Here is a 72,089-nt window from a genome sequence, read left to right as displayed (position 1 = left end):
GGAACTTAAAGCTGTGGTGTTATAGGCAAATAAAACTAGCTTAAATTTAGATCATTAAGGAAATGTATTGTAACAATTTACATGTGTATAAAATTGAATATAGTAAATACTATTAAATCGCGTAAGGCAAATTATGTTTTAATTTACTGTATATTAATTTAGCTATTTTAATTAACAACTTTATTATCTAACTTTAGCTGACCTTGCTAATTTGGAACTGTCTGTTAGTAAAGAGAGATTTTTTGTCAATATTGTGTTACGGTTGACTGATTGACCTAATGATCCATAATGATGATACTAATCGATTTGACAGTTGTTCTCAATATCATACAGGTTGTTTCAAAAAACCTGTGCATCTCTCATGGGGAGATTTCTCACATAAAAATAAGATTTATTTTTCATAGCAACATGGACCCGATTCTGCTTTGTTTCATAGCTACAGGAGATTAAAGTATTTTTTTCGATTTATTATAATTTTATAATAAAATACAGTGCTTTTAGCGAGTCTAATGAAATTTGGAGGGTAAAAGTTACTATGACTGCTATATACACATGTTTAGGAAACTTTAATGCTAAAAAAGTGTCGACAGATTCGCCAGAGACGTGCATATGGGTTATTACTGGAATATAATAAAAATCAACATGTGCGCCACTGACTTTTTTTTCAGTTATAAGCAAAAGTGTGTAGGCCATTTAATACTAATCAAAATCATCTTGTTATTTTGTCAATTTCGATCTCCTCGATGAGATAAACGCAATTTTATTAATGGCAATTAATAAAATAGAAATAACATTAATAAATTATTTATTTAAAGTAATTTATTACTGAATTTTATTATAACATTGATATATAATAGTAGTGCTACCTACAGCAAATTCCCCAAAAAATAATGGTTTTAAGATAATTACAAAATGCCTGTATCTTCAAAACTATGCATTTTCGCACCCATGTTTATAGGAACTTTTTTTTATATTTCTTGATGTTTTCATTTTATTATATTTTTATTACATTTTATTAAATAAATAATTTATTAATTTTATTTATTAGTTTTTAGTTTAAAACCTCTCTCTCTCTCTCTGTCTTTATTCCTACAAGAGGAATGTAGTGGTCAGGTGATGTGTGAGGTTTGTCTCCAAAATTCCCTGTCTTGTGGGGCGAGCGGCCTCTTGGTTTTCTTTCCGGAACCTTGCCCTGTATAATGAGCTTTTCCATACAGTCAGTATCCCTCCTCATAACGTGACCGAAATATTTAAGTATACGTGACTGTATAGAAGTTGAGAGGCGTTCTGTGATGTTCAGTTCTTGGATTATGGATCCATTGGTTCGCCGGGCAGTCCAGGGAATTCTGAGCATTCGTCGCCAACAGTACATCCCAGTTGCGTCAATTTTTTTCATTTCTGACTGTCTCATCGTCCAGGACTCGGAGCCATACATTAATATAGGAAATATTAGGCAGTGAACAAGCCTTTTTTTTAAGTGTTTAAATATGTTTTTGTCTCGCCATATCTTTGAGAGTTTTCGCACTGCCACTCTTGTCATTTCACATCTTCTTCTTATTTCGCCTTCTAACGATCCCGTGTTGTTTATAAGTGACCCAAGATATATATATTGACTTACAACCTCAAAACGACCAATGCTCACTACATCAGGTTTGTTGTTGTTTTGCCTGTCGATAATCATAATTTTTGTTTTAGAGGGATTAATTTCAAGTCCAAGTTTCTCGCTTTCGTCTTCAACCAATTTTAGAAGCTGCAGTAACTCTTCTTCGTTTCCTGCTAGAAGGACCGTATCGTCTGCAAATCTGAGGTTGGTAATTTTGTGGCCATTAATTGTTGTCCCCCCTTGCCAATGTTTCAATGCCCGTCTCATGATATATTCAGTATATATATATACATATATATATATATATATAGATTTGCATTTTGACTTATACGCCTCCAAAATATAAACCTTGTAAACTCATAGGCCTCCAAAACCGGAGGCGAATTCGAAAAATCGGAGTCCAATACGTATCGCCATGTATAACAGTCGCAAGTTGTTTCAATGGTCCTAAGGTGTATTGTCACCAATTTTACCCTGGAGGCGTTTTGGTAGTCTACACACGCACAGTTACACAACGTAGTTCCGCATAATTCCACCACGTGGCGCTACAATCTTATACACATATACGCTAGGACAGTGTGTTGTACGGACTGGTCTCCATACAAAAATTGCAATATTATGCCTCCGGAAAAACTGGCAACATAGTTGGGAGGCAAATACGTATGTATATAATACCAATTTTAGATATACCTACTCAATTCGATATTTACCTATTTGCTTATTTGTGTAATACTGCATTTTTCTTTTCAAATTTTATATAAAGAAACTTTAGTATAATAATTTGAAAAAAAAAATAATACACTCATATGCAGAGAAGATTATACTATGTAATAATGGAACTTAAATGTTTAAAGACTTAAGGGTCTATCAACATTATTCATAATTATTATACTTAACTTGCTACTCAGAGGCGACATATTTTTGTGTCCAACAATTTACAGATGCATATTAATAGAATGTGGTAGGCAATTATTCAGTATTGAAAAACTTAAAAAACTTGTTTTTTATTTATTTTAACCTACAGTTATTAAGTATAAACTTTCTATTCTCTGACCAATTTTGAATTATATGGTAAAATAATGTACAGCGTGATTCAAAATTGGTGCCTTGATCCAATATCAGAAATATGGTAAATGAATATGCAACATTGGTTGGCCTAAATATACCTTAACCAGTTTCCTTAGGATCTCAGGGACCTATTATATTTTTATTTTTTTTCCTGATATTATTCTAAGTATAAGTTAAGTAAATCTAATTCTAGTCACTCTGTACATATTATTTAATACAAATGATACATTTATCTTTCTTTTAATTAAATTATCTCTAACTAATAATAACATAGCAGTAGTATAATTCTACTACCATTATAAATCTACTCCGGAACATTCTAAAATAGATTACATCATGATATTAAGTTTTGGTTTTTGTAAGAACCAAAGCGAGAAAAAATATATAAAACCGATAATATTATTAAAAACAATAAGCACTATATTTTCTTAAAAGTTTGTTTTTGATAGAACGTAGAGGATTTACATAAATTTTAACAGTGACGTAACTACCGGTGTTCAATGGTGAGAATTGCATACCTAAAAATTCAGATTGACCGATTTGTGTACTGTAAAATACAAACTATAACCAAAAAGTAGAGATTTGCTACAACTACATACAGTACAGATATATTTATTTTCTCGTTATTCTACTCTTCAACATTACTAATTGGATTATGACACTTTATTATTGTTCGTTTCCTTAATTCTTACCACATAAAATATTTGTGCTGCTCAGAAGCTCAATTTAGTCGCAAAGCGTCTCTGAAATCAGCAACTTTTTTGATTTTATGGAACAAATTAATGTAAATTTTGTTCAGAGTACAAGTACAAGAGGGATAATTGCAAAGAGATGTTCAAAACTTAGATCAAGAACATTATAAGGTTTAAACCCTACGCGTTCGTCATCCAGACACGTTGTTATGTTAGCTTTAAGATCTAGGTACGTCGATGTACAGAAAGCGTTGACAAATATCATATTAACATCCAATGAAAACAAAATACTGAAGTCGATGAAAATATATTTATTACAACAACGTTAAAATACGTACGAGAAGTAATCATTTTAATATTTTTTGGAAGTACTATTTTAAATCTCTCAGATGTGGTTTCAAACGTCTGAGAAACTATTTGTAACCGTCTTGAACTCCAACCCTAGAAATTCGATCAACTGAAAAAATGAAACTTATAATCTTGCAACTGGAGTGAAACAATACAGCACGATTTAGTAGTAAAAGAATAGAACGATAAGGTGCCCAGTGGCGTAGAGGTACAGGCTCGTCTAACAATCTCAAGGTGTGGGTTTGATTCCCACACACCGGCATTTCATCAGCCGACTATTTTTATTAAAATAAAAATAGTTTGGGTACCTAGGTCGACTCAGCCTTAAATGAGTACTTGGGATTCGCTACAATCCTGAGGTAATAATAGGCGGTTGAAGCGTAGTGCTAGCCACATTACCTTCCTTGTATACCGAACGGCTCTAGTATAGCAAGCTGTACATTGCTACTCCCAAGGCGTTAAACGCTATATACGGGAGCTATTATTATTAGAATAGAACGATCAAAACTATATTTTAATGAAAAAAATAATCTAAATGTCCTCGAATCAAACAAAGAGTTTTTCGAATTAATGAATTTTAAACATTTTTTGTTATAATAAGTCAAATTAACAGATTTTCCGGTTTGTAGAAAATGAAAACTTTAAAATTTTTAAAGAAATCTGTACTTTGCAACTATTGCGATGCAGCATTGTGACAGGAAGCAATAATGGTTCAGAACAAATATCTAGAAGACATAATATCAAAAATATTTCCAAAATATGTTTGTTTTTAATGTGTATGTAATTTTTTGCCTTTTGCTTTTTGCTTTTCTTTCAGAAAAATTATATATCAGGTATAATATAAAGAAGTGAAGACTTGAAGTAAGTATTGTCCTAAGTGCCAAAATAATTATTTAATTTAATTAATCTATCATAGCAATAATTGCTTTTTCTTTCAGAAAAAAATTATATACTAGGTATAATAATATAAAGTGAAGACTTGAAGAAAATAGGTTAAAAAAATTGAAGAAATTTGGTTAATTGATATAAAATATGCATCAAAAAAAAAAAAGTTTTTAAAATTATAATGCAATAGTATTGCTATAAAAAGACCAAAAAGGGCAATGAAACGTGTAAGAAAAATTGCTGCAACTTTTTATCATCCTCTTCGTTCTAACAATCTAAACTAATCATAAGCATAATAGCCACAGGTACCACCCTTCAGACATTTTATAAAGGTACTTCCTGAGGACCGATTCTTGTATACATATTTCCTGTCTAGTGACTCATCAATCGTATAGGGAAATTGGAACAACTTTCGTTGTACGTAATCAATGACACCATTCGTCGTCTTATGGAGTTGCTGGTGGTCGTATTATGATGTGCAACGAAAGTTATTTTTAATTTCCCCTATATACAAATAGCATAGGCTAGACAGAAAATTTCTTGCTACGAAGCTTACAGAATCCCACTGCTGTTTTTTTTTTATAATATCTGTGTTATAGTAAACAATCAAGAAGTAAAGTATTCAAAATATTTTTCTTCACAAATGCATTTACCGACGCATTTACAATGCTTTTTCAATACATTTTTATCAAAGCCACATAATGATTTATTGTCTTGTATTTGACTGTTGGAAGAAACATAAGTAATATAATATCCAGAATATTTGCGAAGAATTGTAATTAGTGTAAGAAAAAACGCAAACGATGCAGCGCTCCGCTTACGTCAACGCCAACGTGCATGGGACCTTGTCGTAGACCCATTAAGATATTTTGTTTATGTTAGGATTTCGGAGAGAGACTGGCTGAGGAATAGGGAGGGCAGTCTATAGACCGACATTGATTGTACCATACGAATATTTCTGTATTCTGTTACGTTCAATTATTATATTAAAATACTGTTATTTAAAAGGTATTTCAATAATAAATAACCCATAAGTCTTGCATTAGAAAAGACGTTTATTATTATTAGGATCCTTAACTAACTAATCATCTCAGTCACTTTTTATTGAATCCAGATCTGTATCCGGAAAAGAACCATGCGCGACACTACTTGTTTCACTTGTGTAGCTAGAGTCTACAAGGAAATTAAATAATTATATAACTTGATTATTTTTTATGAATCTTATGTAAAAGGAATTAATGTAAAATTTCATACCTATTCATGATCAATTTAACAAAACAAACTCTAATACAAAATATTTAATCATGTAAATAATCAGAGCCCAGAGCATCACATCAAAAATATATAAAAATGTCTTGAAAAGACGGGTGGAGTTGATTTCGAGGAATCGCCTAGTAAAGATTTAAAAATAGCTGAAGGTCGCCAAATCGGTCTTTTTGCATTGCATCTGCGAGCGTTAGAAGCGGCAACACTGTCGGAGGCAAATACGAGCGAAGCCCTTATAATCTTATACAAGTAGGTGGCTAGTTAGACACTTTATATTCGGAGACGTATTGCATTTAAAAGTTTAGCGAAAAACTGTATATATAATTTCTATAAATTTGTTACCCCTCATGGGGAATTTAGAAAGCTTATCAATTATCGTCCCTATATATACCAAATATGAATAAAAAAACGTAATGGATATGGTGGAGGCTTGGGTGCCTGTATTTCATATGGAGGCCAATAAGATACGTATGCACGTATATATATATTATATATATATATATATATATATATATATATATATATATATATATATATATATATATATATATATATATATATATATATATATATATATATACATATTAATGAATAATTGAGGAGATAGTATGCACCCCTGCCTAACACCACAAGTAGGCTGGAAGTCTTCCGAAGTAACGCCATTGATGGTAATTCTACTTTTAGTATTTAAATAGAGATTCTGGATCAATGAAATCAAATGAAGAGGCACGCCCATTTCTTTAAGAACCATCCATAGTTTTGACCATTTGACTTTGTCAAAGGCTTTTCGATAGTCTATGAAAGAAATATAGAGCGGATTGTTAAATTCTCGGGCTTTTTCGATAATCTGACGGACATTCAAAATTTGTTCACGTGTTCCTCGACCTCTTGTGAATCCTGCTTGCTCTGGAGAGATTTGTGGTTGAATATACGGTTTTAACCTTTCGTTAATGATATGAAGAAGAATCTTACTGGCATGTGAAATTAGCGCAATGGTACGAAAGTTGTCGCATTTGGCTGGAGATCCTTTTTTGTGGATGGTTATTATGGAACAATCGGTCCAATCTGATGGCCATTGGTGAGTATGCTATATCATATTACATAATTTGTGCAAGATGTCCACACCAAAATCTCCCGACGCTTGGAGCATTTCGGCCGTGATGTGATCTGGTCCCGGGGCTTTATGATGTTTTAGGTTTTTTATTGCTGCTTCAATTTCCGATTTCAGTATGTCTGGTTCTTCATTATTTATATCACTGTGGAAAGAGCAACTAGGCTGAAGATCTTTTTCTTTATACAGTGTTCCGCAGTATGTTCGCCATCGTTCCACTATTTCGTTAATTTCAGTTTTAAGTTGTCCTCGTTCGTCTTCTATTGCCCATGTTTTTGGCTTGAATTCTCTTGTGAGATACTTTATCTTTTTAAATAGGTCCCCTGGTAGATTTGTGAAAGCGTGAGATTCTATTTCCTGGCATATATATACTTATTTAACATTTTGGCAAGTTAATGACACTAAAAATTTTTAATGGATGCTATTAGAATTGGATTAAGGTAAATTAATTAAAATGCGTTTAATTCATCAAGGAGACCGAAATCGACAAAATATTAAGAGACAACTTTTAATCAGAATTTAACGGTCTACATGATTTTGCCAACAAAAGAAAAAAGTCAGTGGCGCACATATTTTTCGTAGAAAAGAATTCCATATGCACGTCCTTGGTGAATATGTCGACATTTTTTTAGCATTAAAATATGTCGCACTTATAGTAACTTTTACCCTCAAAGTTGCATTCAAATCGCTAAAGGCACTTGGAAGAAAATTATAATAAATCGAAAAAAGATGAAGACCTAAATTATTTGTATGTCTGGAAACATTCTATCCGTTTTTAATTTTTCTATAATTAGTGTTATTTTGACAAGTTATGCGTTAATTTCTAGTAAATGAGGTCTAGAGATTGACCTCGCCAAAATTATTACCGATTGTCTTTACCCAGCCGTCTTTGACGCCGATTTTTTTTTATCATACGGCGTTTCTTTTATGTAAATAAAACAACTGTAACCAAAGTTCTATCGGTATTGTATTTTTTTAACCTTTTTTATTACCCAGTACCTCTTCTTCTTACAATGCCATACTCTATATAGAGCGTCGGCTACCTCTCGTATGTACTTGTGATGTGTGTCATCAGTGTTTCACAAGTACGCGGGACCTACAGTTTATTACCGAATCCGAACGGCACTATTTGAGAGGCTGTACAAGGCAAATATACTCAAGGTGGTTTGCCATTGCCTTCCTTGAGGTGGCGGCTCGTTGGTCGCTCTATTTAGATAAATAAATATTTTTATTTAAATAAATAAAGCCACCGTACTGGCTGGGGATCGAACCCAGTACCTTCCGCTCCGCAGATCAACACACTAACGCTGGAGCTACGGCCGGCCACACACAGTAACTATTGTTATTAAATTATTATAAAATTACAAGATTTCTAAAAAACTTCAACCAGACTCAACAATAACTACTTACAATGACTACGGTTGGCAAGTAATGTTCTTTAAATTTCTAGACGTTACAACAAAGGCCTTTATTTTTATTCAGAGTGTGTAACTCAAATGAAACGGATGCACTTTTTCAATAGCCTTTCGTAGTAATATAAATCCAGAAATATAAATGTATTTATTCTCACTGAGTAATTTTACAACAATCAGGTATTTTACATAACGTTGAAAAGTGAAAGGCACTGTCTGTTGAAACTCGTGCCGTTGGACGCTTTTGTCTCATCACCTTATTATTTAACAATTATCGATTCATTGGCGTACATCACAATTGATAAAACCATAGTTACTTTATATAATTATATTAATACATAAAGTGCATAGATACATAGTCAGTTGCTTTGCGCCTTCACGCCTTAGATTGAGACGCAATTGAATTTTTAATTTTTATTTGAACATCTCTTAATTATTCCAATGTTCTAAATAAATTATCAGGCGGCTTAACCGCCCTATAAGAGCCCTCTTCCCCCCTTTTTTGTGGTTGACTGGTCAGCGATGCTTCACGATGGAGTTATCAACACGAGCCATATTTTTTATTGTAGTTTTTATGAAGGTCTTTTCTGTACCACGTTAATGTCCTGAGGAAGGAATAAATAAATTCCGAAAGCTTGACAATTAACAAAGTGTATTAATTCTTTATCAAATCCTTCCGACTGCAACCCCACTAATTCCTAGATTTTCTTAATAAATAAATGTAAATACCAAATTAAGAAGCATAAAAATGTACAGGATATACATGAATACACATTCAAAAATTCAGGAGTTTATCCGTTTATCGGATAATACAAATCGGTTGTGATTGGTCAAAAATATTTGACAGTGACAATTCACAATACAATTCGATTTGTCATTTTTTCTTTTTATTTCCATAACGGTTTCCGCGAATTTTGCTTATTGGAATTTACTACTTTAAAATGTAAAATTGCATATAAACTAGAAAAAGAATTTACCACTTCCGATTCGAGAAATGCAACAAACTTGGCAACAAATAGTAAGGTTAAATTAAAATTGTCAAAAAGTGCCAAAACACCCATTACCGTACAAAAAGTTGTTATATTTATTTATTTTTATATGGCTTATTATACAGGGTTAATTAAAGAGTTATTTTTTAGCTTAACTTTAAAACACCCTGTGTAATAATTTCGTGAGTAGCTGTTAATTTTCGATCAACACCATGTCTCCTGAGCATCTTGTTTTTTGACTCAAGTCTATACATGCCTTGATTAATTTTTAAGAGCGAAATGAACTTGCCACCAACAATTTGCAATTTTCCAACTGTCATTACTTTATGATGATGTTTTTTATTATATCACTAGGTGGCTTTGGTGACTATTGTCGTAATGTCATATCGACACTGATTAGAACTCTATATGAAAATTTAAAAAATGTTAAAAAGTTACGATACTGGCTTGGTTTTAATAAATATTAGTAACACTAATAAAACTAAGGATATTAAATAAAATAACTGTAATAATTAAGTGTACAAACAAAAAAATACTCTGATACTTTATATTACCTATCCCGGCTACTGTAAAGCCCCGGTTACACGATCCGTGGTCCGACAAACCTGTCACGACGAACCACGGACCGCAAACCGTGTAACATAGGCGGTTCGCTGTGGCTCGCGGTCCGTGATCCGGACGGTACCGTCGGTTGTCGGTAAAATTTCACGGAACAAAGGAATGGACTGTGCTGTTCCGTGTGGGTTCGTATTGGCTCGGCAAATTACGGACCATTGTCGGTGCATGCAGCTTGTATTTCGCATATATGTTGCCATCCACCATCTCTTCTTGCGTTTTTTGCATTTTTGTTGCAACAATGATCCACTATACATGACACACAAAGTAGCAGCTGCCACAGCCTGTTGCCTTGCATCCATGTCAAATCGAACTAAATTTTCAAGTTCCGGGATCAGTCTGCAGACCACGAACCACACAAACCGTTTTGACAATGTCGGTTCGTCAAATGGCGGACCAGAGCAGGCCACGGACCAGTTATGTTTTCCCATTCTTCTTCAAGAGCCCAGCGAATATTAATAATTTCGGCCATCTTAAACAAGATCAATGGCTTTTGCACAATTTTCGGCACTAAGAACCATCGTACACAACAATAATCACCAAAGCCACCTCGTCATTATGAAGAATAACATCAAAAAGTAACGATAATTGAAAAAATTACAAAATGCTTGTGGCAAGTTCGTTTTTCTCTTAAAAATTAACCAAGGTATGTGTTGACATGAGACAAAAGAAATATTCAGCAGACATGGTTCTGATGACAAATAATGTCTTAGGAAAATTTACTCTTCAAATTATTGCACAGGATGTTTTAAAAATAGGCTAAAAAACTCTTCGATTAAACCTGTATAATAAGTCAACAACCTAAACAAATTATTTTCAATTTTTTTCAATAGAACTTTGTACTCTTCATATTGTTAAATGTATATTTAAAAAAATAATAACATTATTTTATTGTATCTCTAAAGAATCTTTTTATATTTTTAAAAATATTAAAGTTTTTATGTATTTCTTTAGTCTACGCCTCTGTATATAAATGACCATTTCTCGTAAATACGACCTTTAACATTTGCAAGAAATCAAGTCTTAAGGTCACCCTGACTGTTACAAGATTAAAAGAAAATTATCATTATTTTTAATGGAAAGGTCACAACTTTCAACTTGCACTACTGTTGTTGTCTACCCAGTTTTGATAAATTTTAAATGACTTTTCCACTAACTTTCTGCTTTTCTACACTAAACCACTCGATCTTTAATGCTAATTTAATTTAAATTATAATGTGATGGTCTTCAATTTAAAAAATTTGCAACGAAACTATAAATATTTAAATAACGAAGATGGTAATGTGACATTTGGAAGATTATCCCCTGAATAATTTAAGAGTTATATAAAGAATTCAAGCTCGGTGTTGCATTCTGAAATCGTTCTAAGTGAGAGAAAGCTACATGGTTAAATGCCGCGCTAACACAAACATTTGAATTGTTAATATTAATATAAAAGCATTTAGACCTGGTCGAATATATCACCCAATCATAATTTCGATGAAAAATGAACATTGTCATATCGAATGCGTGGAAAATTGCATAAGTTTGAACTGTCGGTCGGTATGGTTCGTAAACTGGTTCTCGAAGTGTCATTTAAAGAGAAAGTGTACGTATGGACATATATATGAGTTCCATATTTATAATATTTTAATTGATACGTTGAATATGTGTAACACAACTTTTCTTATATGAAATTCTACATTCTCTAAATATTTTTCTGCGATTTGGTATATATTACTTCTAATAAATTATAAAACTAAGAATATGAATATTTTATTTGAAAATTGTAAAATTTTAAGTAACTCTATACGTAGGTTGCCTTTTAAGTATTTACAATCGCTTGTTTATTCGGTTGTAGTGCATACGTCGCAACTAGAGATGAGCAACAAATGGCAAACTGCGATTCAATCGCAGCGATTTTGAAATCGCAATCGCAACCTGCGATTGGCTCACTTTAACTTAGACAACCAATATTACTATAGTTGCGAGTTGCAATTTTGCTGCGATTGTGATTTTGTGGTCCATTGAAGCATTTTATAGTAAACTGGGATGGATTTTTTTCTTTTATTTTATTTATTTATAGAGAAGATATTATTTTGTAGGACTAAGAGCTAAGATCATAATAAACCGGGTGTTTCTCAAGAGTGGTTCGCTTCTATAACTTTTTAATTTTTTCCTGATAAAAAAACGATATTTGGTATACAAGCATATGACATAAATTAGGATTGATTGACGTATTCAATTCGTTTCGATCACTTCATGTTTCACCGGAAATGAGAACAACTTTTGATTTTTAAATGGCACCCTCGGTATTTTTTTATTTTATTCCATAGAAAATGACATTCTGAATAGAATGCCTAGTACAATAATTAAATATTAAAATTGCACTCGCGGGTTACAATCGCAGCGATTGAAAAATCGCAATCTCAATTTCAATTGCGATTGGAGAATCGCATTTTTGCTCATCTCTAGTCATCTACTCCAGTACATCACTTAACTACTCCATTAGAGGATCAAACAACTGTTAATGCCGAATGGTAAACAACAATTTGTTTGTCAACGGTCTTCGATGAAATAAGGAAAACGAACAAAAAACGTCATTCTTCATCACGACAATGCCAGCTCCTATAAAGCACGTCAAACAACTAAATATTTGAAGGATAAAAACATCTAATTAATGCGTCATTACCCGTATTCACCCGATTTATCGCCTGATGACTTTTTCTTGTTCCCCACTGTCAAACTAAAGATGCGCGAACAGCGATTTTCATCACCTTAAGAAGCTGTTGAAGACTTTTAAAACCATGTTTGTACGATATCAGCTTCAGAGTGGAAAAAATATTTTCAAAATTAGGTTTGGACGTATGCAAAAATGTATAGACCTTAAGAGCGAATGTTTCGAAAATCAATAAAAACTTGTTCGTTTCTGTTTCACTTTAAAAAAATCTTAAAAGGCAACCTACGTATAAGAAATTTAAAATATTCAAGTCTAAACGAATTTAAATATACTGGATGAGTCTTAAACATATTAAAATATTTATAGGGGTGGTAGATTTCGACACCAGAAACACGTCTATGAGATTATGAAAAATTCAAATTTTTTGAAAAAAATAATGCAATTTATTTTTCTTTAATTTATAGTTGAAAAAAACATAACATCTTAATAATATGGCCACATAAGTAGTAGATTAAATTTTCACGAAAGAAAACACAATATCCAGTGGTTCTCAATTTTTAAACAAAAAATCGTTTTTTTTTAAGTTTTCAAAATAAAATAGCTCAGCTATTTTGGATTTATTTTAAAAACGGTAAAGAAAAAATATGTTTCTTCTATCGAGATCTACAAAAATTTTTAAATTTATTTAAGGCTCACCTTGTATAAATGTAATTTACCTTCATCCAAACAAAACAATTACAAATAAAAGACAGATTGCAAATAGAAAACTGCTTTTATTTGTGCATTTTATTATATTTAATAAATCACATTTAATACACTATTTAAGAAAATGAAGGTATGTCAAAAAGTGCGAATGTTTTTCAATAAAGTCCACAGCTCCATACAAACCAAAAATCCCGAGTGTTTTTGAGGCTACATTATTAAAAATCTTTAAACTATACAGGGTGAGCCAAAAAATACTTTGAAAATTTTATGTTTCGAAAAAAATTTGATTTTTTATTAATTTTCAGTAAAAAAACATAAATTGATAATATGGCATCATAGATAATAGTTTAAATTTAGAGTAACGAAAACAAAGAAAAAAATTAGTAGTTCTCAAAAGGTAATTATTTTTATCAAAGTAGAATAAGTCCGGATCTTTTGGGCTTATTTGAAAAACGGTAAAGAGAAAATACCCCGCTGGCAAGCAAACCTTTAGGTCGGCGTTTACATGTATAGGAGTGAGTCGTTATGGCAATATAGTAAGTCGGAGTGAGCAAAAATACGAAGTATTTATTACATAACTACTTAATCTGACGTTAGATTCCATGCGCTTGGGAAAATACTCGCCTTCTGTCTTTATTCAGTATATCTTATTTTACTAAGCGTGGTTAACCGTACTCTTCGCACACATGAAAACCGGCACCCAAGACCAGAAATGCCGACCCTTAGTATATATTATATAAAGTGTCATTTTCAAATGTCAACGCCACTGCCGGTTAAACCAACAGCTTTTAAGTTTGTACGCAAATTAATTATTTCATTGGCGCAGAAGTATTGAGACACCCAATATACCCACCACATATATATATATATATATATATATATATATATATATATATATATATATATATATATATATATATATATATATATATATATATATATATATATATATATAATATATAAAATATATGGTATAACATCAAATCCAATATTTGCAAAAAGTTAACACATCTCTATCAAGTGATAACCAACCATATTTACTTAGTGACTAAAGCACCGTATTCACTATGCGCTGATGCAGTTCGTCAATGCGTTGATTTTATGCGCCTGTGCGTCGATGCGATGAGTTGTGCGGCGGTTCGGCGGAATTTCGGTTTTTGAGCGAACCATCAAAAGAAATATCATGAATGGACAAATTTCCAAACAAACTAACAAATCACGTCGACGAAGCGCAAGCGCATCGACACATCGATGAACCGCATTTTTGGTGTCTGCAGTCAAAAGTTTAATGTGGAATTTCGTGATCTACAGGTTGGTTCCGGAAACTTCGGCAGTATATTCTGAAGATAAAAATAAGTAAAAAAAGTTCGTATACATGTATGTCCTAAAATGCTTAGTTTCGGAGATACAGGATGTAGAAGTTTCATATTGATTTCGATTTTTTCCAAATAATTTCTGAAATAACGTCAATATTTGGATAAAAATTGGTGTCTGGGAGTTCTTTGAATGAGAATTTTGATTTTGATGTCAATATGACTCCTACCTGTAGGGAGCGCTACCTACATATTTTAACTGGTTTGAAGAGTAATAACTTTTCCTCCGTACCTGTATAAAACTACTGAAGAAAAATATATATTTACGACGTTTTTACGTAAAAAAGGTATTTTGGTAAAAATCGCTACGAGTAATGGTTCTCGAGATATTTGAAATCAAAATTATCAATACCTTCAACTGAAACTGTTTTATCATCATTTTTTGGAAGAAAAATTTATGATTAATTTAAAAAAATAAATAGTTTCCAAATTTATAATTTCAGTCTCATAACTATCTACTCAATATGCGTTTATTTTTTGTCAATAATGACATGTATTAATTATTTACATTCTAAATGTCCTGAGAACGGTTACTCGTAGCATTTACCAAGAGACATTTATTTTTACGTAAAAAATCACGGAAATTAATATTTTTTTTCAATCAGTTGTTTTATACAGGTACGAACAAAAAGTTGTTACTCTTCAAAGCAGTTAAAACACATGAAGGTGGCGCCCTCTACAAGTAGTAGTCATATTGACATCAAAATCAAATTTCTCTTGTCAAAAAACTCCCAGACACCAATTAATATCCAAATATTTACGTTACTTCAGAAATTATTTGGAAAAAATCGAAATAAAAATGAAATTTCTACACCCTGTATCTCCGAAACTAAACATTTATATAAATTTTTCACTTCTTTTTATCTGCAGAATGTGTTACCGAATTTTCCGGAATGCAGTTGGGACCACACTGTATAATTAAAAATTTATAAATCAATATATCGAAAATAATAATTTTTATAAACCAGTTTCAAATCAAAATGATGAGAAAAATATAAAACAATATAATCCAAATAACAGTAAATCTTGAAAGCTAAAATCAAAGGAGAGATCAACATTAAATTAGACAAGTAACTCTGTTTTACTTAGAAAAAATTATTGTAATCATTTAGTATCAAAATTTCATGATATGAATGAAGTTAGTTATAAAATCATCATAACTAATAAAATACAGTTAAAAACTTATTTATTTTTAACAATACTTCTATAAAGTAGCTTCTATAAAGTATAGATTTAGTCACATTTTTTTAATTAGAATCACCTTATAAACACTATTTAATTTCAATTAAAATATCATAGATTTCTTACATTATTTTATAAAGAATTTTCTCTATATTAGCTCATATTTAATCAACATAAAAAAGATATTCCTCAATACCTAAAGAATTTCTCGAGTTATGTAACATTTTTTCTACAAACAACTAAGTAATATTTGCATAAGAAAAATTCCCAACCCAATTTATATTAGAAACTTACTTGCTCCTGTTGCCAAAATGGCCACCGCAGCCAATACGAATAATTTCATGACGATTTCTGTGATTTGTATGTTCTGTGGTGTATTTTTTACAAACTGGCGCTACACTAGAGAGGTCTTGTCTTGATGAACGACCTCTTGAGACTGAAAGATCGTGAAGAACTTTTCTTTATTTAATGACATGGCCGTTCGGTTGATGGCCAATAGGCGTACGGCGTTCGGTAAATTATATTCCATTAATATATTATAAGTATTGTGGCTGTAAGGAATGTGTTAGATTTAAATTTAAGGTGTACATAGAATAAGTGACATCTAATGTTTCCAAATTATATTGGTGTAGCTCAGAAATATTTAGTACAGAAATACTCCACCAGTTATTATTATTTAACCTTCATCAACCGGTCAAAAAATTCCAATGAATACCAAGTGGGGTATAAATTCACTCGAACATTTCTACCGATAAACTTTTTTTTTAATACACAGGGTGTTTAAAAAACATGTGCCATCTCTCGTGGGGAGATTCCTCGCGTAAAAATAAGATTTATTTTTCATGTCAACATAGATCCGATTCTGCTTTGTTTCGTAGCTACAGGGTGTTAAAATTATAATAAATTTTCGATTTATTATAATTTTCTTCCAAGTACTTTAAGTGATTTGAATGAAATTTTGAGGGTAAAAATTACTATAAGTGCTACATATTTTAATGCTAAAAAAGTGTTGATAAATTCATCAGGGACGTGCATATGGGTTATCACTGGAATATTTTCCAAAAAAAAAATGTGCGCCACTGACTTTTTTTGAAAACCTAATTTTAAAAAGTTTTAACATCCGGTAACTCTAAAATTATCCATTTCCATACCCATGTTTATATGAACTTCTTTTCATATTTTTGGATTAGGAATCAATAAGTACTTATCTAAAACGTTTGCAAGTTAATGATATTAATTTTTTTTAAAGGTTGCTATACTCTGTTTTTTTTCTCAGGTAAGATTTCGACAGACGATGACAGAAGAAAAGCAGATGACGTCCCATACCAATCTATTTATTTTACTAAAAAAGTTTCTAATAATTTTTAAGTTATCTATGGATGGGTTTAAATATAAATCCGTCATGCGTCGTGTCTTGTTGTTTTTAACCAGTTTTATTGGTTTATTTAAAAAATGACAGATCGTATTTCAATTTTATTGGTTTGACGGAACGATGAACGACAAACGAACCAACATTTTTGACGCTTGTCAAAGTCTTGCCAAATTATAGGTTAGAATTTTGTGTCAACTTTTGTTAAATACCGTGCGTTTTGGAAGATGATGCATTTTGATTCGTATTATTACGTGTGTTTTGTGTATTTTGAAGTCAAGTGGAGGAAAAATCGAGTGAAAATTAACTGTATACCCAGAGCACAGTTTATGGTTTATACTCGCTGCCCAGGCAGAAAGTTTTATACACCAATGAAGTTGCCATCGATAAAGTTTGTATACCATTTCGTCGTAGATAAGTGCATCTCGTATATGGTAGAAGGATCAAACTAAACACATACTAAAAACTGAGTAGCTGTAAAATATCGACATCACACGATATCTTTCACGATATGTAAATAATGGATTTTAGTAATTGCAGAAAAATAATGTCAAAAGGTACTGGTTTAAAAAAATTAAGATTAAAGTTAATTAATCAACCTTTAAGGTATAAAATTTGGTAGGTGTTATTATTAATAAAATAGTTTGTTTTATTTACCTATTTATTCCTGCGGAATATTACAAATTTGTATTTGTACATAAGTTATATTGATAAATATAATCATAAATGCGGGTAGTTTCATAAAGCTTGAAAGTAATTAATAGTTCTTTTTCATATTTTTTTGGTATGTAGTGTCTTTTCTTGTTTGTTTTGTATTAACACATACCGTTTTTATTAAATAAAATAACTCGATTACATTTTTTCAGTTTTATACAGTTTCTGACAGTTTTATTCACAATATTTTGAAGTAATCACTTGTCATCTTGTCAATCAATTTTAAATATATCCTGCTATGCGTTTCAGTTGTACCAACTTATTTCTTTGTAAAATGAAATAAACTACTTTGAAATTAAAATGACAGACACATCTATCACTGTCAAGGATCTTCTCGTTGGACAGACTATATTAGACTTGGATCAGGGCAAATTAATAAAATTACGTTTATCTCATCAAGGAGGCCGAAATCGACAAAATATCAAGAGACAACTTATAATCAGAATTAAACTGCTTACACTATTTTGCTAATAAGAGAAAAAAAAAGTCAGTGGCGTACATGCATTTTTTGATAAAATATTCGTCCCTGATTAATATAGCGACACTTTTTTAGCCTTAAAATATGTTGCATTTATAGTAACTTTTACCCTCAAAATTTCATTCGAAACGCTAAAAGTACTTGGAAGAAAAGTATAATAAATCGAAAAAATATTAAGACTTCTTAACACCCTGTAGCTAGGAAACAAAGCAGAATCGGATCTATGTTGATATGAAAAATAAATCTTATTTTTACGTGAGGAATCTCCCCACGAGAGATGGCACATGTTTTTTGAAACACCCTGTATTTATATACCGGCCTATATTTATACAGGGTGTCCCAGAAATAAGTGCAAGTATTTTAACTGGTAGTATAGTTCAACCCCAGAAACACGCCTCTGAGGTTTTTTTCGCGAAAAAAAAATCTTGAAAATTCGAAATTTTTTGAAAAAATCTTTTGAATTTATTTTAGTTTTTAATTAAAAAACATAATTTCTTGATAATATGGCAACATTGGTATTAGATTAAATTTACAAGAAAGAAAATCCAGAAAAGATCCAGTGGTTCTCAAAATTTTAGCAAAAAATCATTTTTTTTGAAAATTTTCAAAGTAAAATAACTCCGTTATTTTGGACTTGTATATTAAAATTTTAGACTTATATAAAACAATAAAGAGAAAATATGTTTCTTTTGTCGAGATCTACCACTCCTCAAAAAATACTTGTACTTATTTCTGGGACACGCTGTATATAAAATATTTTTAATTTTTATACACCGGGCGTGTCTCAAAAGTGATTTTTATTTTTTTAAGTTATATTTTTTGAAGACTTAAACAATATTTGTCCGATGATTTTTTTTTCTTTCAATATACAGGGTAGTCCGAATTTAAATCGAGAAACTTCGGCAGTATGTATTGTTTATTCCGGTTAATCTAGACATTCGAAGGTACATAAATTTACAACAAGCTGAAAATGCTTGTAATTGTTTAAAACATAAATAAAAATAATATTTTAAAATTCCGAATCATGCCGGTGCCTGGAAAAAAATTTATGCGAGGTCAAAGGTCAAAAATATAGAAAAAAATTGTTTTTTCGTGATTTTCAGCAAAACGGTAAGTTTTCTCATAAAATTACTTCATGCAAAAATTATAAATCATAAAATTCTCGATAAAAAATGTATTAATACTTTTTTCCTTAGGGCCACTGTTTCTGAGATATAACGAGTCAAAGATTTGTAATCGTCATAATATGCACACGTTTCCACGCCACCTATGAAGTAGTGTAGTTAGCGCGTTTTTTAACGTGGTTTCCCCAATAGCCTTATTCCACATGTCTATTGTGATTCTGTTTAATGGGCTTTTTCACAAAAAATAAAATACCCAATTCAAGGACAAAATCTGAAATAGAAGATTATTTTCAGTTAAAAAAAAATAGAATAATAAAATTACTTTAATTTGGAATAATTTTAAAGTGCCAGTTGATAACGTATGAAAAATACGCCCAATCACAGCAGAACCATGCTCGTGCGCCTGCCAACAACTGGCAACATTGCGATTTAATTTGACGTGCATGTTGAATAATAAATTTGAGGTTAAATTTTTTGTTTAGTCCGTTTGTGAAAGCTTGTAATCAAATTTTAAGTTTTAAATTGTTATTTTTTGATAATTTGTTCCATCACGGTCGTACTAGAACCTGGATTCGAAAAGGCGTCATCTGATAACCTTTCTAAAGTTGACGCCGAAATGATTAAATTTTAAATGGGTCAGCATAGTGGCGGTGTTGCCGCTTTTCAACATACCAGGTGTGACGTATTAAAATTAAAGTGCGGATTTTTATTCTGGGCATTTTTGTTTCTATTTATTTTCTAAAGAACGACGTCAAGTTTTTCGAAAATGAGATAGCAGAAAATTCTAGAATTAATAGCTTTATTCAATTATGCGAATTCCAAAATATAGTGAAAGACCCATTGAAAACTATTTCAGAATAAAAGATATTAGTAAGGATTGGAAATTATAAAAGCGATGAAAATAAAAAAAAATAGAAATTTACTAGTCTGATTCATAACCTTCAAATACTTCTTCTTGTCGTTCTTCTTGATCTTCGTCTTGTTCGTTTTCTTCATCCTGAATGTAAATAAATTGCCCCAATAGTGATGTATCGCATGTTTCTTCGTTGGTATCAAACGAATCCTCATATTTTGGTGATTCAACATTAGAACATGACCGGACTTGAAAATTTGTACATGCCGGAGAACAAAACAGTCCAACTTTTTTACAACCATAATTAGCACTGCATCCCTTTTTACAGTTGCAAAAAATTGTATTTAGCAGTTTTTCTGGCGTAGATGGGAGTAAAGTCTGAATTGGTTGTAATATATTGTCGACCAACTTCCAACCCCAGTTTTTTAGGTCTAGCTGATAAGCAAGCCACACTTGAATTTGGTAATATACCCGAAAAAGATGCTTGAAAAAATGTATAGAGATGTGTTTTAGAAATCAAGCCAAAATTCGATATTTTGCAAAATCTGAGAAAAGAAAATTTCTCGAAAATAATAGATAATTAAATATTATCTATCGATGAGCTCTATCCATAGACAATGTTCCCATATTAGTTGTGTTTCTAAAATGTATAGTTTTGACACATTTAAGACGAAAATTTTTAATTGTAGATTTTCTTGATATACCCCTTGAAAAAATGTTTTTCTTATATTTCAATTTTTCATCTCAAATGGAATAAAAAACGATATTGTAGGAATTTTTAAAGCACTAATACTCTCCTTATATGTTATTATTTATCCCTAGAAGGATGGTTTGAAGAAAAATTATTTCGTGCATATTATTGATGTCACTAAATACACCATTGTATAAAATTTTATACCTCTAGATGTTATAGTAATGAATTTCCGGACAGAAAAATGTTGTACCCCAATTCCTAAGAGTATAAATTTCCTAAATTTGCTTTGTACAACTCCTGGTCCAATTAATTAACTCGTTAAAAGACATGAGTAAATAAAATACATAAAAATTAACACCAGTGACCTTTTTGTGTGTATGATCCAGCGTGCATGAAGTTTTATATAAATTTTTACTAACTTGATCCATTTAGTTGATGAATTTCAAAAATATCTAGTAAGTGTTTTTCACTTAAGAGTCCATTTCATCGTTCCGAAAAAGTAGCAAAATATGGCTAGGAATTTTTACACAAATGAAGAAGGAAATCTACTTATACTAATATATAAAATCCTTATACAACCCTCAGACCTACCATCTTCTGGGGAAAAGGAGTAATAAAATACACCTAGCCGGCCGAGAACGTAGCACAAGGGAACTATCGTCGCAGTCCTCACTGTGCCATAGCCATCCCGTGCTACAGTTGCAGCCAAAACTGTGCGGCAGCGTAACCGCCACAGTTAAACCTTTCACGCAGCTTACACACAGCAATGATGGAACATTCGAGTGGGACAAAATTATCGTCCGAGGGTAGTAAAATACCCCCTCAATCGGATCTCCGGGAGGGGGTGCCTACTCGAGCGTATCATCGGAGAAACAAAAAACATCAATGTTTCACGTTCGCGGCGTGGAACGTCCGCACTCTACTGGACAAGATAAATTCAAATCGACCAGAGAGAAGAACAGCACTGGTCTCACAGGAACTCCACCGATTAAATATAGATGTTGCCGCTCTAAGCGAAACACGCTTTGCAGATAAGGTAGTCTCACTGAGGAGCATTACACCTTCTTTTGGAAAGGTCACCCCGCAACACACAGGAGAATTCATGGTGTAGGCATTGCGATCAAAAACGAAATCGCCACCAAGTTAACAGAAGTACCTATTGGTGTCTCCGAACGTCTTATGACCCTAAGGTACCCCATATCAGACAAAACTTACGTCAACAACATTAGTGCCTACGCTCCCACCCTTGACGCTAAAATTGAAGATAAGGATAAATTTTACCAAGCATTACAAAATGCCTTTCAACGAATTCCAAAGCACGAACGAATCATCTTGCTAGGTGACTTTAATGCCCGTGTAGGCAAACAACAGGAAATATGGCCTGACGTATTGGGAAAACAATGGAAAACGCAAATAGCAATGGTGAACGCTTATTAACAACATGCGCAGAGTATAATCTTTGCATCACCAATACGTGGTTCATGTTGATGAACAAGTTTAAAGATACCTGGAAACATCCTAGATCAGGCCACTGGCATCAATTGGACCACATAATCGTTCGAAGGATGCATCTAAAAGATGTTAGGCTCACAAAAGCTAGAATAGATGCCGAATGCGGCACTGACCACCGACTTTTAATTTCAAAAATGAAAATCCAGTTAAAACCCAAACATCCACGCTGTAAAAAGCAAAACAACATGACCAGATTGAACGTACGGGATCTAGAGAACAAGAATACCGCCGACGCCCTCCGGGAAGCCATCAAAGAATCACTTCCACCGATAACTTCAATCTCAATATTGGAAGCTGAACAAGACTGGACACAATTAAGGGATGCGATTCATAAAACCAGCGAAGCAGTACTGGGAAAGTCGAACAAAAAGAAACAACCAGACTGGTTTGACGAAAATCAACAGCATATACAGGCTTTTTTGGAACAAAAGCATAGAGCACATCAAGCCGTCACTGCAAATCCACTTAATCCAAGACTGGTAGATAACTTTAAAGCAGCCAACAACACCCTTCGAAGAGAACTGCGCCAAGTAAAGGATAACTGGTGGTCACAAAAAGCGAATCAGATTCAAGAGTACGCCACTCATCACGATTATCGTAAATTCTTCGAGGCTGTAAAAGAAGTATACGGTCCAACTAAGAAGGTAAGCTGCCCAATCATGGCTCAAAATGGCGAACTTCTAAAAGAGGAAGAACAAATCAGAAATCACTGGAAAGAACATTACAGCCATATCCTTAACCAAGAAAACAACCCCAATATGGAAGCACTAAACACAATACCTCAGTATAACAGCCTCGATGTATTAGACATCCCAATAACAGAACAAGAAATAAAGACCTCCATAAAACAGCAACAAATCAGCTGGCTGTGACGCGATTCCGGCGGAAATCTATAAGTGTGCAAGTAAAGAAATTATGGATCATCTTAAGGCTCTCTTTGATGTCGTATGGGAAAGCGGAGAGGTACCTCACGATTTTCGCAACGCGAATATAGTGAATATATTAAGAACAAAGGAAGTGCATCAGACTGCGGAAATTACCGGGGAATTTCGCTATTGGCTATCGGCGGAAAAATTCTTGCAAAAATAATGTCAAACCGCCTGCACCCATATATAGAAAAAATCCTTCCAGAATCGCAAAGGGGTTTTCGTACCAACCGCGGCACCGTCGATTCCATATTTTCCATCCGTCAACTACAGGAAAAAGTAAAAGAGCAGGAGTCTAAACTTTATGTTGCATTCATCGATCTAACAAAAGCCTTCGACTCTGTGAACAGAGATGCGCTTTGGGCAATTATGGAAAAGTTCGGAGTACCCAACAAATTTCTTACAGTGTGTAAAAGCCTCCAAAACAACAAGTCAAGAGTGTCACATCATGGATCACTGAGAGACCCATTCCTAACAAATACAGGAGTTAGGCAGGGATGTGTCTTAGCGCCTCTCCTATTCAACATATTCATGGCAGCGCTCTCCATTATAGTGGACAGCAAACTGCAGGAGAGAGGATTGGGCATTAGATACTGATATGACGGCGGTCTGTTCAACATAAAAAGACTCAGGGCAAAAACACGTACAAAATTTATCACAGAACTTCAATACGCTGACGACTGCACTCTAGTTGCAAACACGGTACAACAATTACAAGAAATGTTGAACACATATACCTGGGCATACGAGGCTTTGAGCCTTAAGCTAAACATCGACAAAACTAAAATCATGTGCACTCACCCGGAAGATCACAACAATGCTATAAAAATCGGAGAAGAACTATTGGAATATGTGGCGGAATTCAATTACCTTGGCAGTTTGATTTCGGAAAAGGCCAATATTGACTCTGAAATTCAGCACAGGATTAGTAGCGCCTCAAGGGCATTCTGGAAATTAAAAGACAGGGTTTTCTACAATCATGACTTGAGTACAAAAACAAAACTTGCAGTATACCGAGCAATTATAATCCCCACCATGATATATGGGAGCGAAACCTGGGTGCCTTACCGCCGACACATGAACGCATTGAACAAGTTGCAACAGAGACACCTTAGACAACTCTTAAGAGTCCGGTGGTTCCATCATGTCTCAAACGTATCGGTCCTTGAAAAATCTAACTGCGAGAGTATTGAAGTCATGGTCACAAAATCCCGCTTAAGATGGGCTGGTCACGTATGCAGAATGCAAGAAAACCGCATACCAAAATCTCTGCTTTACGGTGAGCTTGTGGACGGTAAGAGGAGGCCGGGTGGACAACTGAAAAGATACAAGGACATTTTCCACGAAAATTTAAAGGGAATTAACATGCAGAATGAGTGGGAAAAAGCAGCTCACAATAGAACTCAATGGAGAAGGGTTGTAAACTCAGTTAACAGCGGCAACCAAAAAGTAGAGAGGCAACAAAGCAATGAGATTTTTGAATGTCCGGAGTGCGGTAGGCAGATAACATCACGTATCGGGCTTTTCAGTCACAGAAAAGCTCATGAAAGAAAACGCCTTGCGTGACCATTTTCTTTATGTGTGTCGAATACTCGTCAGCGAGTAATGGCTGTATGTATGTATGTATGAAGTTTTATATAAATTTTTACTAACTTGATCCATTTAGTTGATGAATTTCAAAAATATCTAGTAAGTGTTTTTCACTTAAGAGTCCATTTCATCGTTCCGAAAAAGTAGCAAAATATGGCTAGGAATTTTTACACAAATGAAGAAGGAAATCTACTTATACTAATATATAAAATCCTTAAGTGACTGACATACCGATTAATCACGATCCTGCTCAAACCACTCAACGTAAGCAGCTCAATTTTGGCATACAGGTTGATTCTAGGGTATAGAGGTTCGATAAGAAGGGATTTTTCGAAATTCTAGTTCCAAGAGGGTGAAACCACCCCTCAAATATTACAATATTTTTTATTTAAAAAACGGTCAAGTTTCCGGAAAAACGCTTAAACACGTATATTTTTATTTTGTCTTTTTACATATTTTAAGATTTTTTAAAAATGTATACACGGTGTTTCGAAAAATCTGGTCATTGATTAATCACGATCCTGCTTAAAGCGCTTGACGTAAAAAGCGGATTTTTTGCATTTGAGTAATCAAGATTCTGCTTAAACTGCTTGACGTTTAAAGCTGATTTTTGGCAAACGGATTGACTGTGGGGTGTAGAGGTTCGATAAGGAGGGGTTTCTCGAATCTCAAAATCCAAGAGGGTGAAAAAGCCCCTCAAATATTACAATATTTGTTATTTAAAAAACGGTTAGTTTTTTGATAAAACGCTTGGACAAGCATAATTTATTTGGTTTTTTTACATATTTTGAAATTTTTTAAAAAATCATACAAGGTGTTCCAAAAAGTTGGGTAATTTCTTAACCACGATTCTGCTTAAACTGCTTGACGAAAAAAGCTTATTTTTGGTAAACGGATTTTACGGCTACCCCTCAAATATTACCAAGTTATATAATAATATCGCCATATTGTTTTTTCTCATGCTGACATAAATGTGAGAAAATTTTATCCAGTTTGTGTTTTAATGGAAATTCTTGCTTTGCGTTATCATCACCATTACAAATGATTAATTCGACGCGAACGAAGTCGCTGGTACACGCTAGTTAAAGATAAAGGATTATACTATATCCGTATTTTAGCACATTTTTAGACAACTTCTTTATTTTTAAGATTTTGATGGTCAAACATCAACAACATATTCCTTATGTTTGGACCAAATTTTTTCGAAAATAAAGACATAATTTAAAATTTCGTTACTATACGGAAATAGATTGAAGTTTTGTGATTACAGTGATATATAATTTATATGGTTTTGTAACAAATTGCTTGCTATTTTATGGCAAATGCTGAAGCTCTGCAAACCTTAATCAAGCCTTAATCAAAGTTGAGTGTTTGGAATTTTGGATGTGGCTTAACACGACAGGATAGGGCTAAGCCTTAGGCAGATTTCTGAAATATATATTTCCTTCGGGCATACACCCGCTTTACCCCTGAGAGCGACCTGAACAGTACAGCGTAATAGACTCCTAAGTATCCTTTCTGCAGAATTTCATACTTCTAGACGAGTTAGTTTGGAATTTTCATACAACGAATTTGAATGAGGAAACCGACATAATTTTACTCTCTTAAGAGGATTAATTTCCTAAAATCGCTTTGTGTAGAGCTAATAAACTAATGGCATTTAAAAAAAGCTTTGTGCTAGTATCTATGTATCTAAAGCCAGCTTATGAACTGACCATTTGAAGTAACCACTAAGATAACTAAAAATTTCATATATAATCACTTCATATAATATAATAACTGACACAATGACAAATAATTTATCTCTTAAGGTATGGTGTGATAGCCAATGATTTGGTGTTTCCCAGTTATTTTTTAATATTTATTAGTTTTACATAAATAAATGGCGATTACACAAAACAAATAAATTACATTTACATTTAAAAAAAGAATCATTAAAGTTGGTGAAGCGGTAGTCGCGAGATGAAAGCATGCATTTTATGTCTTCCTCTTGCGAGTTTTTTTTCTTGATAATTAGGCTTTCTAGTCGGCAGACTATTTAGCTGCAAGTTTCTAACAAGCATATTCATATGGGGCTGCGCTCACATGCAATCAGCAACTAGTCGGCCGATCTCCGATCTCTTATCGATAGCCCCATAAGAGTATTGTGTATGATGTATTATTTTCACTTTTTCAACTAAATAGTCGGCCGACAAAAAATTGCATATCAGCGCGTAAGCTTATTGTTTTGAATATTTTGCTTTACAGTATCCGATTAGCTAGTCAACAAAGCTATTTAAAAACGTAATTCAGAGAATTCAAGGTGTTTTGTTTTTCAAATTAATATTTTTCTTTAAAAATTATGCGATAATTGTTTTGAGTAGTTTATTAATTTTTAATAAAAAACAGTTTTCGTGTAACTTGTAAACTTTATTTTATAATTTATTAAAAAAAGTATTAAAATAATTTCATGGGGGAGTTGTTACAAAATTGCCCGTTATTACTGTCATTTTATTTTTTACTAAAATACGAGCTAAAATAACAAAGGCGTGTTTGCATTTTTAATGTCTCTATTTGAACGTAATACAGGGTGAGTCTTAAATAAGTGCAAATATTTTTTATGGGTGGTATATTTCGACACCAGAAACACGTCTATAAGTTTTTTTTCGCAAAAAATAAAATTTTAAAATTTGGAATTTTTTGAAAATGTCTTTTATATTTTTTTTTTAATTTTTAGTTAAAAAATATAACATTTTAGTAGTAGATTAAATTTACAAGAAAGAAAACCCAGAAAAGTTCCAGCTGTTCTCACAACGTAAGCGATTTTTTTTTTAATTTTTAAAGTAAACTATCTTGGTTATTTTGGACCTATTTGAAAAACGGTAAAGAGAAAATATATTTCATTTATCGAGATCTACCAGCACTAAAAATATTAGCACTTATTTAAGACTCACCCTATATAAACGATGACATTACTCAATAGACACGCACATTAAAAACTGTTTAACCGGAGACAACTGTAAAGAACTCTGTTCCTACTAATTTTATTTAATGTATTTTTTTTCTTAGTTGATGACCCCAGCCCACTTTCTAACAGGAAATTTGTGACATATTTGCATCAAAAATCAAATTAAAAATGACTGTCCAGTGTCAAATGACCTTTGGTTGCAAATCGAACTGGTTCAATTAAAAATCCATAACATCCTCGAGGGTCACCTTGAAAAAAGATCGGCCAATTTCGGATCATTGAACATACAGTGGTACACTGTCTCTGGGAACATGCCCAAATTTTAATTTGAGAAATAATAATATTCGTCCAGTAGATATTATTAAAATTATACATAAATTTTTTTAAAAACATTTACATATTATATTAAATTGGACTTTTGAATAAAATTCAAGTAAAACCATTAATGTTTGGCCATTTCTAACTACTGGACTTTTTGGTAATATTCTTTCCAATTATATTAATTTATCCAACTAATTTAGAGTGCAACAATTATTTCTTTCGTTACACTTTCTTACGTTTACTTCTTTCCTACCCTTATAAAGGAGGGTAAGCAAATAGCTACTCACCATCTACTAAGCATTACAAGAAGCAATCTAGCGGTTACAACCAACCACATAGAGAAGAGCAAAAGTAATCTTCATACCCAAAATAGGCAAAACTGACTGGACAAATCCAAAGGCCTATTATTAGTCTCACATCGTTCATACTAAAAACGCTGGAGAAAGTAATTGACAACCATATTGGGGAAAATCATCTAAAGGTTAAACCACTGCACGATAGTCAGCATGCATATAGAGCGGGCAGATCCACAGAAACTGCTCTGTACCAATTAACGGATCGAGCTAATACATACAAGTGGATAGCAAAGAAACAGGAAGTTGTGCCTTCTTGGATATTGCGGGGGCGTTTGACAATATACCACATAAGGTAGTCAAGCGATCTCTAGAAACAAGGGGGGTAAACAGAACTATTATTCGCTGGTTTTGGGAAATGCTGTCAACACGAACAGCAGAGGCTCAGATGGGCACCAAAATTGTAGCTGTTAAAACAACGAAAGGAACTCCACAAGGTGGATGGAGTAACCTCCCCTTTGCTCTGGAGCTTGGTAGTGGATGAACTACTAGACGAATTAACGCTGGCGGGAATAGACTGCATTGGGTATGTAGATGACATAGTCATGATCGCTCGGAGGAAACATGAAGACGCCCTGTGTGATAATATCTAAAGAGGACTCCGTATCACTGAGAGATGGTGCGCGACTGTCGGGCTGAGTATCAACTCAGACAAAACCGCGGTAGTGCCATTCACCAGAAAGCGAAGTCTGGAAAACTTGAAAAGAATTCAACTAGATGGAAAGGAAATACTGCCATCACAGGAAGTCAAGTATCTGGGAATAAAAGCCTGGACAGTAAACTCCTGTGGAACAGGCATATTAAAAACATTACCAGCAAAGCCACAAAGGCTCTCATGATATGCAGAAGACTGGCCAGAAATAGATGGGGCTGCTCCCCTAACATTTTGCGCGGATGTATACCACGATAGTAAGACCCATGATTATTTATGTAGCAGTTGCCTGGTACGCAAAACTAGAGCAACGGATGGCAAGGCTAAACCTGAGCAAAGTCCAGAGACTGGCATGCGTTTGCATCACAGGAGCCATGGAAACCTGTCCAACAGCAGCAATGGAGGTCATTCTAGATCTAACACCACTGCACATTGTTATCGGTAGATATGCCAATGCGACAATGATTAGAATGGTTACTAACGGAATCAGTACTGGGAGAATTTTCAGATCAGGGGCTTGGAACAATTAGTATCAATCGATTCAAAATACCACTCCTGCAACTCCCAGTGGATGATATGCCAAGAATGTACAACTTTGAGAAACATCTCAATGTAGTATTGAGCAATAAAAAGGATTGGAAGACAGAAACGTCTGCTCAGCAGTTAAAAGACCATACCATAACTTGGTATACTGAGGCTTCCAAAACCAACGCGGAAACAGGGATCGGAGTATTTGGGCCGGGAAACAAATACTCCGAACCAATGGGCACCTACCCTAGCATCTTACAGGCAGAAATCTACGCTATCGAAAGATGCTTAACTTAGATAGAAACTATCTGAAACAAGAAATAATTATTTTATCTGATAGTCAAGCAGCGTTAAAAGCGATCAACTCAGTATCAATCAATTTGAAATTGGTCAAAGAATGCATAGAGAAGCTGAATAAATTAGGCAAAGAAAACAAAGTCCTCCTACTCTGGGTGCCTGCTTACCAAGGGATAGAAGGCAATGATAAAAGGATGAAGAGAAAAAAGCAAATTATCTAGCTAGAAAAGGAGCTAACACTCCACTCACTGGACCAGAACCGTTCTGCTTCCCTAGTGGTAACCAACTAAAGGCGGAACTCAAGAACTTGGAAGACTCCATCTGCAACCTGGAATGAGAATCTTGCAACGGTCTAAGACACTCGAAGAAGTTTCTGAGGGCTTACGACCAAGAAAAATCAAAGATCTTCCTGGAGTAAAGTAAGAACAATCTTTGGATTGTCACGGGGTTTTTAAGAGGACACTGTCTCCTCAATGAACACCTCAGTAGATTGAAACTAAGAAGAATCGGCGAATGCAGATTCTGTGGGGAAGATGGAGAAACACCAGAATACCTCATCACTAAGTGCGCCGAGACGACAACCATTCGTGCCATGAACTTTGGTACAACTGATATTGGAAATGGAGTACTACCCTCTGTAAAACCGTCCCAGATACTGGCTTTTGTCAAAGCCCTGGAACTGTATGATGGGTTATAACTCAAGAAAGGGGGACACAATAGATCTGTAAGGTCGCAGTGATTAACCCCTCTCCCACTCATTCAAAATTCTAAATTTTACACTTTCTAATTACATTTTTTGCATACTGGATTTAAAATTCATTAAGATTTAAAAATTAATTTCTGTGTGGCTTTTTTCTTGAACAAAGTTTTTTTCTAATTAGCAACAAAAGAGTATTTTCTCGGTGAAATGTGTTAAACAGCTAAACTGCATTATTCCAAATTTGAGAAGAGCAAAAAAACGGTAAGAAAATATACCAACATAGTATACTCATGCGTTAATATAATAAAGAGATCATCATCACCATCATTTTCAGCTTATTCAACCATTTCCAATTATGGTGTAGCCTCCATCAGATATTTAGATACTCTTTAGTTGGGCCTCTCATAGGGTCCTCTCTAGAGGATACTCACTTTGTAGTTGGGCCCATTGTTTTCTATTGTTGGCTATGAGGGTCCAAGTTATCCCTGCTAATTTTCTAATATCATGGTTCAACCTCAGTTTCGGTCTTTCTCTAGGTCTCTTAATTCCTCGTGGGTATCATGATGTAATTGTTGTTTTCCATCTGTTGTCTATCCTTCTTGCCAGGTGTCCTGCCCATTGCCACTTGAAAGATTTGACTTTGTGGATGATATCTATTACCTGGGCCTTTTGTCGTATCCACTCTATTCTTTTACGGTCTCTCTTGGTATCCCAGTGCATATTTTGTTCCATTGAGCGTTATATTTCGTTCCAATTTCCTTATGATGTTCATTTTAAATGTCCAGGTTTCGCATGCATAGATCATGACTGGTAGTACACATTGGGCGAATGTTTTCTTCTTTAGATAAAGTGGCATTCTAGATTTAAATATGGTTAAGTTTCTTCCATAAGTACCCCATGCTAACTTAATTTTTCTCTTGATTTCTGGTAGTAGCGATCCCGAGCTGTGTATTAGTTGTTCCAAATTCAAATCCTGACACAATGCCCTTCTGGAGTTATAGACTTTGTAGAAAACTAATTATAAAATGTATCATATATGTTCTAAAAGAAGGGTGTCCAGTTTTCCTGGAAATGTCGATCCATGACATTTGCCATATAGTTTTTCATATAAAATAACAGCGATCTTTATTTCCAAGCCGTGTTTGACATCGACTTTATTCTGACAAAAATTCTAGACAGACGTCACACGAAAATATCAAAAAGAGGTTGGGGATGGTTATTATGGCGTCGTATGCTACTTTAATGATTAGGTTTAAAAAATGTTACTCAGAGGTCACTTGCGGTATGTGTAACAGTAAAGTTCATTAGTTTATAAGTGTATAATAGAAAAAATATTAAATATTTGTAGTAAATATGATTTCATTATGTGTAGAGTAATTTTACCAAAAAAAATCAATTACAAGAATTGGTCAACAGATACAATAAAAAAAATCACTTTTTAAATCTAGAAATAATTTAGATATCTTTATAAGCCATATTTTTGTCGAATTTTTTATTATATCTATTCACTTTCTACTTTTATGCACCACTGTATAAAAGAAAAAAATAATAAGAGAGGATTCTCAAAAACATATGCTTATATTTTTAAGATTTTAAATACTCAGAAAACTTGTTTGAGTGCCTTGAATTGAATTACAAAACACCTATATAAATGTTGTCGATCCTAAAATTTAAATTTACCAGTTATAGTAGAAAAAATACCTATAATCCCCAAAACACTTCAGTTTGTGCATTTTGTTATCCATTTACATAAATATGAAAAAAAAAATGATTATTTTAGTCACTCATTCATTAAAGCTTTGTTTACAAAAGTCTTCCAATCGTCAAACTTGTGTATCGTCCTGCTAAAAATAGAAATTACTTCTTTGTTATCTAAAATTATACACGTTTATAATATATTACAAAATATGTATACGTGTGTATGCATTTTATTCAGTTACAATATCTTTAATGAAGTAGTAGGTCATCAAATATCAATGCCAAATTAATATGCACGTCTAATACGAGACGTACAGTTACAAAAGCCCCAAAAAATCGTGTAGGTATGAATGACATCGTATATACTATACCATACACATAATAATCTCTTTGTTAGATAAACTAGTTTTGCGATATTGACTAATCCGTTATTCAGAACAAGATAATTGTATATGATATGATTATACTCTTCTCGAACTCTTTTTCTTTATTACCTTAATTAAAATAGCATGCACTCCTTATTTCTAGTTTTGGGAAGAAAATTCAATATATGCAGGGTTATACCAATACTTGTCAATACAATATTCAGGATCCAAAAATAAACATAAATGTTTATATACTCGTATATTTCATATCAATTAAACTCTTAGTTACGTAATCGAGGGGGCAATTTTTAAATTCATTGTTGCCAAGCATGGATATATTCGGCGCCGTGCTGACTAACTGGAATTTAAATTTTGCGCTGGCGATTCAGGTGGTAGCATTTATTTATTTATATCCTGACATTGTCATTCGTTTTGTCACTTTAGTTTTGTATTACGAGTTTTTGGTTTAAATAAATAATGTGGTGATACTGTAAGCTTGAAAATGTTTACTAGCAGACCTTGCAGTCGAACATTATCCTTTTTAGAAATTCTTTTAGTGCAAAGTGTACAAGATAGCTTAATAGCTGTAAAAAACTCATCACAACGTTATGAGAATATTTTGAACGGGAAAGCAGTAGTAATGGCCCTTTATGTCCCTTGAGTGCTGTTAAGAAGAGTTTTGTGGATGTAAATAATAACTGTTTATATATTTATAATTAATTTATTTTTGTTTCCTAAAATATTTTAATTAAAAGAAAATATGTAAAAGTGGGCAACGGTGCCGGTCAAGCTTAATCACGTGACTAAAAGTTTATTTGATATAAACTATATTTATATAAACTTTTATGTTTATTTTTGGGCCCTGAATATGTACGAAAAGTATTCACATTTCCTCATGAATTACCCAGTATATTATTCTTACTCATTAAATAAAAACACTAAGCAATGTATATGTTGCGGTTAAAGTCCGATGTCCGGTTAATGTCGACATTAACATGTTAATGTTTGGGTTAGGTTATGTTTTTGGTTGTGTGTTATTCTCGAGATTAACCGGGTAATCTCGACATTAACCAGACATCGGACCTTAACCGTAACATACAGGGTGGCGCACCTCATTCGCCTCGGTTGATTATACGAAAACGGAAAGATGTAGAAACAAAATATTTTATGGGTATATGTGGGGAGGTAATGTGCACAATTTAAAATTATTTTGAAATGTACAGGGTGTTTCAGAACTATGATCCATACCAAAGTTATATTTTTTCTTATTGAACATCCGGTATTTTACTTCATTTTCGGATTCTCGTGCCCAAAAAAAGGTATTTATTATAAGGGTTAAATATGTTTAAAATCTTTAGTTTTTGAGATATTGAAAGATATTTAAATTTGCATGCTACAATAGAATAGATTATTAACACCCTGTACATTACTTTTCAGAATTAGTTCTTGTGCTGAGTTTAAAGGTACAGAAATAAACTTTGCAGAAAAATGTTACTCCTTCCTTAAATGTATACAGGAGTATCAAAAATTGCTGGTCTATTTTAAATATTTATTTTACATAAAACCTTCGTTATTTCAAATGCAACACTATGTGTTTTTTTTAATATGTCGATGCAGATTTAAATGCTCTTTCAAACTATATTAGGGTTTCCTGTACCTATCTGGCTTAGATTTTGAATAAAAAGCGATTTTTCAATAAAATTGTAATCAAGATGGCTAGTGTTGTCATGGCAAGTTTCTAGTGACAGTTAGTAGCTATTTTCAAAATCAAAATTAGTTTATAGACTTGTTTAAATTTATACCAGTTTACTTTTATTTAATTTACCCACAATAGTTTAATAAATAACATTTATTAAATATATGTTTATTATTCTATCAACAAAAACGAAGAAGTAGTCTTTGAATTATTTTACGATGACTTTTAGATACATGGATTTTCTATAAAAGAGTCAATTACGACAAATTCATTTTCTTCACTTCCAACGACTAATAGTTTTTTTATAAACCACACTACCAGGCGAAATAGGACAAGAAGTTTTTCAAAGAAACTCTTATTAGGAAGATTTCTATTTGGACATCTTTGAGCATAAGGCCTTGAGGCCGAGAAGGAATTTTCTTCACAAAATAATATCACTAATAACATATCTGTTCGTTCCGCCAGCAGATACTGCTTTATTTTTCTTGATAAAATAATGAATACTTACTTATTAAACTATTGTAGGTAAATTTAAGTAAACTGTTATAAATTATAAATAATAACGTTGATAAACTAATGTCGATTTTGAAAATAGTTACTAGCTGTCACTAGAAAATTGTCATGGAGACACCGGCCATCTTGATTACAATTTTATTTAAAAATCGCTTTTTATTCAAAATATGAGCTAGATAGGTATAGGAAACCCTAATATAGTTTGAAAGAGCATTTGAATTTGCTTCGATTTATTTAAAAAAATACAGGGTGTTATATTTAAAATAACAAAGTTTTTATATAAAATATGTCTTTAAAATAGATCAGCAAGTTTTGATAGCCCTGTATAAATTTAAGAAACCAATACCATTTTTCAGTAAAGTTTATTTCTTTACCTTTAAACTCAGCACAAGAATTAATTCTGAAAAGCAATGTACAGGGTGTTAATAGTCTATTCTATTGTAGCATGCAAATTTAAATATCTTTAAATATCTCAAAAACTAAAGATTTTGAACATATTTAACCCTTATAATAAATGTCTTTTTTGGGACCAGGAATCCAAAAATACCGGGTGTTCCATAAGAAAAAATATAACTTTCGTATGGATCTTAATTTTGAAACACCCTGTATATTTCAAAATAATTTTAAATTGTGCACATTATCTCGCCACATATACCCCTAAAATATTTTGTTTCTACATCTTTCTGTTCTCGTATAATTAACCGAGGCGAATGAGGTGCGCCACCCTGTATATATGAAAATGGCTGAGACAGTAAAAATAGTCTAATTCATTTTATTTTGGAAAAAATCAAAGTTTCACAAAGAAGCAGCACTATACAAAGAATCGAATTACAGAGTATAATAATGAAATGAGATATTAATATTAAGGTTTTAATATATTTTGAATTTAAAATTATGCAACTCATAATAATTATAATTTATGAAATGGGGTTCAAGTTGTTTTTGTCTAAACAAAATAAAGTTTTCACATAAGTTATTGTTTCTGTATAAAAAAATATGGGGTATTTTATTGTATCAGGATAATGTCATCAGCAGATGATTAAAATTAAACAAAGAAAAGTGTTCAACTATACAGGGTGCTACAAATTCGAGGTACGAGCATTGGTATCTCGGTAACCGTAATAGATACGAACATGGCTAAATTGGGGCAAAGTTACGCTTTGGGATGTTTATCAAGATGCCATCAAAAAAGTTTTATAAATTTCAAGGATTGCTGAGTTTTTTGGAAAAACGGATTTTTTTGGAAATGAGTTTTATTTTTTCGTGTCGTTACTTTTAAGAAAATCAAAAAACTAATTGCACATTCTCATAGCCACTTTATTACGGCTATCTGATAGTATTTTTAGATTTTCAAATTAGCTAATAATTTGTGAGATACAGAGGCCAACTTAATTGTTTTAAATAGGGACCTGCATTTTTTATTTTCGGTTTTGAAAGAACTCGGCTTCCTGAGTACATTGATATGCCACACTTTATACTTTTTTTTATTTTGGGTACCTTAACAACAACAAAACTATTTAATTGTTATTTACAATAATTTTAAGTCCAACTCTACTTTTTTAAATTATTTAATCTGATTATATTCATCGCAACAATATTGATCAGCATAATTAACATTGAATAAGGAAAATCGAGCCTGGAAGATTCAAATAAATTATATCCAGGTCAGCAATTTAAAGATATTATTTTTAACTTTTTCATTGTGAATTTGAAATCTCAGTGTACGATCTAATAATATGCGTAGTATTAATCGTAGTTATTATAAATAAATCAACTTCTACAAACTAGTTTCTAATGCTCTACATATTCGAAAGGGTTACCGCCCTCCCTTTTGCACAAATTTATTTTTCGTTTAATTTTATTTATAACTCTTTGAACTTTCTTCTTATACTTCCGAATGCATTTTGTACTCTTTATTGTAAATGTTGAGATGTATTGATTTCACTTTTACAAATAACCTGAAGTATGTATTCATTTGTATATTATTTTTAATTATTTTATTGCATTTGATTTTTCATAATCAATGTTTTACCCCACGTCATTCTTAAGTTATGAAGCTTATCAATATTGTAACGATGAATAGATTAAATATTTAAAAAAAACAGAGCCGGATTTTAAATTAGTTTAAATAAATTGTGTTCAAATGCCCGAAACAAAAAAAAATATTAAGTGTAGCATAGCATTGTACTCAATTTCTAAAATTGTCATAGTACCAAAATTCTTGCAATGAAGCTATAATAATAGAATTATTAGTTTTTAAATAGCAAATTCGGTAATCGAAAAAAAAATCGTAAAGAAATCGGAAGGTTTAGTCATAGGAATATGATATATCGTTGAAAAGCAACTTTATTAGTCTCTTGATTTTTTAAATATACATACGGTTGAATTTAAAATAAAAAAGATTTGTGCAATTTTATAGAGTCTTTTTTTAGTTTATAGTTTTAAGATCGAATATGTCGACTTTCTTTAACTTATAACTCAAATTTGAACTTTAAAAATGTTTAATTCGTGATTTTACCAATGCTTATTCACGATCACGTTTTTTACACATGTTTTATTTTTTATCTCAAAAACTATTGGAGATAGGTATAGGTTAGTATAGTAGAAAAATTATGAGATATGAAAGTAGTTTCCAAAAATGTAATAATCTACTGGGTGATCCATTTAAAATAAGAAAGATGCTACCACTTTTCAAATGATACGGCAACACTGTAATGCTGAAAATATTTCAGATAGATAGAGCAGATACCTTCATCCGAGCCTTCATCACAGATTATACAGATTATAAACTTTGTTTTATCTTTATTGTTTTTCGTGGTTCCAATTTTCGGAATCGGGCACTAGTTAGGTTACTAGTTTGCGCACATAGCACGCCCACTTATGGCCTCTAAAATTGTGCACAGCGCCTGACCGGCACAGTTATTAGAGAGATATCGGAAGACCGAATAGCGTCATGCAGTATTTGCGCGTACCTTATCATGGTTACGATATGCGCCAATCAATTTTTAACGCAACACCCGCTAATAACGTTACCGCCTGAGGTAATTTGCGGATCAATTACACCAAGCGCTATTTCTAAATAACGTTTAAAAATTGCTTAAATGGGCATGTGCGGGTATTTGACAACCGGGGCCGGCCGGCGAGATCTTTTATTTTAGGTTATGTTTGAATTGTTTCGAATTAATACTTTAGTTTTTTATTAGGTAATTTGATATTTAACTAGCTGGGATTAGTTTTAATTAAATAAATATGGCCCAAAATATGGATTCTACCTCTTCCAATTATTAAAGAACTTATAAAGAGGCTTAGGTTTACAGCAGATGACGACTTAGCCCTTCTAAGAGAATTTGTTGCTTGTTGCCATAAACCCACTGGCAGACGTTGAACAATAAAGCACTGTAAAATAAGCACTTTAGCCCTTTAGTTTTAAAATACCTAGTAAACAAAACAATTTCAAAGTTTTAAATTCAAAGTTAGGTTAAGTTTAAATAGCGGACGCGACGCGAACAGAATTCTTTCCGATCCGCTAACTATAAATAAAGAGAGTTAATACCACCTCACGTAAAGGAAATAACACCTGGCCTTATTAACGTCCATGCACGCTATTCTGTTTAGCGATATCTCTCTATTACGCTGTTTATTGTTATTTTACGCGAGTTTATTTTTGCGCACAGGAAATTTTACTCGTTTGCACATCGTCATAAACAAACAATTTTCGTACCACGAATTAGGGATAAGATTTTTATCTGTATACATATAGTATACCTAATCTGTGCATTTATCTAGAAACCCAAATTTTCAAAAAAATTCTATCACCGGTTCTCCACAAACGTCAAATGTGCCTTCGCCGTGAATCACCCTATCTAGGTTGTGTCTAGGTACTGTAATTTAAATCCAGATACAACGTCTTTGCAGAGTTATACACTTTGTATAAAATTGTATAAAATCAATTATAAAAAATACAGAAACAAATTAGGAAATTGACAAAACAAGCTCAAACTTCAAATAGGAATTTTAGGAATTTTCAAAACAAGCTTTAAAAATTCAAATTTATTAAGAGAAATAATAAACTAACAAAAAAAAGGTAAAAAGGTTGTCATGACGTAGCTTCAGACTACTGCTTTCATAGTATTTTTTATTTTTCAACGGTCTCACACATCTAACTACCATATCTTGAACATGTTGATCTACTTTAAATTTAAGAAAATAGTAACAGAAAAATTATAATTAATGGACAAATAAATAAATCCTCATTTTATTGTCCTAAAACAGACCGTTTATTATTAAAAAACACTAAACATTAACATTTATATTATATTAACATATGTAATTTGTTAAGTCTTGTATTCATCTAACCAATTCTTCGTCTATGGCAGCCGGTTGAGGACGAGGCCTGTTTCTTCGCTTCGAAACTTTGGTGGCTTTAGGTTTGGGAGTGGGGGGATTTTCCAAGTCTTTCAATTGTTGGTCTGTCAGACGACCTTTGTACCAATCAGCACTGAAACAATTAATAATAAAATTAAAAGTTTAGATAAATTTTCGAGGTATTATGTTGGGAAATAACTTCTCCATTAAAATTAATGTAATATTTATCCAAAAATTGTCATCTTAATACATAATAATAATAAATGTTCCGTCATACACTAATAAACCTGAGTTAGAGATGTTATTAAAATTTTATAATGGTATATTGCACATCCAAGTAGAAAGTTGGCATTACTGTTATTATACATAGGCGGTAGACGTACTGAACTAAATCTCTCAGAAAAAAAACATATATTTTACCTTTTTCTTTTGTTTGCAATCATTTAAAATAAAGATTAATCACGCTATAATCAAATTAAACAATTAATTTCTACAGATGAAAAAGTAAATTATAAAGATTTTACTTATAACAGGTCCAATACCAGCAACTACGTTGTATTTGGAAATATGTCACAATCAGGGTTTCCAAACAGCGATCACAGTGTATGTTTGTCCTCGTAATCCCTATATTAAATCCGGGGATCCCGAAAATATCGAAAAAATTAAAAGCCCAATATAAAATTATACAAATATACAGGGTTGTTCACCACATACGACACGGAATATTGTAGCTAAACGATTAGATTTTTACAAATTGTAAGTTTTGGGTTCGTTGAAGGACTATTAAAGCTACAATTTAAAAATATTTTTACAAGATACAGAGTGTCCCAAATAAATAAAAAATATCAAAGTTGTATTTTTTTAAATGGAACACCCTGTATATTATTACATTTTTAGTTTCTACGATTAAAATAAAGGTAAATTTGATTAAGGTCTATTACACTTAAACCTTACCTTTTTCAATTTTGTGAAATTGCAGTATAAATTTTAAGGCTTGATTTCTCCAAGAGTATCAAAGTTTTTAACAGTAAATATTTACTGAAGTTTATTTATTGATCAGTTATTGTGTTGCAATAATAAAAGTTTTACTACATTATACAGAGTGTCTAAACATTTACTTTAAATAATTATTAGCTTTAAACGGCAATAACTTGTTTAATTTAAATGGAACACCCTATATATATTGAGAATCAGATGCACAATTTAATTGTCTATCAAATTGTATTATACCATTTTTTACTTATCTCTTCAAGTTTCCGTAGAAAATGCATTTTCTTGTAATTTAAAACTCATTTATCAATATACCCATGGAATACTGACATTTTAGATTATTTTTAAAGATGTACCAAATTTTTAAAGAGTACAGATACTAATATTGTCGATATAGTTCGTTTATATCATTAATAAATAAAAAAACTGTTTAAATATTTGTTAAAGAGGACCAATTAATATGATTCGAGTATTCAAACTACATTAATTGACTGTTTGCGTTGATTAATAATATATAATTGCTCCAAATACTAAAAAACTGAATTATGTATGTGTATTAGACAGTGTGGTAAAAAAACAACACCTTAAACATGATATTTCATTTTTTGACAAATGCTTATTTAACAACAGAAACGTTCATTTTCATAACTTATTATTATATTGATTTCTGATTCAAATCCACATTTATTTAGAATAATTTATTAACGAATACAGTTAAGTATGTAATTAATTAGTATTTGGTCGGAAATACTGGTGGTATATTTAATTAATGGTATACTCTTTTATAAAGATTTAAATAGTTTTCTTTTTGCATACAAATTGGCTAGTAATATTATCGTTTTACTAAAAACGATAATATTACTATCCTGTACATTTTGTACATTTGTTGTTTTAAAAACAATCTAAAATGTCAATATTCCATGGGTATATTGATAAATGAGGTCTAAATTATAAGAAAATGCATTTTCTAAGAAAACTTGAAGGGATAGGTAAAAAGTGGTATAATACAATTTGATAGACAATTAAATTGTGCATCTGATTCTCATAAAATATACAGGGCGTTCCATTTAAATTAAACAAATTATTGCCGTTTAAAGCTAGTAATTATTTAAAATAAATTTTTAGACACTCTGTATAAGGTAGTATAATTTTTATTATTGCAACACAATAACTGATCAATAAATAAACTTCAGTAAATATTTAGTATTAAAAACTTTGATACCCTCGGAGAAATGGAGCCTTAAAATTTATACTGCGATTTCACAAAATTAAAAATATTTCAAAAACGGTAAGGTTTAAGTGTAATAAACCTTAATCAAATTTACCTTTATTTTAATCGTAGAAACTAAAAATGTAATAATATACAGGGTGTTCCATTTAAAAAAATACAACTTTGATATTTTTTATTTATTTGGGACACTCTGTATCTTGTAAAAATATTTTTAAATTGTAGCTCTAATAGTCCTCCAACGAACCCAAGACTTACAATTTGTAAAAATGTAATCGTTTAGCTACAATACTCCGTGTCGTATGTGGTGAACAACCCTGTATAATTTATACTAAGCAGAACGTCAATATCTAAAAGTTATATTTCCATGTTTGCAATATTTTATTTTTGTGCAACTAGAATTGTATTTTTTTGCTTACTAAATATGAATGTTGTTTTTGTCTATTTTAATACACCTCTTTTAATACCTCTTTTCTCACTTTCAAGAAGGCCGAATTCGACAAAATATCAAGAGATAACTTTTAACTGGCATACATATCAGTTTGATATTGCTTGATAAAATGTAATATCTTGATAAAAATTTAATATATCTACTTTAACCTACCATTCAGGTACATTCCTTGCCCAGTCACACCTTTTGACGACATCATCAAAAACTTGACCTAGCTTACAACCATTCCTTCTGGGCGTGTCCCCATTAATACACACATAGAAGAATTGACAGTCTTCTGGATCAGCGTATCTGGGATGAGTAGCGGCTTCAGATTCGTTGACTTTTGGACATTGGAATTGGAAAACTTCTGCAAATTAGGAAAAAATATAAATACTCCGTTTAGTAAGGTTTTATTTTTCTATTTTTATATTTAAACAAACTAGACATATCATGTAGAAAAGTAACATAATAGTATAAAAAGGATTGATAAAAAAAATATAAATATTTATTTTATAAGAAAAATTCTATCTTTAACAATTATTTATTTATTAACTTGTACCCGCGACTTCGTTCGCGTCGAATTAATTACTTGTAATGGTGATGATAAAGCAAAGCAAGCATTTCCATTAACATACAAACTGGATAAAATGTTCTCACATTTATGTCAGCATGAGAAAAAACAATAGAGAAACCCCTCATTATCGAACCTCTACACCCCACAGTCAATCCGTTTGCCAAAAATCAGCTTTAAACTTCAAGCAGTTTAAGCAGAATTGTGATTACTCAATGGTCATATTTTATGAAACACCCTGTATACATTTTTAAAGAATCTTAAAATATGTAAAACAACAAAATAAAATATACGTGTTTAAGAGTTTTTACCGAAAAACTCACCGGTTTCTAAATAAAAAATATTCTAATACTTGAGGAGGGGTCCCCTTAGAATTCGAGTTTCGAAAAATCCCTTCTTATCTCTACACCCTAAAGTCAATCTGTTTTCCAAAAATCGGCTTTTTACGTCAAGCGCTTTAAGCAGGATCGTGATTAATCAATGACCAGATTTTTCGAAACACCCTGTATACCTTTTTAAAAAATCTTAAAATATGTAAAAAACAAAATAAAATATACGTGTTTAAGCGTTTTCTGACTTGAACTTGAAACTTGACCGTTTTTTAAATAAAAAATATTGTAATATTTGAGGGGTGGTTTTACCCCCTTAGAACTGGAATTTCTAAAAATCCCTTCTTATCGAACCTCTACACCCTAGAATCAACCTGTATGCCAAATTTGAGGAGCAGGATTAATCAGTAAGCAAGATTAATCAGTAAGTCAGTCACTTAAGGATTTTATATATTAGTATAGATAGAGAAACTATAAAAATACAAAGAAATTTATGAGGTTAATGTTTTAGTAAAATAAAATTAGTACGTAAGTTTGGAATTATAGTCCAAGAGCCGGGTGCAAAAACACGCAAGAGTTTTCTGAAGGCTTGTATTTTCAAAATCAATTGCATTTTAGTATTAAAAAACAACGGTACAGTCAGCAGTTCCAATTCCGGAAAACCTTGCGCTGAGAAGCGCGCAAAGATGTAATTTTAATTAACATTTCCAAACCGTTTCCTGAGGAAAAATTTGTAAACAAATTTGTAGATAACATTCGAATGCAATGTAAAACAAAAACATAAGAGTCAGACAGAGAAGTATGGGACACAAATCGTCAGCGCTACCTCAAAGGGGCTGTAAAAAAAATGTTGTCACTCAAAGTGATTTCTGAAGGCTGAAACTTGCAAGTAATAGTGGAAACAATATGTTTATTAATAAAAACAGTCAGACTCATCGATAATAGATTGCTGACTGCTGACTGTACCTTTTAGTGTTGCACAAGAGTCTTGAAAAAGTCTTGCAAGAGTTTTGGTCAAATTCAAGACAAGACTTTCAAAATTTCTTGTCTTGAATTTCAAGACAAGACAAGACTTTAATATGCAAGAAATCTCAAGAGTCTTGCAAGATTTCTTGAATTCAAGATTTCTTGAAAGTTAGAAATGATAGATTTTTTTAAGTGATAATTAGGTCTTTGCGGAAATTATGCCGTGTTTATACAACATTTACATAGTTGTAATCACAATCATAGTCATAATCATAAAAGTTAAATTATCCACTTCCTATAAACCTGTTGACATCTACCATGAACTTAGCTACTAAAACTACTTAAAACTTTTCTTACTACTTAAAAATTATGATTATGAAAATGTTCTATAAACGCACATTAAAATTCCGATGTGATTATGACGATGATTAAGACTGTGATTATGATTACGACTTATGCAAATGTTGTATAAACCCGGCATTAATATTGACTAGTGTTCATTTTTTTTCTATCATAGCCAGTGTTTTAGAGTTGAGAATGAAATAAAATAAAGTCGAGGCAACAAACCGTATATTGATAATTGGTATTATACACAAAATTATATTGGTATATGGTATTATAAAAAAACTAACGGTAGTTGAAACTAATGGTGGGTTTGTGGAGCACGCTATTTGCGCTATTTGGTACTACTTTTCATGCACGAAATTGCTCCGCGAACAGAAAGTAGTATCAAATAGCGCAAATAGTAAACTCTAGCATAACCTTTCCGTACACCCTGTGTCCAAACTTTTTCAATCAATCTTCCATAATAAAAAAATAAAATAAATACCATAAAAAATAAAAGTAACAAACGAGTAACCAAAATAGAACATAATAAAATAACAAGAATTAACAACTAGAACTAAAAAATGAACTTAACATTAGTTATTCTTATTCAGCTTTTATTTGGTAATGTTTCGTTAAACGAGCCAGTTGACGTAGTTCGTTTGCGGTCCGTTAAGATTTTTTTTGCTAAAATTAGCATCGTTGTTGTTCATTTTTCCGTATTACATTTTGTATACGACGCTTTTTATGAAATAAAATATAGAAATATTATTACCTTTTTGTTACAATGTAAAATTTTTCTCAAGGCAAGAAATTTCAAGAGTCTCGCAAGACAAGACAAGACTTTGCCATTCAAGAAATCTGCAAGACAAGACTTTGAAAATTTCTTGTCTTGAATTTCAAGACAAGACAAGAAATTGATTTTCAAGACAAAAATTCTTGTCTTGTGCAACACTAGTGTACCTTTGATTATAACACTAAATTCCAATCGATTATTAACACTAAATTCCAATCTCTTGCATCTTTTTGCACCCGGCTCTTGGACTATTATTTTAATAAGAAAAAATGTGTAAATAAGCATATATTCTACAGGGTCCGGCAATAGTGCGACGGGCATGTGTAGCTCCTAGAAAAGAAATCTAGGGGATGTTGTTTAAATGCAAACTTAAATTATGTACTGGGATATATTGCAGGAAAATATTTTAACTTCTATAGGGTGGTTCAAAAAAGTGTGAGCGAATCGGGATGATTTATTTTAAATATAACAATCTGTTTTTCACTTCCTTTCAGATCACTTTACATAATCTTAAGATATGAGTAAATATATTTCGATAGCTTCAAAGATATTAATAAATAAAAATATATATATTTTTCAGCCTTTCTTAAAAAAAATATTAAAAATACAAGAACTGTCTTGAAATCAAAACTATATTAGGTATATACTTTAGATAGTCTGCACATAACTTTGCTATAAATGGTAGTAATCTTAAATCATACCGGACGTTCAAAATTTTACGCCAAATTTAATCTAAAATATAAAATAATTTTTCTTCGTCTCTTTAAATGGAATTATATTATTTTGTTAATAGATGATGGAGAATTAAACAATTAACTTTTTTTGTATTTAGGGTATTTCAAAATTTTTAACGTTTTTTTAACGAGTATGCGTACTCGCTATTTAAACCCATATATTTGTATAAGGGTGGCTTCAACGACGTCCCGTAATCCTGCTGTTAAAATATAACAGCTAGTTTTTACAGTACACAAAAGAACAATTGTTAAATTTTAACAGCAGGATTACGGGACGTCGCGTCGTTGCAGCTACTCTAAGTCGGTTGTTTACGATAATATCCAATGACGGTAGCACCGGCGGAGAATACATCAAGCCTAGGGCTCAAACTCACTGACGACCAGGTCGCAACGACCTGGCCGTCGGCTGGCCGGATGCATTGCGTTTTTAGCTGCGGCCAGATGAACGACCAGTGTCAACAGAGTTGTCAGATCTAACGATTTTTTACGTTTTACCAATTAGAAAATATTGTTTCAGAAATGTTAAAATATCCGAGTTAACTAAAAAGCGAAGTTGCTATTCATGAGCTTGTTGTAATATGATATTTGTCTCCTCATATAATCATGAAATGTTGTAATATTAAATGATGCATTTAAAATATTCTTGGATTTTTCGTTAATAAATACTGGTTTGGTAAATGGAGTAAGTAAAATCTCCAACCCCGACTAAGTAAAATTCGTTAATAAATACTGGTGTGGTAAATGGAGCAAGTAAAATCTCCAACCCCGTTATTTCCATGTTTTTCAAATCCGCGATGCCTGATTCCATCAGTCGTTTCATAATAGAATATTCAACATCCTACGTCTATGTAATTTAATATGTGTAGAGTGATACATGTAACTCGTGGGATTTGCAGCATTATATCAATAAAGGGCAAAAACAGTATTGTTCCTAAAGGTGCGTCCAGAGTTCGGCATTTTAGCCCGAACGAACCGAGCGCGCACGAACAAGCAGAACAAATAGGCCGAACAAAAAGCATTGTGTACGCGCGACCGACAAAAAGGGAGATATTCTGTTTCTTTTTTCTACTGATATGGCGCCCTTATCGACTTTCGAAGTAAACATATTAGGGCCATCGTAAAAAAAGATCGTCAGACACTGGCTCTAAATATAAGCAGGTAGAAAGTTTAGCTTCCAGTTATTTCAATGTTTACAATATAACGAAGAATCTACAACAGTAATTACTTCTATTTTTATGAATGTTTAAGTTACTTTCTTAATTTTTTTTTCAAAATAATGTACCTAGTAGAAATATAGTCTAATGAACCCTGTTTGAAAAACGTTAAATTAAATATAATATTTAAAATACAGTTGTCCTCCTTGTACATGACTACAATACAACTCAAAAACTAATTTAATAAAAAAAACAAGTGTTTGTAGAAAAACTTTAAATTTTATTTTTTTTTATTTTTTAACATCGAAACTTAAAGGTATTATTATACATTTGAGTTTACCTGTTATTACAGGTATCATACCAACCATAAATAGAGTAGGTATATCATATAAAAATGTTTTGAGTTTTTACTAGAATCGACCCTTGATAAAAAAAAGGGATTAGATTTAAGTTTACCTTTGATCCAGTCTGTATACTATTTCTTTGGATTTTCTGCACGTGTGAAAAAACTACACTAAAACACTATATCTTATAGAAAATAAAATATCGTGCCTTGAATTTGAGGGATTTCATGTGAAAAATTATTAATTTGGAAGAAAACCGGCAACAAGCGGCAGAAAATAATAATATTTCCGTGCAGTCTTCTGGTCGCAACGACCAACGGACGGCCAGGACGTTAGTGTGCGCTATCTCATTTGATTTAATGGTTTTAGAGGTAGGTGCAGCCTGGCCGGTGCGACCTGGTCGTCAGTGTGTTTGAGCCCTAGTATCAAGTAAGATTGAAAAATATTGACAATAATAGATAATAAAAAAATAATTAAAAAATGCTGCAGCAAATCTGTCGGGAATAATATAATTTTAAAATTGGGTTGTCATAAAATAATACAGAACTGCCCTTGAATACGACTTAAATATAAGGTTGTAGATGCTGAAGACTTTGAATAATTGTCAAGGTGGACGGACACATTACTCTCAGGCGCTAGGTCAAGGCAAAAGGCAACGCCTAAAATCGGAAGTAAATGTTGACAGGGTTTACCGTTTTTTTAATTTAATTTACATTTATTATATTACAAGAAGGTGACCTAGTTGCTGTAATAATAACTTTTAAGACAAGACATATATCTGCTTTAACATTATTGTAGTCGTTGAAATATATAGAACATTAAAGTTAACTATTCTTGCACTATTATATTTACAGTTATTTAATTGAAATTATTATCTTTAATATAGTACAGAGATATTATTATTTAATCGTAATCATGTAAAATATGTATTACTCGTGACATTATATAAATATATTGATATAATAAATTAACCTTAAAAATTAAAAGTAATCGCAATGGCGTATTTTTTCGGCCACTGATGGTTTCTCCTTTTTTAAGGCCCATAAAATGCAACTTAAAAAATGTCTATACCTCTTGACAGTCGTAGGCAGTCTTCTTCATATTCATTGGCAGTCGCTTAGCAGTGGAAGGATATTTTAGCAGTACGTGTACATTTTTTAGCCGAGTGAGACACCCCTCGAGTATATGATATAAATTAGGATTGATTGACGTATTCAACTGTTTTCAGTCACTTCCTGTTTCACCGGAAGTTTTTTGATTTTTAAATGGCACCGTCGGTATTTTGTTACTTTATTCGATAAAAAATGACACTCTGAATAGAATGATATATAGGTATATCATATGTAAACTGTTGACATTTTGGAATATGGTTTATTTGAACATGCAATTCATAACGACAATTTGACTCGAAATACCAAATGTGTGTCACAACCAAATTATTCGTACAAAAATGCTTTTTGTACGAAAAAAAAACCAAACCCTCGTTCGATGTGAAAAAATTGAGATATGATTAAAAATTATGATTTGGGCATCTTTTAACCGGCCAGGGCATGACGTGAAAAACATTACACGATCAAATCTATTTTTCCAAAGCTCCTTGATTAAATATTAGTGTTTTTTAAAATTCAATTTAGTTTTGAACAAAAGTATCAAATGTAGTAGTTTAGGCTTTCGCGGCCATCGTTTGAAGAATTTTGGTTTTTCGGGTTATTAGGCCGTCGTCGGTTAGAATTGCTTCCTAACGTTTCGCTAGCACGAGTGGCTAGCATCTTCAGAGGTGTGTTTGCTCCGATTGCTCACACTAGACTGATGCCTCCGCGTCGGCGTAGCGCGTATTTATGCGTCGGCGGAGGGGCGTGGCTTGTTCGGGTGGTAGTTCTTCCGGAACTGGTCTACTTCTCTGTGCTGCTACTTTGGTCCTAGATATAGCTGGATGCCAAATTCTGTTAAGGTAGAAAGTTTCTTCCTTCCTGTTGAAATTATTTGGATGTTTGTGAATTTCAACAGCTTCCCTGACCAGACGAGGATGATATCCAGATGTTGTGGCAATGACTTGGGTGTCTTCGAATTGATTTTGTGGTCACCATCTCTTAGAGCATGTTCTGCTACGGCTGACTTCTCTGTTTGCCCTAATCTGCAGTTTCTCTTGTGTTCCGTAAGTCTCGTTCCTACTGAGCGTTTGGTAGTTCCAATATATACGCTACCGCAGGAACAAGGTATACAGGTAGATCCCTGCAGAGGATAATGGTTCTCTTTGTCTTTGCTGGTCTTAAGCAGTCCCTTATTTTTCGGGTAGGTTTGTATATGGTTTTGATGTTATGCTTCTTGAGAACTTTTACCAACCTATCGGTGACCTGGGAAACATATGGAAGGAAGGCCTTATTAATGATGTTTTCCTGTTCATTGGCGTCAGGTCTCCTCTGCCTAGGTGCCAGCGCCGCCTTTATTTCTCTGTCATTATAGCCATTGGCAAGAAAGGCTTTATTTAAATGACTTAGTTCCTCTTGGATGTGTTCATTAGCACAGATACGTCTTGCCCTATTTGCTAATGTTCCGTTATCGCTTGCTTTTCTGTGCCGCTGCCGAGACCAAAACGTAACACCAGGATTTCTCAAAATGAAGAGGGTATTCTCATCTACTCAGGCAAATCGCCTTTACACCAGGATGGAGAAAAATTTTCTTCGTGAGAGGATTCATACATCTAGACGAGACTTAGCAAAGGTAGACAGGGAATTGATCGACCTATTTTATATCCTTACCGCCAACATGCAACCTGTAGACTGGGACAAGATTGACGGAATAACATACCAAAATATGCAAAATGAATTGGAAAGAACATCAGCTCGCCAGAAGATCAAATATGAAAAACTGCAACCAAAAACCAAGCCGGAATATAGGATATCTCTTGAACCTGCTCGAACCGTGGTGAATCTCACAGATAAGACCCTTACGACATCAGAAGTAACATTATTAGCGAAGGGAGGAAACTTTGCCATAACACCGAAAGTGGTTCCAGTGGAAGACATTATTGCCGGAACAGAAGCTGCCATACGTAACCTTCCTAACAGTATCGCAGACGAAATCCGATTTGAAACGGTCAACATATTGAGAACTGCTAAGGCTCCAAAAAGTAATCTGTCTAGGGAAGAACATCAGGCTCTAAAATCGCTGAATGCTGACAAGGACATTCTGGTCTTACCGGCAGACAAGGGGAATGCTACGGTAGTAATGAAGTCTGAGGATTATAGGTCCAAAATCGAGGATCTACTGGAGCCCCAGACTTATAAGTTACTGAAGAAGGATCCTACTGCCTTAATTGTCAGAAACACCAACAGACTCATCAAGGCCTCCTCACTCCCGGAACATCTGAAATCAAAATTAATTAACTCGGAAGCTCAACCACCACGCCTTTATGGACTACCAAAAATTCATAAAGCTAGTGTCCCACTTAGACCGATAGTGAGTGCTCCAGGATCGCCTACTTACAACTTAGCTAAATACTTGACTACGATCCTACAACCGAAAGTCGGCAACACAAACTCTTATGTGAAGGACTCAACGCATTTCGTCCAAAAGCTAAAAGATATAAAACTGGAACCATCTGACATCATGGTAAGCTTCGATGTGGTATCTCTATTCACGAGAGTACCCCTAGGCGAGTCAATGGATCTAATCAAGGAATCATTCCCACCTGACATCGCGGAGCTCTTCCGAGTGTGTCTGACTGGTAGCTATTTCTTATGGAACGGCAATTACTACGAACAAACAGAAGGTGTCGCAATGGGTAGCCCAATCAGCCCAATAATTGCTAATTTCTTTATGGAGAGATTTGAAGAAAAAGCGCTAGAGTCATCCGTTCTGAAGCCCGCTGTATGGTTTCGTTATGTGGACGATACATTTGTGGTTTGGAAACATGGACGTGACAGCCTAGATGACTTCCTTCATCACCTTAATTCGCAGAGCCCGAGCATAAAATTTACCATGGAAACCGAAGTAAACAACCAACTGGCCTTCCTCGATGTGCTTGTCAAGAGAAATGGCGACCTTTTGGATCACACCGTGTATCGAAAACCCACTCATACAGACCGGTACTTACACAAACTATCAAATCACCATCCAAGCCAAAAACAGGGGATTATCGGAACATTAGCAAATAGGGCAAGACGTATCTGTGCTAATGAACACATCCAAGAGGAACTAAGTCATTTAAATAAAGCCTTTCTTGCCAATGGCTATAATGACAGAGAAATAAAGGCGGCGCTGGCACCTAGGCAGAGGAGACCTGACGCCAATGAACAGGAAAACATCATTAATAAGGCCTTCCTTCCATATGTTTCCCAGGTCACCGATAGGATTGGTAAAGTTCTCAAGAAGCATAACATCAAAACCATATACAAACCTACCCGAAAAATAAGGGACTGCTTAAGACCAGCAAAAGACAAAAGAGAACCATTATCCTCTGCAGGGATCTACCGTATACCTTGTTCCTGCGGTAGCGTATATATTGGAACTACCAAACGCTCAGTAGGAACGAGACTTCACGGGAACACAAGAGAAACTGCAGATTAGGCAAACAGAGAAGTCAGCCGTAGCAGAACATGCTCTAAGAGATGGTGACCACAAAATCCAATTCGAAGACACCCAAGTCATTGCCACAACATCTGGATATCATCCTCGTCTGGTCAGGGAAGCTGTTGAAATTCACAAACATCCAAATAATTTCAACAGGAAGGAAGAAACTTTCTACCTTAACAGAATTTGGCATCCAGCTATATCTAGGACCAAAGTAGCAGCACAGAGAAGTAGACCAGTTCCGGAAGAACTACCACCCGAACAAGCCACGCCCCCTCCGCCGACGCATAAATACGCGCTACGCCGACGCGGAGGCATCAGTCTAGTGTGAGCAATCGGAGCAAACACACCTCTGAAGATGCTAGCCACTCGTGCTAGCGAAACGTTAGGAAGCAATTCTAACCGACGACGGCCTAATAACCCGAAAAACCAAAATTCTTCAAAAGTATCAAATGTTGATATATGATATGTCATTCTATTCAGAGTGATATTTTCTATCGAATAAAGTAAAAAGATACCGAGGGTGTCATTTAAAAATAAAAAGCTGTAGTAATTTCCCGTGAAGCAGGAAGTGGCCGAAAAGAATTGAATACGTCCCAATGAAGCCTACTTTAAGTGATATTATATACTAACACACCAAATATCGTTATTTTGTCTGAGAAAATAAAAAAGCTATAGGGGTGAGCCTCTTTTGAGACGCACCCGGTATTGTTAGTTAAAAATTTTTTAGCACTATACAGTGTCCGGCAAGTATTAGCAAGTCATGCATCTGTAGCTCCTAGAATAAAAAACTTAAAAATTTTGTTTAAGTGTAAACCTAAACTATGTACTGGGATATATTTCAGAAAAATATTTTAACTACTATAGGATGGTTCAAGAAAGTGTGAATGGATCGGAATAATATTTTTTTTTAATGGAACACCCTGAATATTATTGTATTTTTGGCTTCCTTTCAGGTCACTTTACCATAAACCTAACTTATCAGTAAACATATTTCGATAGTTTCAGAGACATTAATAAATAAATAACAAATATAGATATTTTTCAAACTTTCTTAAGAAACTATTACAAATACAAGAAATGTCCTGAAATCTAAACTATATTAGGTATTTACTTTAAATGGTCCGTAATCGTAAATCATACAGGATGATCAAAATTCTACGCTAAACTTTCTAAAATATAAAATATTTTTTCTTGTTTTTTTTTAAGTGTAGCACCCTGTATATTATTTTTTCAATAGATAGAGAATTAAAAAATGAACGTTTTATATATTTAGAGTGCTTCAAATTTTTTAACGGCTTCGCTGATATCCGCGGTTTTATAATTATTCATATGGCATTTTCCACAGCAAATTTTTATCAAAGCCACCTAGTGACTTTTCTCTTTTTTTTACCTTTAAAAAGAGCCATATTAAATAATACTGCGCGTATCTGCGAAGCCATTAAAAATTTTGAAGTACTTTAAATACAAAAAATTGTCATTTTTTAATTCTCCATCTAATAAAAAAATAATATATACGTTCCATTTAAAAAAAAAACAAAGAAAAATTATTTTGTATTATAGAAAGTTTAGCGTAGAATTTTGAACACCGTGTATCATTTAAGATTATTATATTCATAGCAAAGTAAGTATAGACTATTTAAAGTAAACACTGAATATAGTTTTGATTCCAGGACAGTTCTTGTATTTGTAATAATTTTTTAAAGAAGTTTGAAAAATATATTTTTTATTTATTTATTAATTATCTCGAATCTATCGAAATACATTTACTCACATCTTAGAATTATGTAAATTGATCTGAAAGCACTAAATAGAGATATAAACCACATAAAAAATACATTAATAAAAAACGACTATCCACCATATTTTATTGACAAAACATTAAACGAAATACAAACCCCAAATCATAGACACAATGATAACAATACACAATATACACAACTTACAATTCCATACATACGAGGCGTTTCGGAAAAAATAAGAAGGATAGGAAAACATACGAACATCTTTCAAAACACGAAATACACTTAGATCCATTTTATCACATACTAAACCAATGAATACAAACCAACAAACAAAAAATGTAATATACCAAATACCCTGTGAATGCGATAAATTTTACATTGGTGAAACATCTAGACCCGAAAATGTCAGAATTAAAGAACATAAAGATTATTTAAGAAAGGGAGATTTTCACAAATCTAAGATTTGTCAGCATTCTTGGGACACAGGGCACAGAATAAATTTTAATAACGCCAAAATTATAATGAAAGAAGCGATAGCCTCTAAAAGAAAAAAAATAAAAGAGGCTTTTAATTCAATCATAAAAAAAAATGTATTGCTCATGCATCTGTAGATGTTAGTAATGTATGGCAATCGCTTCTTTGATTTTAAAGAACAATAGATACAACAAGATAAATAAACATAACATACGTAAAATTTAAAAATAATCATACAGAAAGTTTGGGGCTTTTTGGTTTTACCTTATTAAGTAATTGTTATCAGGTACTAATTGTTAATTTTGAAGTTTAAATATCAAGTTAAAAATGTCATTTTAACAGAACGTCAACGGTTTCTTGTAGATGTATCTGTTTTAAAAAAGTAGTGTTCTCGATTAGTTGAATTTACATACCTATTTTAAATAGTTCTTTTCTTTACTCTTTGTATTTTTTTGCTTCCGACGACGGAAAGAGATAACTTTCGAAACATGGCATTTTTTTTTTCTTTGTTAGGCAAATTTGTATTACTATAAACATAACTTCTGACAAGCAGCGTCCGTTTAGGTTTAACGCAGAAGTGTTTACAAAAAATAATTATTTTATTTTGTAGATTTTCTTGCAGTGCAGTGGCGAAATACCCATAAAGGATTTTTTTGGAAAGATGAATCCGCCACATAGATATAGACATTCTCTACAAAATATAATTGACTGCAAATTAAAAACGAATTTCTACGTTTACATTTTAGATTTCTACTAGTAACACCTCTTGTAGTAAAATTACGTGACTAATTCCTTGAATATGCCCCACCTACCCAACGACACACTGTAACATTCTTGGTTTTATAATTTTTTCCAAGGACGTCAAGTATTTCGCTAAATACACCCCAGAATAAATTATATCGGAACAATGCTTTCTTTCGATTGTAATTGCCGGTATATTACGCGACAAGTCTAATGAAATCCGTCATCGAAATTACGGGGAATTGCAAATGGCATGATTGTTTCTGTTTAAGGATTTAGGGAAGATAGATTAGTACTTGTATTAGCACTTAGTATTCTTTGATATTTCTATGCGTTAAGAAAATTACTTAGAAAACATTAGTTTGTGTAAAATGTAACTAAAAGAATGTTGAATTACAGCTTGAAATATGGTGCTTTCATAATGCATTAACATTAAATGAATCTAAAACAGCATTTATAAGATTCGACATGAAGCAAGCTATAAAAGAATTAAATATAGTTATAAAGGAGCAAAAATATATAATAAGACATATATCTGAAGTTAATTATCTAGGAATGAAAATTTATAATAACTTATAACAGGACACGCATATAAAAAGATTAAAAAAAGAAAACGCCAAAACAATTGCCAAAAACCGATGTATCATTCGTTATTTTCATCTAAGAACATACAGGGTGAGTTCTCTACGATGCTCTCTATGGATATCTTGGAACCTACTGGAGCTAGAGCGTCTGTCAAATAGGGAAAGAATTGCAGTTTTGTGAGGAAAAACATATGCGCCTTTCGGATTTTTGAAAAAAAATATGGCTTACTAGTCTACACTAATATATAAAATCCTTAAGATCCTGCTCAAATCACTCAACGTAAGAAGCTCAGACTTTTACTAACTTTGACTCAGATTTTTACTAACTTTATCCATTTAGTTGATGAATTTCAAAAATATCTAGTAAGTGTTTTTCACTTAAGAGTCCATTTCATCGTTCCGAAAAAGTAGCAAAATATGGCTAGGAATTTTTACACAAATGAAGAAGGAAATCTACATATACTAATATATAAAATCCTTAAGTGACTGACATACCGATTAATCACGATCCTGCTCAAACCACTCAACGTAAGCAGCTCAATTTTGGCATACAGGTTAATTCTAGGGTGTAGAGGTTCGAAAAGAAGGGATTTCTCAAAATTCCTGTTCCAATGGGTTCCCCTCAAATATTACAATATTTTTTATTTAAAAAACGGTCAAGTTTCCGAAAAAAACGCTTAAGCACGTATATTTTATTTTTTTTACATATTTTAAGAATTTTTAAAAATGTATACAGGATGTTTCGAAAAATCTGGTCATTGATTAATCACGATCCTACTTAAAGCGCTTGACATAAAAAGCTGATTTTTGGAAAACGGATTGACTTTAGGGTGTAGAGGTTCGATAAGAAGGGATTTTTCGAAACTTGAATTCTAAGGGGGTGACGCAACCACCCCCCAAATATTAGAATATTTCTTATTTAAAAACCGGTGAGTTTTTCGAAAAAACTCTTAAACATGTATATTTTATTTTGTTGTTTTACATATTTTAAGATTTTTTAAAAATTTATACAGGGTGTTTCACATAATATGACCATTCACGATTCTGCTTAAGCTTCTTGACGTTTAAAGCTGATTTTTCGCAAACGGATTGACTGTGGGGTGTAGAGGTTCGATAAGGAGGGGTTTCTCAAATCTCAAATTCCAAGAGGGTGAAAACGTCCCTCAAATATTACAATATTTGTTATTTAAAAAACGGTTTTACGACGCGAACGAAGTCGCGGGTACACGCTAGTACTATACATATAGAGTTTTATAAAAAAACAAATTTTGGCTGTGATTTTAAAAATGCTCCCTAATTCCATTATAATCTATTATAGACAAAAAAAAATGAGGTAATAGTTGTAAATAATCCTTAATGAGATTGTGTTCTCGTTTTTTTTCTTCTAAAGCCTGTCATTTTTGACATATAACAAAAACTTGGCCATAATTTTTTAAAAAACCGAAAGGCGCATGTATTATTTGATCTCACAAATCTGCAATTATTTCCCCATTTGACTGACTCTCTTGCTCCAGGAGGTTCCGAGATACCCATAGAGAACATCGTAGAAAACTCAACATGGATATTTAATTAACACGTGGGGCAATAACAAAAAAATCATGCTACAAAGACAAGAAAATAGAATACTAAAAGGAATATTTAGTCTAGATAGACTAACACCATCAGAAAAAGTATATCAAAAAACAAAAGAATTGAACATCAGACAATTAATGAAATATCATAATATATACTTCTACACGAAATTCTAAAAATAAGTTAACAAAAACACGAAAACTCTCAAAGAAAACTTTCATAAAAATTAGCAGCAGAAACTACCACAAAATATAATATGTTACCCAAAAAAATATTATAATTAAATTATAAAAACTCTAATAGGTCAAAAACATAATATTTAGGAGAATAATATAAACTTAGACGACATTAAATAGACAAATATACCTGTGCGTCTCAAAAGTGGCTCACACCTGTAATTTTTTCAGATAAGAAAACGAGATTTCATATGTTAGTAGATTACATAAATTAGGATTAATTGACGTATTCAATTGTTTATGACCACTTCCTGTTTCACCGGAATTGACTACAACTTTTTATTTTTAAATGACACTTTCGGTATTTTTTACTTTATTCGATAGAAAATGGCACTCTCAATAGTCTCAAACGACATACGTCAATTTTTGACATTTTCCCTTAAAAATTGTATTTTAAATTCTAATTTTTATCAAGGAGGCTTGGAAAAATAGATTTGATCGTCTAATATCTTTCCTGTCTTGTACTGGCCGATTTTTTACGAATAATTGTGTACTACACAGTTGGTATTTCGAGTCAAATTGTCGTTATGAACCCCATGTTATAATTTCAAATAAACCATATGCGGAAATGTCAAAAGTTGACATATGATATGTCATTATATTCAGGCTGTTATTTTCTATCGATTAACGTAAAAAAAATACCGACGCGACGGTGTCCTTTCAAAATCAAAAGTTGTAGTCAATTCCGGTGAAACAGGAAGTTGGCAAAAACAATTAAATACGTTAATCAATCCTAATTTATGTTATATACTAACATACCAAATCTCGAATCTTTTATCTAAAAAAAATAAAAAAATTATAGGTGTGAACCACTTTTGAGACGCACCCGGTATACATGTATGGTCTCTGGCGAAATACTCTGAATACCGACTCTGTATAGATGGTAAAAAAAGTATAACATCTTAACATGGCAGTTAGTTAACACGTTACCGATCAACCATACAACAAAGGCGATAATAAAGAAAAAAAAAGGTCCAGAAAACAATTGGTTAGTGGAAAATAATAAATTTCTAAAATAATGGAAAAATTCACTATGACAAAGACAGGCAAAGTACATGGTAGGATACTCGCCAGAATTTACGACAGCTTTGATAAGCAAATATAGAAAAATTCTCAAAACTCTAGTGAGTTTTAAGTGTGTATTAACATACGTTCTCTTCTAGAGAGACAGTACAAGAATAAAGTGGATATAACAAAAGACCCAGGTAATAGATGTCATCCACAGAATCAAATCCCTCCATTGGCGGTGGGCAAGACACCTGGCAAGAAGGACGGACAACAAATGGACCACAAAAGTTACAGCATGGTACCCACGAGGAATCAAGAGACCTAGAGGAAGACCAAACCTGAGATTCCTAATATCCTAATAGTCTCCTAATATCATGGTCCATTAGGAAATTAGCAGGAATAACTTGGGCCTACATAGCGAACAATATACAACAATGAGTCCAACTACAAAGAAAGTATCAAAATATGTGAGAGAGGCTACACCATAATTGGAAATGGTTGAATAAGGTGAAAATTATTATGATGATGATTAACATACATAAGTCTTGTGTAGATACTATCAATCAGAAGAAGGAACGTCACAACACATTCTATATAAGTGCATTACCTTGGCAAATGTGCGGTTCTGTTACTAGGCGATGATAAGCCGTTGTCAAAACATATAGAAGATTCAATCTCCAAATTAGAATTTGCGAAAAAGATACCTACTACTGAAGAACATAGTCTAGAAACCAGAGAATCACAGTAGATTAAATTTGTTATGGAATAGGTAAAAAGTCAAACATTTCTATAAAGGTTTGGATTACCATTTTGAAACAAATACAGTTATACGTTAAGTTTGTTCTAAGATGTATACCTACTATGTAATTATATAATTTTATATATTACCTTCTGATGTACATCCTTTCCTTTTAGCTTCATCTGGCCATGAGCAAATGCCAGCTTTCTCGTTATAAACCAAACCGTTTGGACAAATGATCATGTTGTATTTTCCATCGACACAGTAGTAGAATTTGTCGCAAATATTTTTTTCTTCGTGCGCAAAATATCCGTGTTTCCTAGGACAATGTTCAGTTGGTTGTGGAGTTTCTAGAAACAAAAGGAATAGATAAAAATACTTTGCCATTATTCAATATTTGTATCTCAAAAACAGAATTTTTTAGTTCTGGTAATTGTTCGGCATGGAAAATTCAAATAAAAAAGCCTTAGTATACTCTTGTACTTTTGTATTAAAGTCAAATTTTAAGTTAAAAGTTTCTTCTTAACAGCAGGGAGACTATAGTTATTAAAGATTGTCATTTATTGTAAACAACAAAGATATTAATTAACTTTAAAATAGTTTCACTCTAATTACTACAATATCATCTCAGTTCCAATATATTCTCTAATAATCCTCTGGGCGCAGTTTTTTAGATTATATTAAGAATTATTAGGATATATTATTGATTGAAGAAATAAGAAGATGCGCAACTTTATGGGCGATTTCGTGGCATAAAACCTGTCCGAGATGTAGCTGTCAGCTGTTGCTGTAGCCGTCAGCCTGTCCGAGATTTAGTTTAGCTGGTTTAGCTCTGCGCCACTGCACGTTTGTCGTTTGCAGGGCAGCGGATAAAGAATACTGTACTGTAGTTCTGCTTTCAGTCGACAGAGTGGATGCCGGAGACAGTGCTGCCAGAACTACTGATTAATCCACAGATTTACGGATTTTAAGTACAGTACGTTAATAATACGGATTTTTTTTTATCATTAAACAATTTAATATAATATTATATGATTAAACAAAGAACGGCGTCAGAGTTGGCTTAGAAGTTAAAATCGCTGTTATTTCATATGTAAAATATTATGGTAAATGTCAATAATTCGTCATCTCCAAGCCAACTAAACAACTTTTTAAAGAATTTTTATTTTTGTTGTTTATTCTATGTTTGACACGAATACATTTTCAATGCCTAAACGGGGATTATTCATCCAAAAATATTTTCATCAAACGTATTACAGATATTACATATTTTAATATGGCAACACTGTCGCTTTCAATTCCACGCCGTCTTCAATATGCCTTCGCTGGCCGAATTAGAGAAAATATGCGTTGGCCGCAGAACGATTGGTGTCTCCACCGTACAGCACTTGAGACGTAAGAGGAAATAAAATCAGCCTTGTCACGAATTCGCCCATTAGGTTGCGTATCTTCCCAATTCTTTCAGTCAACGATAGTACTAAATCTGAGATACAAGAATGAATTAAAGAAAAAATTCAAAGTATTTCTGCCATATATTAATTATTAGGCTACTTACGCAGTTTAGGTCTTGCACTACAATCAATATTGAAGGGTAAATCACATTTTTCATATTCAGTGCTGTAATCGTTGAAAACCATACCATCAGGACATAGTTTCTCAGTTATGGCACCTTCTTCGCATTGGTAGTACTTATCACATTGTTCTGCATCAGCAAAGAAGCCGTTCGGTTCGGGACATTCGTCTGACGTTAGAGCATCATCTTCGCTTTTTGATTTCGAAGATTTTCTAGAGGAGGCTGCATATGCGCAAGCTGCAAATACCAAGATAAAAGTTAATTCTTGTCTAACGGCCAGTGAATAGTATCACGGAACATATAGCTACGTACAATTTTTATTATAAAGTATTCTGTAATAAAATATTTTCTACTGTACATCTGAGGTTTCTAGTAATCCAAAAATGTAATAAAAATTGAAGTGTATCTAACCATCAAACTTCTTCGTCCACTACAATACAGTAAACCTAACCAAATCAAAAACTAATCTACTCCTTTATATATTTATTTAAATTAATTATTTTTATTTTTTATTATTTATTTTCATTTTATTTTTCCGTCAATGGTTCAACATGTAGCGTGATATATTTATGTTGGTTAGATAAGTTTGTTTAATAGTAATGAGCCAACAAGAAGAATTCTTATATATTGTTTGTGATCTGAATCTGCATATCTTATTATTTAAAATATAATTTGTTTCTTCCTGAACTTAGTTTGTATCTGTTCATTTGTATTTAAGTTTTCAATATATCACTTTCATCATAAGAATGACTGTGAATGTTATATCAAAGTATTTTTGCTATTGTTTGTTAAGGTCAGCTAGTTGTGATATAATGAATAAATCAAACTAAATCTGGAAAAAGGCATAATTTTCTTTCTATCTTTTATTTAAATATTGGTCTTTTAAATATTGGAGTGCTGGATATTATCAAACAATACAATTTGGAAAGAAAGAAATCTGTATTTAAGATAAAACTTTTAAAAATGTCAATTAAATATAGAATTTATTAAAACAATAATTTATTGACTTAATACAATTCAAAAAATACCTATATTATGAAATGTATAAACGGAACTTTAAAAATTCAGTGAAAATAAGGCACGCATTTTAATTCTGACACTTTCAAGTCTTTCAACAATTTTTTCGGAGCCATTGTCTGTCTTTTTATTTTCCTAGTCTATCACACACCCCACACCTGACACCAATTGTTACGTTTTTCGTCGGTTCCGTGTGGATAGAAAGTCACAATTTATTTAAACACTATTTATTTAACACTAATGAACAAAAATAATAACGATAAAAGACTTATAGAACTATTTACAAAACGATTTATAACTAAGAATTTATTTTGAATTTTAGCGCGTCAACTGTATTTATAACTGCCTCTCTAGGCCACTGCCGCCGGCTTTTATACCGACAGGTAAAAAGAAATCTAGAATAGTCCAAAGATCGTTAGGCGCATAGAAGAAGGTTTCGAATGTTCTCGTATGTACGGTCCATTCTATCAGGGTCTCGATTCTTCTCGAACGAATGAATCATTGGTGGTGTCTATGCGATGTTAAGGTCATCCGAGGGCGGGCCATATTGTGAGGTTAGGTCGAGTCCACACCGGCTCGACAACAATACAGGAAGATCATGCGCAAATCACTTACAAGCAAGTAGAAGAGACAATAAGGAAACTTAAAAATAGAAAATCTCCTAATCAAGATAAGATACCAAACGAGCTAATAAAAAACGCAGGCACGGCTATCATAGAGGAATACACAAAACTGTTTAACATTATATTACAACATAAGAAAATACCAGAAGAATGGAAACAAAGTATAACAATACCCATTTTTAAAAAAGGAGATAAAACAGACCCAACTTAGAGGAACTTAACAAACTATAGAGGAATAACATTACCGAGCACCTCGCTAAAACTTCTAAGATCATTGCGGACAAAATCTCCTCAATAGTGCCAATAAGCGAGGAACAACAAGGATTCCGAAGAAACAGATCAACTACCGATGCATTATTCATACTCAGGCAACTAGTTGAAAAATCCTTAGAATATAACTCTCCAGCCTATCTGTGTTTTATAGATTTAACAAAGGCCTTTTATAGAGTCCAACTAAAAGACATCATCACCACCTTGGAAAGCAGTAATGTCTCGAAAGAACTCACAGAACTTATCAAGGACTTAAACACAAACACAACAACCCAAATAAGAACAAACTTTACCTTAACGCAGCACCTTCGAACTACAACTGGTATTCGCCAAGGCGACAGTCTTAGCTCTCTGTTATTCAACATAATCATGGATCAAGTAATAAAAACCGTCAAGAATACTGGATTAGGATATCGAATGGGAATGCATAAAGTAAACATATTATGCTATGCCGATGACGCAGTACTTATTGCAGAGTCAGAGGACGACCTCCAAAGAATGCTACAAGCTTTTAACAGACAGGCAGAAAAACTTAACATGGAAATTTCCACAAATAAGACCAAATGCATGACCATTACAAAGGAGCCTTTACGGTGCAAATTGGTAATAAAAAACAAAACTATTGATCAGATAATGTTATTCGAATACCTCGGATGCAAAATTACAAGCTCAGGATTCCTGGAAGAAGAAGTAAGGAAACAAGCCAATAAAGCTGCCGCAATATCAGGACATCTTAAATATCCCATATGGAAAAACAAACATTTGAGTACAGAATGTAAGTCAAGATATACAAAACCTGCATAATGACCAGTGATGACATATGGTGCGGAAACCAGAGCTGAAACATCAGTAAAAAGAATCCGACGAACTACTGAAATGTGAGACCTTAAGAATGATAACTGGATACACATTGAGGGGACAGACAGAGAAATGTGTAGACATAAGAGAAAGTGCCAACGACGTTGTCAGATGGATAAGGCAGAGAAGAAGAGAATGGAACCAGCATGTCAATAGAATGGGCCCCGACAGAATGGCCATAATAATTCGCAATAACGTACCCCATGGCAGAAGACCTACTGGACGACCACCTAAACGTTGACAAGACAGTTGGCAGTCAACCTCGCAAGAGTTGCTTAGACGAGAAGGAAACCGGAACTAAACAGGCGATACGCCTTCTAAAAGAAAAAAAAAGAAGAAGAAGACTTCAATTTAGAGAGTATTATCATAACAATTCCAATTTTAGGAACAGTGATCCATCTTCAGTATACACTTCACACAATTCAGCAACACGTCAGTAAAATTTTGTTATATTTTTTAATATGCAATATACAGAGTGTCTCAATATTCCATGGACATAGAACTGCTACGTATTTTTGGAATCAAAATAAGTTGATTGGACACAATTTACTTTTATGCAAAAGTGCTTCGTTTGTCCGCTAGAGGACATCAGAGTTTAAAAAATAAACACCTTTTTTAGATATTTTAAGAATCGTTATTCCGATTTGAATGAGATTTTGGGTGTCTATGTTTTGCTAAGTGCTCTAACATTTGACTTTTACAAAAATCAAGGAAAAGAAGATGTAAAAACTACCAACACCCCTACATCATTTTTAGTATAAATACGTAAAATGATCCTAGTATTTATCACATTTTTTGTCGCTTGAAAAAAAACGCCACCGCACATACATTTTCAGGAAAAAAAAATATTTTTCGACAGCTGACTTCCAAAAAATAGTCTAGTTGGCGAAAATATGGTATTTCATGTTAGTATAACGATTAATATTGGACTTGTAATAAGCTTCATAAAAAGCTTCAGGTTTATTTTTGATTAATGCTCTCTAAGGGACAAGCGAAAGCACTTTTGTATAAAGGTAAATTATGTGCAATAAATTATTTTATTCAAAAAATACGTAGTTATTCTATGTCCACGGTATGTCCAACTCCCTGTATGTTTTGTAGATCTGCTTTGGAATAATAAATTCTCCAAAAAAAATTTCTCAAAAACGACGAAGAGACAAAAATGTAGTAAATACTATAGGGGCCATTTTACGAAAAGAAAATCAGTCGTCGATGGAATTGGAAAATAGTTATACTAAAATTTATGTAGGATTAGGCGTAGTTTTCACCGTTTTCTTCTCGAAATCTCAAATTTATAGACTAAGAGTACCCCTATGTGAGAAAATATTTCAGAATATTTCAAGGTTTTAACTTAAATCATTTTTGTTTAATTATGATAATTTGTCCAGCGGGAATTTGAGAAAGTGAAAGTGATGTACTTGATGGGTTTTAAATTTGATATATTAAATATTTTAACAGACAACACGAACTAGAAATCAATACATAGACCGTAACAATTATCTTCGGGGCAAAAATAATTACTGAAAGTACATTGTATATTTATAAAAAAGAAAATTGTGTTAAGTTAAATGAGAGTTGTTAATCAACCATAATAAAAAAAATTATCAATTTTATTTTTTATAATCACGATTTCAAATTTCTAATAAAAAAGTACCCTGAAGTTGATTTTTATTGAATTTTCCAAATCATGTCTGTGATGATTAAGGTAAGAAACGACGTCACAAACGGTTTCGACAAACAACATCACAAATTCACTAAAAAATAATTTACTTTCGAATGAATATGACAGACAACAAATGTCACTGTCATATATTTTTTCGTTGGGTAAACATATTAACTCTCTGCCTCTGTAATTTTTTTTTATTATTTAACATTAATTGTGTTCATATTATTTTTCCATAACTATTAGTATTCTAACATTGGTTTAACAAAAAAAAAGAGGAATATTACATTTAAATAATCCTATTATTTTGTAATTTTACGTACGTCAAGTACCGTATGATCTAAAAAAACGGTGTCAGCGATGGCTATGAAATGAAGATCGCGGTCATTTTATATGTAAAATAATATAGGGAATATCATCGATGTTTATTTCTAAGTCAATCTTTCTATATCTCTAAATACCATACGATAAAAAAACGGCGTCAAAGACGGCTGGTAAATGACCATCGAAGATAATTTTGGCGAAGTCTAGCCCTACACGTCATTACTTAGCCCGTATTCTTCTATATTTTTTAATGGCGCTTACGGTCAGTTGACCTTAAGGAGGTAGTAACTTATTTTTATATCGAGTAAATATTATTTTTAAATGTGAACTAGTTTAAAATTCCAGAAAAATATTTTTTTGGAAATAGATTTGTGTCCAGACACAAATATGAATGAAACGTTATATCCTTTTTTTTAATATTTCTACAACTAGTGTGAATTTTTAACAAGTATTGTAATTTTTTGTAAATGACGAGTAGACGTTGACCTCGCTAAAATTATCATCGATAGTCATTCCCAGCCGTCTTTGACGCCGTTTTTTTCGGTCGTACCGTATTATTTTAGTTATTCATTTTAGTTGCGTGTTAAGTTAAAGTCAACTGTTATATAACAACACACAGCCATTCATAGTTCTTACATAAAATAACACTAATGAAGTAATTTAGATATAAAATAATATTTTATATATTGGAAATTTTTTTACTTTCTTATTTACATATAAGTGTCTAATTTTAATATAATTAATACTAAAATATTGAAAAGTATACATAATATAATAACAAAATCAATAAAATTAAAGCATATACAACAAGAAACACATTTTGCACACACATTATTTCTTATCAACCTTTAATTCCAATAAAATATTTTAAAAGCATAATTTAACATACAGAGTATAAATGAGGTCGAGAAAATTCAAAAATGTGATAGTTTTTTCAAAAATAATGTGAATTTTCTATTTAAAGTGTTTCAAGTTGGCATTCATTCACAAGATATTTGTTTATACAGGGTGAGTCTTAAATTAGTGCAAATATTTTCAGGGCTGGTAGATCTCGATAAAAGAAACATATTTTCTCTTTGCCATTTTTCAAATTTGTCCAAAATAACCGAGTTATTTTACTTTGAAAATTTCCAACAAAATATTTTTTTGTTTAAATTTTGGGAACCGCTCTTTTCTGGGTTTTCTTTCTTGTAAATTTAATCTATTACCTATATTGCCACATTATCAAGAATTTATGTTATTTTAACTAAAAACTAAAAAAAATTCCAAAATTTTTTTCAAGAGATTCCAAATTTTCAATTTTCTTTTTTCACAAAAAACTCATAATCGTGTTTCAGTGGTAGAAATATACAACCCTTGAAATTATTTGCACTTATTTAAAACTCACTCTGTATAGAGTAAATCAAAATCACAATATGTATTTCACTGTCAGTTTGCACAAGCACATGCACAAAGTAATGATTGCAATTATATATTACTAGGTAAATTGTAGACGAAAATATATTGACAGATCTACTGCTTGTTTATAATTTTAATGTCCAGTTTAATAAAATAATCCGCAAAATTATAATTTTCAAATTGCTTATTGGGTTACAAAAGTAAATGTAGTAAAATGTTACAAGTGAAACTGAACTTAAAAACATGACACTCGACTTGAAAATATGACTTATTAATAATATTAATACCTCAAATATCAAATTTTTAATCTAAACTGTTTTTGAAAAATGTTGCGATTGTTGTGTTGGTTCACCTTACATCATGACCAAATACCATACAATATTACCGTTGAGGTGTGGAACTTTTGGTGTTACAACAGCATAATACAACACTAATTCACCACAATACACCAAAACAATTTACTTTAAACACTAGACGCGAGTTTCGCTAAGAAACTCTCAATTTGTAAATCTTAGTTTAGTTTCAATCATCTGCTGATGATGCTAACATAATTAGCGAAACGCGCGTCTAGCGTTAAAAGTAAAGTGTTTTGGTATATTGCGGTGAATTAAAAAATCTGCGTCAGAGTTAGCTTGGAAAAGAAAATTATTGCTCTCATTTTACATAAAAAAATACAGGGTGCGTCTCAAAAGTGACTCACCCCCTATAACTTTTTTATTTTTTCAGATAAAAATCGAGATTTGGTATTACAATATATGACATAAATTAGGATTAATTGACGTATTCAATTGTTTTCTGTCACTTCCTGTTTCACCGAAAATGACTACACCTTTTGATTTTTAAATGGTACCCTCGGTGTTTTATTGCTTTATTCAATAGAAAATGACACTCTGAATAGAATGACATATCATATGTCAACTTTTGACATTTTCGAATATGGTTTATTTGAAATTGTAACATGCGATTCATAACAACAATTTGACTCGAAATACCAAGCGTGTGGTACCAAATTATTCGTACAAAAATGCTTTTTCCAAATATGCTAATGAGTAATGAGCCACCCTCGTTCCATTTCAAAAAAAATGAGATATGATTAAAAATACGATTTGGGCATCTTTTAACCAGCTAGGACAAGACACGAATAACATTAGACGACCAAATCTATTTTTCCAAGGCTTATTGATTCAAAATTAGTGTTTTTAATACAGCAATACACTCTAGATTGAAATTTAAAATTCAATTTTGTTTTAAACAAAAATGTCAAAACTTGACATATGATATTTCATTCTATTCAGAATGTCATTTTCTATCGAATAAAGTAAAAAAGTACCGGGGGTGTCATTTAAAAATCAAAAGTTGTATTAATTTCCGGTGAAACAGGAAGTAGCCGAAAAGACTTGAATACGTCAATCAATCCTAATTTATGTCACATACTAATATACCAAATTTATTTTTTTTATCTGATAAAATAAAAAAGTTATAGGGGTGAGCCACTTTTGAGACGCACCCGGTATATGATAATAAATGTCATAAATCGTCATTTTCAAGCCAATTTGATTTTTCTCGATCATACATGGATTTTTTACATTAAAACCCAGATCAGAAAACTTTATATGAAAATAAAACATCTCTCACTTTCTCAAGTAGTTGCACTTACTCATTTATACCCTGTATAAATAATTGATCTAAAAAGAAGAAAAGAGAAGGAAAGCATGGTCCACTGTCACTGTCAAAAACATTATGCAAGTTTTTTAAAGTTTTATATTTTTCCTTAATTCGCCTTAATATTAAGAAAACCAAATAAACCACGACCAACTGTTAAACACGTATGTGGCATTTTACTGTGACCTTTTACAAAATTAACATTCAAAGAAGAATTCGAGAAATGTCATCAGGAGTAAACAACGGCTCATCGTAACATGCAAGCTTTCACTTTTCGATCAATTTGATGACTGAAATTTGAAACCGGAAAGTCCAGGTATGATCTTTAAGTAAAAATCACTCGTAGATTAAATGATAGTTGTATAAAAGTTGTTAAAAAAACTTACCAGCAAGTGCAAGAACGAGCAACAAAGAAGACGCCGCTTTCATTATTAGACTGTGACTGTGACTGGGCGACGCAGCCGAAGAATTTGCAGTTATAAGAGAGAGAACGCAAAGGTGTGCGTAGCAAAGGTCCGTGGTAGTACGACCTTGGCTGGACGAGCGAAGAGTTGACTGATTTTCCCGAAAAAAATCTGGTTTTTGGAACGTGGATTTCCGGAAGAATTTGCCGAAAATATCATACTAATATTTAGTGTTCCATAAAAAATGAACATGTAGCTATAGCTTGTATATAATTTTTGCAGAAAAAGATTAAGGAGATATCAACCTAGATAAAGTTATCTAAAACGAATTCTGTGGAATAAACTTAAAAAACATAGAATGTGAAAAAATGCCAAGTTTCGCAACACAATTCCTACGCTATAAAAAGTTGTGCGATCTCATGTAAAACCAAGTCAGTTTATTTTATTTAGTCTCTATTTAAACTGCAGTGCACCTATTCAACAATTTTGATATAAATTATTAGTATCAATATCAGTCATCTTTATTTCTATAATAATTATAATGACTTGGCAATTGCATGCAGGGCACCAAAATTATTATAAAAAAGAATAATCTACTATTTCGATTACTAAGTAAATCTAAACGGTGCACTTAAGAATAAAGTTTTTTAATTACTACAGAATATCATATCGTGCAATTGCCAAGTCATTATAATTATTATAGAAATAAAGATGACTAATATTGATACTAACAATTTATAACAAAATTGTTGAATAGGTGCTTAAAGAGAGACTAAATAAAATAAACTGACTTGGTTTTACAACTTTTTATAGCGGATGAATTGTGTTGCGAGACTTAGCATTTTTTTATATTCTATGTTTTTTTTATGGGATCTTATTTCTTTTTGTAGGTTATACTTCTATTTTTTTTCGGGTCATTCAAAATAATATTAAAGAAGTTTGACTATAATTCATAAACTTTGAATTATGGTATAAAGTCAGATAATATCAAATGGATTAATATTCTAGTTTTCTAACGACTTGTGTTTCCGACTTTCGTTATAACTCAAATATCAACTTTAAAAATGTTAATTCATGATTTTACCAATGCTTATTCAAAATTATTTTTTTGTCAATTTTACAAATATTTTATTTTTTATCTCGAAAACTATAAGAGATATGAGAGTAGTTTCCAAAAATGTAATAATATACTTCCATTTAAAATAACAAAGATGCTACCACTTTCCAAATGATCCGGCAACACTGTAACGCTGATAATATTTTAGATAGATGGTGCCTTTATATAAAAATCAAAATTTTTAAAATAATCCTATCACCGGTCCTACTATTACCATCACCGGAAAGTCGGTTACCACTAATAGCGACTAGACAGCTAACTTTTGAGCCATAAGGATATTTCAAGATTTTTAATTTTTTCCTTCCATTATAAGCTTAAAGCTACCAAAAATTCAAAGTTTGTGTTACATCTAGAAGTACTTTAGGATTTTGATGACGGCGAGTGAGTCACTGGCGAACTTAAAGAAGTTTGACTAGAGAAAATTCAGAGTCCTTGAATTATTGTTTAAGATATGTATTTAATATTTTACAATCAGAGTTATTAACGAAAATAAAATTAAAAAAAATATGCCCCGAGGCAACCTCGAACTCGAGTCTCCGGGTGTACCAGCTGAATACTTTCGCGCTGCACTATCATAGGCCAGTCGCCAAGTATTAAAAAATAGCTTATGGCGGGAGCAAATCCGAACAAGCTAGAATAAATGTTATTTTGTTTAGTTTAGTGTCAGGAACCACGTGTTAAATTTGCACCACCCCCAAAGCCCGGATTTGGCCGCCATCTTGGAAAAAGTGGCTAAAATTCGGTTTATTTTTCATTATTTGTCAATAACTCGATTTCTATCAACTTTAGTGCAAAAAATGTACAGACCAAAATTACAGAAGAAAAACGTTCTATGTACTTCTTCCGTTTGATGACCCGTTTCCAAGTTATATCGGTTTAAATACGCTAAATATATTATAAGCAGCTATTATTTCCTCTATTCTAGGCAGTTTTTGTCTTTCCGAGAACCTTACTCGTTTTATTTCTCCACGCATTTAGTGGCTGCGACACCACATCCGCATTATACAGACAAGGAAAAATGAAATTCGTTAAAGTTTTACAGAAAGAAAAAGAATTATTACAGACAGCTGCACAAACTTTCAAAGACCCAAACGCATCCCCAAAGATATAGAAAAAGCCGGACAACGATTTTTTCTTCATCTATACGGATCCAAAAAATAAGACTCATTAGATAAGTACAGATACCAATGTTTCGTAAAATCTATTACCAAAAGCTTACCAAACCTAGCATCATTACCACCGACCAAAGACGCAGCTCGCTTGCACTCCTTCCGTACGTACAGTCAGGTACAGCTATGGTATGGGAATGAAAAATCACCTCTGGATTGGGGATGGAAAAATTCAAAGAATGGGTTGATGCCTATTGCTACTTCCTAAGGTGCAGCTCCCCAAAAATTATTAAATCTGATTTCATGTAAATGTGCCAAAGGTTGTAGTACATCTTGTAGTTGCAGCAAAGCAAGTTTGCGTTGCTCGGTAATGTGTGCACTTTGTCAATGCAAATCATGTTCGAATAGTTTGGAGGTGGCAAAATTAGACGAAGATGAGTACGAGGACAATTTTCCTCTCGATAAAGATCAACGAAAAGAATATTCTGCACCTTATGAACCAGATCCGGAATATGATACAGATGTGGAAGACATTCAGGAAGATTATATTGAACAGCCAGTAATATCAAAAAAACGAAGGAACTCTGATGAACCTTTCACCTCAAAAGAAACCGAAGTTGTCGACATGTGGATTAGGCCTATTGGAAATGGGGAGACCACTAAAAAAACGCCCCGGGTACTTTACCTCAAGGCAACTCCCTGAGAGATAAGGCGGTTAAACTTGATTTTCCACCAGTCACGCAACAATAAAAATTTAGTCCGTTATTGCGGTCATAATACAAATTGCGTTCGTCCATTATGACCGCGACAGCAGGCTACTGCCAACCAGTGGCAAACAAGTTTTTATGCTTGATGTCTCGGGGGTGCCGCTCAAGGTGGTGTGGAAATAAGTACAGTTAACCCTGGATATATTGAATATGTACATTAT

At 32.5% G+C, this 72,089-nt stretch overlaps 2 protein-coding genes across 2 annotated transcripts in view; both read right to left on the bottom strand.

Moving 5' to 3' along the window:
- The window catches only part of LOC115877068 (protein obstructor-E-like), a 22,184-nt gene extending 5,822 nt beyond the window's left edge, over positions 1–16,362 (bottom strand). Inside the window, exon 1 of the mRNA XM_030893145.1 lies at positions 16,203–16,362. Coding sequence (XP_030749005.1) covers positions 16,203–16,251 — 49 coding nt within the window. The 5' untranslated portion in view covers positions 16,252–16,362. The remainder of the gene's footprint in view (positions 1–16,202) is intronic.
- Positions 16,363–39,393: 23,031 nt separating this feature from the next.
- LOC115877059 (protein obstructor-E) lies at positions 39,394–69,023 on the bottom strand. Its single transcript, XM_030893134.1, has 5 exons — positions 68,918–69,023; positions 60,699–60,953; positions 59,293–59,493; positions 42,426–42,621; positions 39,394–39,736 (listed from the first exon to the last, which is right to left on the bottom strand). The coding sequence occupies exons 1-5, from the start codon at positions 68,958–68,960 to the stop codon at positions 39,586–39,588; spliced, it is 846 nt and encodes a 281-aa protein (XP_030748994.1). The 5' UTR covers positions 68,961–69,023; the 3' UTR covers positions 39,394–39,585.
- Between the last annotated feature and the right edge of the window lie 3,066 nt (positions 69,024–72,089).

Source organism: Sitophilus oryzae, unplaced genomic scaffold, assembly GCF_002938485.1.
Source record: "Sitophilus oryzae breed Bouriz unplaced genomic scaffold, Soryzae_2.0 scaffold_1059_pilon_pilon, whole genome shotgun sequence".
Lineage (NCBI taxonomy): Eukaryota > Metazoa > Arthropoda > Insecta > Coleoptera > Curculionidae > Sitophilus > Sitophilus oryzae.
The sequence above is the reverse complement of the archived record's forward strand: the minus strand, read 5'-3'. Positions and strand labels throughout refer to the sequence as shown.

Coding starts and splice junctions, on each gene's coding strand:
- LOC115877059 (XM_030893134.1), bottom strand. CDS start 68,960: ATGAAAGCGGCGTCTTCTTTGTTGCTCGTTCTTGCACTTGCTG. Junction 60,954..68,917: donor GCTCGTTCTTGCACTTGCTG/GTAAGTTTTTTT, acceptor TGGTATTTGCAG/CTTGCGCATATGCAGCCTCC. Junction 39,737..42,425: donor GCAAGGAATGTACCTGAATG/GTAGGTTAAAGT, acceptor TAATTGTTTCAG/TGCTGATTGGTACAAAGGTC.